Source organism: Drosophila serrata, unplaced genomic scaffold, assembly GCF_035046125.1.
Source record: "Drosophila serrata isolate PLE 108 unplaced genomic scaffold, ASM3504612v1 contig_368, whole genome shotgun sequence".
Lineage (NCBI taxonomy): Eukaryota > Metazoa > Arthropoda > Insecta > Diptera > Drosophilidae > Drosophila > Drosophila serrata.
This window is the reverse complement of record NW_028257266.1, coordinates 1-59733: the sequence shown is the minus strand read 5'-3', so window position 1 is coordinate 59733 and position 59733 is coordinate 1. Positions and strand designations below refer to the sequence as shown.

The 59733-nt window shown below is 41.8% G+C and overlaps 1 protein-coding gene and 1 pseudogene across 1 annotated transcript; one reads left to right on the top strand and one right to left on the bottom strand.

Moving 5' to 3' along the window:
* Positions 1–16624: 16624 nt before the first annotated feature.
* Positions 16625–58721, top strand: LOC147642693 (G protein-coupled receptor kinase 1). Its single transcript, XM_086839420.1, has 5 exons — positions 16625–16835; positions 16891–17046; positions 17106–17432; positions 58322–58422; positions 58481–58721. Exons 1-5 carry the CDS (start codon positions 16650–16652, stop codon positions 58701–58703), a joined length of 993 nt encoding a protein of 330 aa, XP_086695546.1. The 5' UTR covers positions 16625–16649; the 3' UTR covers positions 58704–58721.
* On the bottom strand, positions 34916–36653 carry LOC110185367 (protein halfway pseudogene; annotated as a pseudogene).
* Positions 58722–59733: the final 1012 nt, after the last annotated feature.

The window sequence follows — 59733 nt, the reverse complement described above, 5'->3', positions numbered from 1 at the left end:
TGCGTACCAAATACGAACGCTGTTCGCAATTATCATCACCAAATTTTTTCCTTCACAACCAATTCAGTTATGGAACAAATACAAAGACGACATAAGTGAAGAAATCTTGCATAGCTTTCTCATTCAAACGAATAATCCTGGCATCCAAATAACCGATGAAATCTACAATGAAGGATTAATTTTGATTCAGGATTGACTATTGCAAACAAGCTTCTGATTGAAGTGTGCGTGCCTATTGGCCAGTGGCCAGTCATGGTTGCCGTTATCCTTCTTATGTCTTTTTTACTCATGGAGATCAGCTTCCCGGTCCGTCTCCCGACTAAGTTCAGAGAGACTAGTGTGTCTGTTGTTGTTTCCTCTTACTCTTTCCTGGCCAGCTCGTTTGCTTTCTCATTTCCAGTGATGTCCTTATGTCGGAGCACCCAGGCTTTTTGAACCCAGTTGTCCTCTGCTAGTCTGTTTAGTGCCTCTTTTATTTGGCCACTAGTGTAGATGTAGTCCTTGCTGTTGGAAGGGATTTGATAGCGGCTTGGCTGTCTGAATAGATCCTTACCTTGGTATACCGAAGGTCTCGATTAGGGAGAGTGCGACTGCTTTCAGTATTGGGAGAACCTCCGCCTGGAATACTGTCGCTGACGTGGGAGGTGGAAGACTCTTGACTCATCAGCTTTCGGCGAAGATTACGACCCCTAACTCCACAGCTTATCCTTGAGCAGTCGGTGTAGAGTGATACCTCATCTGGCTCTGGGACCCTCCCTCTTCTCCATTCTTCCCTTGTTGGGTATATCGTGGTGTAAGTATTACCGAATCGCAGTTCGGTTGTCAAATAATCAGTGTATTCTACCATCCGATAATTTATCTCTTCAAGGATCTTACAGTGTCCGGAGTGGTTGTTCTTCCAGCTCTGACTTGCCTTCAGTCGTACCGTATTTTGGGCTGCTGTATTCCTGATGAAATGTTCTTTTGGAATAATGCTTAGCGCTGTCGCGGGACATGATCTTAGTGCACCCGTTGCCCCTGAGCATGCCGATCTCTGAATCTTTGTCAGTTTCTAGATGTTGTAGACCTTAGTTAAATCTGGCCACCATACTAGTGCTCCACATGTAAGTATGGGTCTTACAACCGCTGTGTGGAGCCATATTATAATTTTTAGGGTGGATGCCCCTGTTTTTTCCGGATATCTTCCTGCAAGTGTGAAAAGCTATGCTAGCTTTTTTGACTCCTTAGTTGATGTTTTGTTTCCATGACAGCTTCGCATCTAGTATCACTCCCAGATAATTAGCTTGTAGCCTTAGTCCTAGCTCTATACTTTCAATATGAGGTTTATTGGCAATCTTTGTTCTTCTATTGAAGAGCATAATCTCCGTTTTACCTGGGTTAATGCCCAATCCACAGGCTTTTGCCCATGCATTGAGTTTGGTGAGTGCCCTTGTCATCAGTTCCTTCACCTAGGTAAGGTCCTGAAGTCAGTAGGACTGGATATCTAGTATCCGTTTCAATGTTTTCATGAGTTATGAGGTTAGGCTAATGCATGGATGTGTCCTCTTCTATCTGGTTTGGGTATGAAAACTAATCTTGCTTCCTTCCACGGAAGTGGTATGTGTGCTATATTTATACATGCTTGGAAGATTGCTTGTAGCCACTTACCTATGCATGTTTTTTGGTTTTTTTTTTTTTTAGCATTTCTGGCAGAATCCCGTCCGGACTCGGACTTTTGTACTTGTCAAAGGAGTCGATCGCCCAATGTATCCTTTCCATTGTGAATATATTTTCCGCTCGTATTTTTTGCTCTTTGCCTTTCCGTCGTTCCATATTCTTCCATTTGGTTTCCTGGGAAGTGTGCGTCCAGTAGAGTTTCTAGTGACTCTTCTGCTGGCGTCGTTCCTGTGTCGTCAGGCCTGCTTATAAGTGTAGGGCAAGTTTGCCCTCTTGCTAGTATCTTGCTCAGCCTAGCCGTGTCTTTTATTCTTTTTAGGATTCAAAGGAGCTGCTCCAAGATTGTTTCATAGCTGCGTATATCGCATTTTTTATTATTTCTGTATCTCCTTTTACGGTCACCAATCCTTGGCTTTAAAGCTTGTATTGAGGCCCTCCTAACCTTTTTCCTGAGTACGCGTAATTCTCGATGGTACCATTTTGGGTATGTCTTCTTTGAGTACGTGAGTCTGCATGACTCCTTGTATGCGTTGTTGAGATTGTTACTGAAGTCCTCGACATCCTTGTCGATTCCTTTTGAGGTAGACCGAACCTTGGTCCTTCTGTTTTTCACCTTAGACACTTTCCCCGTATTTTTCCCAGTCAGTGTTGCAGGGATTGCACTTTGGCGCTGTTTCGTGTAGGCATCGTGATTTCAAAGAATATGAACCTATGGTCTGAAAAAGAGTGTTGTGTCGAGACCCTCCATTTTCCCACCTTATAATTTCTCTATTTCATTTGGAGAATTATGTCTAGGACCTTGAAATTCTTCCGTACTTAAAAAAATTAAGTGGGCGTGTCGCCCTTGCTACAAATAGTGACGTCATGACATACAATACTATCGAAAGAAACTTACCCCTCTCGGTTGTTTTCTTACTTCCCCATAGCGTGCGTCTAGCGTTGGCGTCGCATCCAAGGATGAGCGTCGTCGTGTTCTCTTCAGTCCAATGCATCGCCCTAATGAAAGCTTCAGGGGCTGCCGGTTCGTCGTCGGCCATGTAACCAGAGGCTATGGCTGTCCCATCCGCCGCTATAACCTGGCGTCGCTAGATCTGAGTTGCTAAGGTTGGGATATAATAGTGGGTTAGGTCGTTTTTTGATAATTATACCCGCCCTCGGCCTACCTGTCGAGTTGGTGTATATAATTGTGTATCCTCTTAGAGATATGACAGAGATTTTCCCGTCCCTAGACCATGGCTCTTGTATTAGGCCGATGTCGATGGCCTTCTCTCGGAGAAGGACTGCAAGATTTGCTGAAGCGTGCGAGCTACGCTTCAGATTTATCTGCACGACAGTTGGCATTATTGCGGGGTGGTGTTTGGGCTAAGTCGTTCAGCTCGTTGGTGTCGTCGACTTCGTCTTCGAGAAAATCGTCCGTCTCGGCTTGGAAGACCTTTATCTTGGCCTTTCTAATGCCATAATGAACCTTGTGGTGTAATTTTTCCAGTTGTTCTAGGCATCGCTGTTTGATGAGGACCATCTTCCGCTCCGCCTTGAGGATAGCACTGTCCTCCATATGAACCCCTGGATTCTGTGCCCACTAAGTCTTAAGCACCCTTTCGTGGTTGGATTCCTTGGGATTTCCTAAGCAGGGACTAGCTTCATGATAAGCCCCTTCCAAGCGTTGCTAATCTTAGCAACGCACCTGCCAGGAAGTCCCTCGATGACTCGTCGTCGCACCTGATCACCCGGTGCCCTCTAACCATGCCTGAAGAGTCAAAGGAGTGTGTCGGCCCAGATGGCTCCGATAGTATTTGTCTGTTACTATCTCAGACAGTCTGGTCTTGACCTCCTCCTATTTCTCCATCAGCAGGCGCCCATCGTCGTTGAGTTCTCCTGCCATGGTAAGGCTGTCTCTAGCCACCTCACCGAATTTCTTCGCCGGTCTAACGAAGGATGTCGCTCTCGGGAACCCCTTCTCGTTCTGCGCTCTCTTCGAAGCGCTCTCGCTTACTTCATGCGAGTGTTTGCGCCTTGAGTGCGTCGTCAAGAACGCTTCTGGGTGCTCCTTCTCGTAGCTCTCGAGCTCCTCGACCACTGCTTGGAATCGAGCTTTGTCCGCTTGATCTCGGTGGTCACCTTTGCCCACCTTCTCATTTTTGTCTATCTTCTGCAGAATGAACCGGGCCTTGCTGGCCTGCACCTTCCTTTATTGATGGGTCGACGACTTTGGCTGGTGGAGTTTGTTATTTGTTGTGCCGTTTGGGGAGTGATTGCCTCAGCACTGCCAAACTCGGCGGAGTTAGCGTAGCGTCATCCGAGCGCAGCAAATCATCTTCGTCGATTTCGGAGATGGAAAAGGGTTTTACCTTCCCCCAGTGGTCCGAAGCAGATTTTGTGTTCGTATAAGTTAATAATAATAAGTATTAGTTATGTATAATAGGTTCAAGATATCTTCAGGGAGCTTCCTTTTATGTAATTAATTTGAGCCAAGTCAACTTTTAGTTTTTCCATCTCTGAAATCGACGAAGATGATTTGCTGCGCTCGGATGACGCTACGCTAACTCCGCCGAGTTTGGCAGTGCTGAGGCAATCACTCCCCAAACGGCACAACAAATAACAAACTCCACCAGCCAAAGTCGTCGACCCATCAATAAAGGAAGGTGCAGGCCAGCAAGGCCCGGTTCATTCTGCAGAAGATAGACAAAAATGAGAAGGTGGGCAAAGGTGACCACCGAGATCAAGCGGACAAAGCTCGATTCCAAGCAGTGGTCGAGGAGCTCGAGAGCTACGAGAAGGAGCACCCAGAAGCGTTCTTGACGACGCACTCAAGGCGCAAACACTCGCATGAAGTAAGCGAGAGCGCTTCGAAGAGAGCGCAGAACGAGAAGGGGTTCCCGAGAGCGACATCCTTCGTTAGACCGGCGAAGAAATTCGGTGAGGTGGCTAGAGACAGCCTTACCATGGCAGGAGAACTCAACGACGATGGGCGCCTGCTGATGGAGAAATAGGAGGAGGTCAAGACCAGACTGTCTGAGATAGTAACAGACAAATACTATCGGAGCCATCTGGGCCGACACACTCCTTTGACTCTTCAGGCATGGTTAGAGGGCACCGGGTGATCAGGTGCGACGACGAGTCATCGAGGGACTTCCTGGCAGGGTGCGTTGCTAAGATTAGCAACGCTTGGAAGGGGCTTATCATGAAGCTAGTCCCTGCTAAGGAAATCCCAAGGAATCCAACCACGAAAGGGTGCTTAAGACTTAGTGGGCACAGAATCCAGGGGTTCATATGGAGGACAGGGCTATCCTCAAGGCGGAGCGGAAGATGGTCCTCATCAAACAGCGATGCCTAGAACAACTGGAAAAATTACACCACAAGGTTCATTATGGCATTAGAAAGGCCAAGATAAAGGTCTTCCAAGCCGAGACGGACGATTTTCTCGAAGACGAAGTCGACGACACCAACGAGCTGAACGACATAGCCCAAACACCACCCCGCAATAATGCCAACTGTCGTGCAGATAAATCTGAAGCGTAGCTCGCACGCTTCAGCAAATCTTGCAGTCCTTCTCCGAGAGAAGGACATCGACATCGGCCTAATACAAGAGCCATGGTCTAGGGACGGGAAAATCTCTGTCATATCTCTAAGAGGATACACAATTATATACACCAACTCGACAGGTATGCCGAGGGCGGGTATAATTATCAAAAAACGACCTAACCCACTATTATATCCCAACCTTAGCAACTCAGATCTAGCAGAGGCCAGGTTTGTAGCGGCGGATGGGAGAGCCATAGCCTCTGGTTACATGGCCGACGACGAACCGGCAGCCCCTGAAGCTTTCATTAGGGCGATGCATTGGACTGAAGAGAACACGACGACGCTCATCCTTGGATGCGACGCCAACGCTAGACGCACGCTATGGGGAAGTAAGAAAACAACCGAGAGGGGTAAGTTTCTTTCGATAGTATTGTATGTCATGACGTCACTATTTGTAGCAAGGGCGACACGCCCACTTAATTTTTTTAAGTACGGAAGAATTTCAAGGTCCTAGACATAATTCTCCAAATGAAATAGAGAAATTATAAGGTGGGAAAATGGAGGGTCTCGACACAACACTCTTTTTCAGACCATAGGTTCATATTCTTTGAAATCACGATGCCTACACGAAACAGCGCCAAAGTGCAATCCCTGCAACACTGACTGGGAAAAATACGGGGAAAGTGTCTAAGGTGAAAAACAGAAGGACCAAGGTTCGGTCTACCTCAAAAGGAATCGACAAGGATGTCGAGGACTTCAGTAACAATCTCAACAACGCATACAAGGAGTCATGCAGACTCACGTACTCAAAGAAGACATACCCAAAATGGTAGAATGGAGAATTACGCGTACTCAGGAAAAAGGTTAGGAGGGCCTCAATACAAGCTTTAAAGCCAAGGATTGGTGACCGTAAAAGGAGATACAGAAATAATAAAAAAAATGCGATATACGCAGCTATGAAACAATCTTGGAGCAGCTCCTTTGAATCCTAAAAAGAATAAAAGACACGGCTAGGCTGAGCAAGATACTAGCAAGAGGGCAAACTTGCCCTACACTTATAAGCAGGCCTGACGACACAGGAACGACGCCAGCAGAAGAGTCACTAGAAACTCTACTGGACACACACTTCTCAGGAAACCAAATGGAAGAATATGGAACGACGGAAAGGCAAAGAGCGGAAAATATATTCACAATGGAAAGGATACATTGGGCGATCGACTCCTTTGACAAGTACAAAAGTCCGAGTCCGGACGGAATTATGCCAGAAATGCTAAAAAAAAAAAAACCAAAAAACATGCATAGGTAAGTGGCTACAAGCAATCTTCCAAGCATGTATAAATATAGCACACATACCACTTCCGTGGAAGGAAGCAAGATTAGTTTTCATACCCAAACCAGATAGAAGAGGACACATCCATGCATTAGCCTAACCTCATAACTCATGAAAACATTGAAACGGATACTAGATATCCAGTCCTACTGACTTCAGGACCTTACCCTGACGTCACTGACAACTGATGACAAGGGCACTCACCAAACTCAATGCATGGGCAAAAGCCTGTGGATTGGGCATTAACCCAGGTAAAACGGAGATTATGCTCTTCAATAGAAGAACAAAGATTGCCAATAAACCTCATATTGAAAGTATAGAGCTAGGACTAAGGCTACAAGCTAATTATCTGGGAGTGATACTAGATGCGAAGCTGTCATGGAAACAAAACATCAACTAAGGAGTCAAAAAAGCTAGCATAGCTTTTCACACTTGCAGGAAGATATCCGGAAAAAACAGGGGCATCCACCCTAAAAATTATAATATGGCTCCACACAGCGGTTGTAAGACCCATACTTACATGTGGAGCACTAGTATGGTGGCCAGATTTAACTAAGGTCTACAACATCTAGAAACTGACAAAGATTCAGAGATCGGCATGCTCAGGGGCAACGGGTGCACTAAGATCATGTCCCGCGACAGCGCTAAGCATTATTCCAAAAGAACATTTCATCAGGAATACAGCAGCCCAAAATACGGTACGACTGAAGGCAAGTCAGAGCTGGAAGAACAACCACTCCGGACACTGTAAGATCCTTGAAGAGATAAATTATCGGATGGTAGAATACACTGATTATTTGACAACCGAACTGCGATTCGGTAATACTTACACCACGATATACCCAACAAGGGAAGAATGGAGAAGAGGGAGGGTACCCGAGCCAGATGAGGTATCACTCTACACCGACTGCTCAAGGATGAGCTGCGGAGTAGGGGTCGTAATCTTCGCCGAAAGCTGATGAGTAGAAGAGTCTTCCACCTCCCACGTCAGCGACAGTATTCCAGGCGGAGGTTCTCCCAATACTGAAAGCAGTCGCACTCTCCCTAATCGAGACCTTCGGTATACCAAGGTAAGGATCTATTCAGACAGCCAAGCCGCTATCAAATCCCTTCCAACAGCAAGGACTACATCTACACTAGTGGCCAAATGAAAAGAGGCACTAAACAGACTAGCAGAGGACAACTGGGTTCAAAAAGCCTGGGTGCTCCGACATAAGGACATCACTGGAAATGAGAAAGCAAACGAGCTGGCCAGGAAAGGGTCAGAGGAAACAACAACAGACACACTAGTCTCTCTGAACTTAGTCGGGAGACGGACCGGGAAGCTGATCTCCATGAGTAAAAAAGACATAAGAAGGATAACGGCAACCATGACTGGCCACTGGCCAATAGGCACGCACACTTCAATCAGAAGCTTGTTTGCAATAGTCAATCCTGAATCAAAATTAATCCTTCATTGTAGATTTCATCGGTTATTTGGATGCCAGGATTATTCGTTTGAATGAGAAAGCTATGCAAGATTTCTTCACTTATGTCGTCTTTGTATTTGTTCCATAACTGAATTGGTTGTGAAGGAAAAAATTTGGTGATGATAATTGCGAACAGCGTTCGTATTTGGTACGCATTAAAAACAATCAATTTTTGTTTGGCTTTCAACTTTATTGCTGCTCCGCCTCAGAGGCACGGCAAGGCTACTTCCAATTCAGGGTTGCCTGGACCTGGGAAGGCTCCATTTAAACACAGCTGAATTAACCCCTCAACTGCAAACCTTATAGTCAGAGGGCACGGGTCGAGTTACACGCCTGACTTGAGGGGAGGCATTTTCAAGACTTGCCCGAGTCACGGAAGTGGGTGGGAGTCAGAGGATTCTTTTAGGTGTAGGAGTCGCGGGATTCTGCAGCTCGCATTAGCCGTGCAGCAGAACGTTTCTAGGGGTATCACGTGGAGGTCCTTCTCCGAAGGGAGGGTGGTGTCCATCAAATTGATTATAACCTGTGAGTCGACTTGATGCACCATGAACCCAAGGAATATACAACAGCAAAGGCTATGTTGTTCTTGCCTTGGTCTGAAGCACCCTTACCCACCTTTCTTTTCAAATATAAAACAAACACAACATTTCTTCAACTTTAAATCACCAAACGAAATGTTCCATAAAACGCAGCCATCTTGTGGCGAAACAGAGTTCGCCGGGCTTTCTAGTATACATATATAAACATGACTACACGTGTAAGTATGGTAATCACGGGCCAAGATACATACAAAGCCGGACCAGGGTACTTCACAGAAACATTTCTTGTTTGCGGGGACAGGCTAGATAGTTGGCCACATGGACTGATTTGGGTTGGGATAGGGTGAGAAGGTGGGAAAGGGGATGATCCGTAAAACTTCATAGTCTCCAGCTGGTCAGGTTCGCCCAGTCACCCGGCTACCGACTTTTGTCCAGCCGACAATCGTTCGTAAGTTGGCCTCGAGCACAGTCCCCGTAACCCGGTGGAGTACGCCTCAGCCTGGGAGGAAGGACTCGTTCGGGTTAAGGCCCCGTCGGCCGGGAACCGAGCCCCGGATCTGGGCACGGGGAAGGGTATGGGAACCCTAAAAGGAAGTCGCTGTTATATAAGTTTATTTTAAATATATTTATTACAAATATCTACCTCTATACCTATCTTGCCCTAACTTCCCCGGTGTATGTGGCTATGCCGGCTTTGGGCTCTGCTGTGTGTATATGGATCGTCGAGTTTGGTAGTGATGATGATGGCATTGATAATGTTTTACGACTTAAAACTAATGCGTAAAACTATTCCTTTCGCTATCCTAAATCTATATTTATAATAATATATTATATATATTTATAATTACCTCCTTGAGATGTTCGTGTCTCTTAAAACTAAAGTGTCCTTCCTAAAACTATCCCTAACGCTTTCCCTATCACAATACCGATGTATACAAGTATTTACATGAGGAACTATCGGTTTCCAACACCCTATCCTTAACTCGAGGATGGATTTGAACACGGACGTGGGCACCGTTTCCTGCCACCTGTACCCGGTACCGATGTACGCCGTATTCAACGAGGAACTGCTGGTTGCGTTCGCGCGCTAGGCGTATCCCCTCCCGGACAATTTCATTCAGCTCTAGCTCGGCTCTGGTTCGAACTCTTTTTCGTCCGTGGAGAAATCTTTAGCGGGGTGGCGTTGGTCGGCGCTCAGAAGGATGCTCCTCTACTCCTTCTGCAGCTCCTCCTGCAGAGCCTCCTGGGTTCGATCGTGCTGCCTGCGGAAACATCACCGGTACTCGTCCGTTGATGGAAGAGGTTGCACCCTCATGACCGTTCGATCCCGGGTGGCGGCGAGGCCCAGCACGACGCTGAAATCCCTGCGTGGTCAGGGGTCCCGTTTGGCGGACGTCGCACGTTGACGGTGACGGTGACGCCCATGACGCCCTGGTGTTCTCGGTCAGGACACTAGTGCATCATGCATCATCATGGTCCTTCTCGGTGACCGTCTTTTCGGCTCCAAGAGTGTGCTCATGTTCGTCTTCGCTGTTGATGCTGGCTGTACGGCGGCGGCGAGTAGTTGGATTCTTTTGCCGAACTATATTTGGCGAAAGGAATTTGACGTCCTTATAAGGCATGGCTGCTGGCTTGGCGGCAAACCCTTCGGCAACATTGAATAATTCGTGCAGGCGCACAAGAACTAGAGAACCCAGTGTTGCTCTCCATTCTATTTGTCGCCTTGCTCGGCAATGGCACGTTCGGCGTTGTCGCGAGCAACTTTGAAGATGCTGTGTAACTGCTGGCTTCGCTCTTCAAACGGGATCAAGGCGGTTCCTCAGCCTGTTGTTATCTCGTCGTAGAGAGTGTTGGGTAGGCATGGCTTCCGACCTTGGACAATGAAGGCGGGGCTGAGTTCCGGTGTGTCGGATACACTAGTGTTTACCGCGAGAGATATCTCTGGGAGCAGCTGGTCCCAGGTATCCTGCGGCTCATCACCCAGATATTCCGCCACATGCTTTTAACTGTGCGGCTTGCCCTCTCTGTAGAGTTCTACCGCGGGTATATGGGGCTATTTGTTGGAGATCCATTCCCATGAATTTGCAGAATTTGCTTATAAACTGAGTCCCGTTGTCACAAATCAGAGTCTTCGGATTTCCGAAATGGCTGAGTATCCGTTTCCAGAAGGCTCACTCCAAATATGATACAGTGGCTCGTCGCATGGGAATTAGCGCGACCCATTTGCTGAACGAGTCCAGAAACACAAGGAGAACTGTGGTTTCTTGTTTTGACAGCGGGAGGGGTCCCAAGACGTCGACGCATAGAATCTGGAAAGGTTCATCTTGATTATCTTTCCAGCTGCTTTTACCTCAAATCTGTACCCTCCCAGGTAACATTGCATCTTGCGGATAGCCCACACTATCGCAAGAAATTCCTTTTCTGTGACCGAGTAGTTCCGCTCCGCGTTATTGAGCCGGCGGCTGGAGTATGCGATGACGCGTTCCTGCTGTTCGATGTTTTGGGCCAGCACGGCCCCAATAACATAATCACTGGCGTCGGTCTGGAGAACGAATTTCTCCGAGAAGTCGGGGCCGGCGAGAGTTAGGGCTTCCGCCAACAACTGCTTCAATCCTGGAAAAGCCAGTTCCTGCTTCTCAGACTATTCTCACCTCCGATCCTTCTTGTGGAGGTTCGTCGGCGCTGTTAGCTCTCGTACGGTGGAAATCTTATCCGGATCCGTGTAAATCCCGGATTCACTAATCACATGTCCATGGTATGTAATATCTTGTTGAAAGAACTTACACTTGTCCCGGTTCTGACGGAGGATAGAGTTCCTCAGGCGTCTGAAAACTTCGCGTAGATTCCGGACGTGTTCCTGCAGTGTGGTTCCGATCACTATGATGCCATCCAAATACTTGAAGGCATGTGTCGAGGGAACGTTGAAAAGTTATCGTGGCCGAGTGTATGCCGAAAGGAATCACTTTCCATTAAAATAATCCACGGCCGGGGACGGTAAATGCTGTGCATTCGCGGCTGGCAGGAGCTACTGGTATCTGCCAGTATCCATTCTTGAAGTCCAGCGTGGACATAAAACGAGCGTTGCGCAGCCTTTTCAAAATATGGTGAATCCTCGTAGTGACTTTTGGTTGGTACGATCCTACCCTCGCGGCGCTGCTCGTCGATCTGCGTCAATGGCTCTCATTGCTTGATTCCGTGGGTGATATCTCTGCCTAATTGGCTTGACGTTACGCATGGTGATGCTGTGTTTCGGCAATGTGGGACATGCCGCCAAGCGTACCAATCTGAGGAAGTTCTCGCTCGAGGATCCGTCCTACCCAGAGTTTTGGGTAGGTCTCGTAGTGGTCCGCATAAGAAAATGCTTTTAGTTGCTGCTTGTTCCGGATCCTGGAACCTAACTTCCTTGTGAAACGGGTTTCGTAGGATCGCCGAGGATGGCGGGTAAGGCTCGGGACTGTTCTTGGTACTGCATATGTGACCTGCGTCGGTGCGTTTGTTCATGGATGGAACACTTTGGGACAGTCGTGATGTGATCGCTCTGCAGTTGCGCTAGTGTAGCTGGATGGGCATCTGGCTGTTTCCTGGTTACCAAGTCGTGATCATGTGGTGGCTGCGAAAGGGTGCCAGCTGTTGAATGCGTCCTTGGGACGGTTCGCTGATGCGCCTGTGAGGTGGCTTGTTTATGCGCCTGTGAGTCGCCTGGTTGCTGCGCCGGGTGGCGGTTTTACGATGGGTTTCTCGGCGGGAGCGTCTTCACGACGGCTTGCGTTGTTCCAGGTTTTGTGGGCGGTTGGAATGTGAGTGCTGTGTCGCACCGCACTGGAGTACTGCTGTTCCGCAGCAAAGAATATTCATTCCCGAGTACAAGATCGTCCAGCATCGTCCCATCATGATGAGAACAAAGAGGCTGACGCGGGCTTTTCCCTTCTGGATGGTTAATCTCAGCGCTCGAGTTACCTCTCTGCCGGTCCCATCTGCTAGCTTGACGTGGGAGCGCATGGCTCGGAGGTTCCTTCGGTCTTCGAATCTTCTGGCAAAGAGCTTGTTTATAAAGCTATGCGAGGCCCCCGTATCTGAGGTGGCGGTTAAAGGTTGACCCTCGACCGTGACCTCTGCCCGGATACAGCAATGACCCTGTTGGTTCGCGGTGATTAGTTTCTCTGGACGCTTGTCAGGTTCCTCGGGTAGTTCCCTGTTACTCGAGACCCTTTGTCCGCTTTCCGGCGTGTAGTCCTGCAGCAACCTATAGTCCGAATCCCCTGTCGGTCACAATCTAAGCAGAACATGGTTCTACGCTTGCGACATTTCCTGGAGACTTGTTAATCATGTCCGCAGTTGGGGCAGGCAGAGTGTACGTTGATACGCCCCGGGATCGGAGATGGTTGAGGCTGGTTACACTGGTGTACAGGTGGAGTCCGGCGTGTGACGTCGGGTTCCGTCGTCGCAGCTGCTGTGGCGCGCTGACGTTTGTCGAATAGCTCGGGTTCATCTTGTTCCTTAAAGTCGTCAGTTGTATGCCCACGGAGAGATCGTACTCCGCGGCTGCGTGCGACTTCGTAGTTAACAACTAGTGTTAACTCGACCAAAGTCCTGAAATCCTGTCGACGTGTGAACATCTGTGATTTGGGAAGCATATTTTCGTAAATGCGTTCTAGCTCCTGCTCTGCTGTAAATCCTGCGCGTTGCATTTGGAGTCGTAGGTCCACCAGATATTTCTTAAATGGCTCATTAGTCCTTTGGTAACTTGTGCGGTTCTCGTCATCCAATCGTTTCTAATATCGGCGCGGTAGAAAGAATTCAAAGAATTCACGGCGCACCTCGGTTCAGGTTTTACCCTGGGGACCGCTGGTACGAAACCAGTTCTCCGCTCGTCCTGATAGTAAGACACAAAGGGCGTGGAATAGACACTTCCTCTCGATCCGGTAAGTATCCCCCCGTTCCTCCAGATTCTCTATGAAACTAAGCGCATCTGAGGTGCGCCGTCGCCACTTGGTGACCTTGTCCACCAACAGATAGCAGGTGTTCATGTCCAGCTGTGCGGGGGTTGTTCGTGTGCTTCCTTCCGACTTCCGAGTCGAAAGTGAGATACTTTGTGGAATCGTGAGTGTCTGGCTACCACTGGGCTTCTCCACCTCGGGTGGGAGCGACGATATTGGTTTCCGTATTTGGTTCCATCTTCCCGAGTTCGGTCAAGTCGGCTTCGGGTGTACTACCGTTCGGTGGCTAACGGTTCTGTCACAAGTGCGTAGCAAGAGCGGCTTGCTTTCGATTCACTGCGATTGCAAAGTAATTGATTATGCACTAGGATTATCCTTGAGGATATGAGGAGAGAGATGAAGAAACCTATGCTTCCTAATGGCGACGGCGTCGGCTGCAGCGTCGTCGTTGTCTGTATGGGTGCATTCGCAGATCTTCGTATTTTTTCAGAGCTTCGCCTGAATGTTTCGTGCCTATTTCTCGTGTATGTCTCGCGTCGTGTGCGTCCATGCTTGGGAACTTCGGGTCCCGAATGTATACGTGCCGACTTTCCGAACTTCGGGTCCCAAAGGACAAACAGGATAAGTGGCTAAATGGCCTAGATTTGGGTTGGGATAGGTTGAGAAGGTGGAAAGGGATTGATCAGTAAAGGATCCTTCATGGTCTCCAGTTGGACAGGATCAGCCTGTCAACCGGATAGCGACGCCTGTCCACCCGACAACCGTGCGTCACTTGGATCCGGGCACAGCCCCCGTCACGACATTTACAAATGTCCTCCCGTCTTTCGTGTCTCTTAAAACTAAGGTGTCCTTACTAAAACTATCCCTAAAGCTATCCTTATCACTTTATTTACAGATGCATACAGGTATTTAAACGAGGAACTATGGGTTCCTCACACACTAAAGGCAAATAAAGAAACTTATGTTATATAATGAAATGGAATGAATTATATAAAGAACTAAATAAAATAAAAGTTAACTTTGATAATACGTATAAGTCACTTACACAGAATAGTAGCAGTTTTAATGTCAGACGCTAGGCCCCACACATCTTTGGTCACTCGGCAAAAATTAACGGAGCTGAATTGGGAAGTGCTTCCACATCCACCTTATAGTCCGGACTTAGGACCTTCAGAATTCCATTTGTTTCGCTTTCTTCAAAACTCTTTGAATGGTAAAAACTTTGATTCAGATGAGGCTGTCGAAAACCACTTGTCTCGATTCTTTGGTGGAAAAGATCAAAAGTTCTTCGAGCGCGGAATTATGCAGCTGAGCGAGAGATGATCATTAGTGGTCGAACAAAACGGTCAATACATAATTGATTAATTACAAGTCCTGATATAAATAAATCATCTTTGAAAATATTGAAAAAAAAACATGACTTTCTTGCCCACCCAATATTAAAGACTCTGATACTAGTTTTTGATAAAATTTGTGTAATAATTACTGAATTTAACATGGGCATGTCCTAGGCTGTCATCAATAAAAATTCAACAACAATTCATCGATGATTCACGTTTTTAACTCTGAATTTAGTGATCTTGTTTATACCTATATTCTCTATTGCTCTGAATTTAATAATTTTGTTTATATTTATAAATTATTTTCTTCTTTTTAGTTCGGTTATTTATAAAAGCTTGTTTTTTTTTAGTTTTTTTTTTTAAATATTATTTATTTAAATTAAATTGAACTTTTTATTTTATGTTGCTGTAATGTAAGAAGTGGCAGTATTTAATAAATCTTCCTCCTTGGAGGGTCCGAGGAATAAATTCTTTTAAGTCTTTGCCAAGTCCGCCGAGATGCAAGTCTCCCGTCAAGGATATTTGGGTGTGACGAGAGCTTATTCATATAGTGTTTGGATTGTTCATTGATAATACACCCAATCAAGGGAACTTTAAGGTGCCTCGTTAAGTCAGTGTTACGAATGAACCACTCGGCACCAGTAATTCTCCCCAAGAACTTGTTTTGGAAAACCCGGGCGCGACTCAGATTCGTTTTAGCCGCAATACCATAATCTTGGATCCCGTAGTTCCAAGTGGGGGCAAGTATGGATATATGATTGCCTTAAGTAGCCAGTACAGCCTTCTGGCCTTATTCTCCAATGAACACCTAACTGTACTAGTATGCTTGGCGAAGGTTAATCGTGTGTCCAAGGTGACCCCCAGGTTCTTATAACTCTGACCTGCTCAAGAAGCTCTCCATGCAGGAAGAGGCTGGGCACGACTCCTTTCTGCGAGAGTGGGTCACTACAGCACCCTTTGACGGTTTAATGGGTATATTCCAGCGACAGGCCCAATTCTTAAACCTCTTGAGGTACAACTGAAGCATGTTTAACAAAAAGAAAGGAATTTAAAATTTTTAAGTCCGTACTACGTTTCCTTTAATAACTGAAACCTATAGCACTTAAACTCGTCTAATATTCATAGAATTATAAAAAAGACTATCTTTAAAGATTAAAGATAAACACTGAGAACACTTACTGATTTTATTAATGAAACAACGGTTTTTAAAGCTAATCATGGCTTGACATAAATACCTATGTTAACAGAAAAAGTGTGTAAGAAGTAATGTGGGTTACGGCATCTTAATATACGGAGAGATAATGCACCACTCCACTTCCTCATGATAGCAGAATATGCACGTGCACTTGAGCTGGTTATTTATATACATATGTTATACATATTTTTATGGCAAATACATATTGTTGCGACTGAAGAGTGATTTTATTACATATTGTTGTGTCAGAATATTATTGCTTATAACACTATCAACGTGTGTACTTTGCTTAATCTGAACAAAGTATTATTGATAAGTATATCCACCTAAATTTTGTATACCGAGTCGTAATTTTTCCCATATTAGTTTTTTATAACATTTTTTTGTACAACTTTTATTTTTTAATAAAATACTTACTAGCTTAGTTTAATAAGTATCAAACTGAAATCCTTGGCACATTCTTAATGAAATCAGACAACTATAATAAATATTTATATATATGATAACTTAAAGTTATATTGTAGTTTTATTGTAAAATCAAATCGATCCAATTAGTTACGTAGCGTGAAAATAATAAAACAATAACATTTAACTTTCTTTTTGACTTCATAATGATAAGTTTAATATGTGCTAACACACTATTCATTGTTTTCAGCTTACAATGAACGATTTCAGCGTACATAGGATAATTGGCCGCGGGGGTTTTGGAGAAGTCTACGGATGCCGAAAAGCAGACACCGGAAAAATGTATGCTATGAAATGTTTAGACAAGAAGAGGATTAAGATGAAGCAAGGTGAAATGCTGGCATTAAATGAAAGAAATATGCTGCAAGCAGTCAGTACTGGAGTAAGATTATTAATCTTATTTGTATTGTACATAAATAATAATATTATTTCTTTAGATCGATTGTCCCTTCATAGTTTGTATGACATATGCATTTCATACGCCGGATAAACTTTGTTTTATATTAGACTTAATGAACGGTGGCGACTTGCACTATCATTTATCTCAACATGGTATTTTTAGTGAGGACGAAATGAAATTTTATGCGGCAGAGGTAAGATATTTGAAAATCTATTTGACCTTACTTTTACAAACATTTATGTTGTATACTAGGTCATTTTGGGTTTGGAACATATGCATAAACGTTGCATTGTATACCGTGACTTAAAACCGGCCAACATATTGCTCGATGAAAACGGACACATACGAATTTCTGATTTGGGATTGGCTTGCGACTATTCAAAAAAAAAACCACATGCTTCAGTGGGAACTCATGGATACATGGCACCAGAAGTGCTCTCAAAAGGAACATCATATGATTCTTGCGCTGATTGGTTCAGCTTCGGCTGCATGTTATATAAATTGCTTAAAGGTCATTCTCCATTTCGACAACATAAAACAAAGGATAAACATGAAATTGACAAAATGACATTAACTATGGTATGTTGAGCCTAATGTTACTTTATATATATAAAGTAAAACCGTTGTACACAATGGCATAAATCTAAAATTAAAAATATTTATCAATATATTTTCATACCCGTTAAAAAGTTAAAAAGAACAAGACCTTTATAGCCTAATGCGTAAACTGTGTGTAACAGGCTAAATCGTGCATAATGGCCCCTTCAAGTATTTAAGATCTGCTTTACGAGCGAAGTCGCGATGTCTGTTCGTCTCTCACTCCGTATTAAACAGTAGCGATCAACTTTGGTGACTATCTGTTGCCCGCAGATAAATAGGACCCACACATTAGTCTTTTTTGTACACCTGTATTTACTGTAATTTTTTGTTGTTCCAGCTGAATGTTTATATATCCATTGAATTTATTGCATTTATATTATTTCTTAAGAGGCTAAAAAGTCTGATCCTGAGTTATAGCAATTTTTTTAAGCAAATTGCCTTATTATGATAGAAATTGCATTTTCTGATAAAGTATAAATATTAGAAGTTTAGTCTGAAGTTTGCGACGGAGTCATGTTAGACCCTATAAAGTATTTATATTTTTGATCAGCATCAACAGTCGAGTTAATCTAGCCATGTCCGTCAAACTAGTCTCTCAGTTTTAAGCTATCTGGATGAACTTTTGCAGATAGTCTACACTCTTGCTCGTATATAAGTCCGAACGTGCCGGATCGGACGACTATCCCATATACATCCGTTGGTAGCAAATTATAAATATGGATATGTGCACTAAAAAGCGTACAAAACAAGGTAAAATTACAAAAGTGCTTCCACCTCATGATCATATTTCTAATTAGCTATAGTTGCTAAAGCAACGAACTGACAATTACAAAAAAAAATCAAAGATAACTTTGGCCCTTTGAAATATATTTTCATCGGACATTTTCGAAAGTTTTACAGTAATATTATAAATGTAGTTTTCCTAAATTATTGATCCATTTGTTTTTGTTTTTAACAAGTATATCTTTAGACACAGATACCACAGACACACGTTGATACCATATTTGAAAATTATTATATTCGGTTTGGCAATCCGGCTGGAAAGCGACGTCCTTATTTTGCACACAAAGTTTGACGTCGTCTACATAAAGTTAATTATTAAGTAATGTGAACAATACCGGACTTAATTTCCTCCTTGCGGGACTCCAGGCCCGGAGAATAGTTTTAAAGGAGATCTTTTGTATCCTGCCAGTCAGATAACATGAAATTATTTTAAAAATATCATCACAATGAAATCCCAGGGAATAAAAAGCAGGCGAACTAGCCCGTTCAGGCTCTGCAGGGCTATGCGCTGATAAATAAATACCGATCTCCCTGAACTGGGTTCAGGCAACGATCCACGACCATTAAACAGACTGCCAACCAGGAATGTTTAAAAAAGATTTAGCACAGGAGATCAAAGAAATGTTGGCCCAGTTTCCACCAAAATCGAACAAGAGCACTGTTATCCAACAGCAAACGGGATATCAGCAGGAATACGGCGGTCAGCGCAGTACATTGAGAGATTGGATTGCACGCAATGAGAATGGGACTGCCAAACAATCCCATCTGTAAAAGCTGCGACACCGGAACATCTGTTCTGCTTCTGCCCAGCGCCAAATCACTTCACTTCGGGGCCTACCAAATGGAGTTACTTGCAAGAATAGGAAAGCTGCAGGTATCAGCAATCTTATACTTCTTTACCGACTCATGATAGAAACGTTTGGGAAATTAGGTTAGGTTAGGTTAAGAGAAGAGAAGAGAGACTTCATGAAGCAAATTCGGACGCAACAACCCCTTACGTATATTAGGTTTCCGGGCCAAATTGCTATCTAGTAAAAAATGCCTTTTTACTTTGTATTTGGGGTCAGCCTGGTCGATTTTGGGTGGACCCATAGCTGCACCTTTTATTTTTTGGTCAAGAAAATGATGACCGTCTCGTCTGCGTTGATTGTAAGTCCTACCTTATACCTTAATAATTATGCCTATGTCGTCCGCGTTAACTGTTATCTTGTGGCCCCTTTCCTCTCGAGTTTCTTGATTAGGTCTTCGGCCAACAGAATTCACACGAGGGGCGAAAAAACTCCATCTTGCGGCGTGTCACGGTGTCCTCCTTTTATCATGAAAGTGGTCTACCAATCAGATTGTACCCGTCTTCTCGTCTATCCAGGAGTTGATGGCGGGGTGCGTGTTGATTGCATCTATACGGTCTATTATTGCGTGTGTGCGAACGTTGTTAAAAGCTTCGAATATATATTCAAACACTTAGAGAGCATATCCTTAATTGTACAGGGCTCTCTAAATGGTGGCTACTAAAAAATGTAATACCGTCTCCACCGATTTGGCCTGTAGTCCTTTTGACTAACGTGGCTGCTCCTGCCTGTCTTCGGTAAGAAGACAATCTGAGTGGTCCTTCTTTGGATAGGGATATATCCCGAGCTTAGGCAAGTTGTGCAAATTGCGTAGGGTCATGGAGTGATCACTTCTGTGGCCGCCTGGGAATATTCCGTCTAAACCCCGGGAAAGATTCATGGCACAGTGGGTTCTTCTAGAGGATATAAGATCTGTTGGGAGATAATACCCTTCTTCAGGTTATAGGTGCTCATTGAATTAGGTGACCTTTGTACATCCTGGAAAGTGCGATTGCATTTGTGATGTAAGGGTGTTTTCACTGCCCACAGTGCACTATACGTCGTCGCGTTTGAGTTGACTATAAATGGTAGGTTGCTTTGATAGCATCTTTTTTGGGGCCGAAGTCTCTCTACGAGTTTATTTGGCGCCCTGCGTAATCTTTCTTTCTTGTAATCCCTGAGTGGGATTTTATAACCATCGTTAATTATATAACCTTTTGCTTGTTAGGCGATGTTCGGAGCAGACCGCTAGCGCCTAATTGTGCGCGCATGGGTGTATGGCTGCACCTGCTGCGCTCTTAGCTTTTCTCTTTTCTTATCTATTTCTTGCCTTATCTTTTAAGCTAAGCTACATTGTAAGCGTTTTTATATATATTGAAGCTATTCGATCGGCAGTTGCAGCTCCGACCAGAGAAGTGAAAACGAAAATATACACAGCATATAATAACCTATTCGTGCGTTATAATTATTGCTTAAGGGTGGCAAATTCGTTGTTTTCCCCATAAATAGGCGACTTTTAAAAATAATAACTTCTTAGTTATTGCGTCGGAGCGAAAGAACCCTTTTCCACTACGGTGACTTGGTCCTCTTTCTAATTGTCGATTTCAGGCATGGTACGCGTCTAGTAATTCCTTGAATATTAAATTAGTATTAGTATTAAGAGTCACTCACCCTGTCGCCCCTTCAAAAGAACCTTCCGTATGGATACAGCGGTTTTGTTGCAGCTTACCGATGGTGGATAGAATTTGTTGTATTTAAAGACTAGTCCGCCAACGCCATTCCACGAGTCAAACCATGGCTTTTGGACCAAAGTTATATCGCTGGAGCCTTCTCCATGGCAGTGAGGAGTTCAGCCCATGCGATCTTACTCTTATAGAAATTAAGCTGAATCACCCTGATTGTTATGGGTACTAGGCTCAACTCCATGTGGCGGGCTGACTGCCATGATCAGGTTTTTTAGCACCCGGTCCCCTTAAACAGCTATAGGTAGGGGCAGGCAAAGGTAGCCTTTGGAATGGACGAGATAGTTCCATCTCCACCACCTTCAGCATAGTCCCCTCCCACAACGTTTCCCATTAGTAGACCGTTTGCGTTAGCCACACTTCAAGATTTTGACCGCATTCAGCGAACCCGTACCATCAAATGTGAGCTTTGGCGATTTAGGATCTTCCTCCATAACTTTGCCATTCTCATCGTTCCATCAATGATTTCCTTAAAATGTCGTTTCGTCACCTTACTGGTTTTCGCGAACTTCTTATTGGGTTTTTTTGCTTTTTGGGGAGGGCCTGCCTCTTAAGAACCGCGTTTCCGGTTGATCCCCGGAGTGCCCTTGATAGCACGTTCGGCAGAGCTTACTTTTGGTGGCAAGCATCTCCTCCACTTTGTTTGTCAATCCGCCCGTGTACGTCATTTTGGGAAGCTTGGCGAACCGTGGTCTTCGATTCTTTGCTCAGCCCACGTAAGCTTTACATTCTCTTGGAATAGGGCGCTTTTTTCTGGAGAAGGCTCTGAATGCGAATTAGCCTTGTATAGCATCTTTGTTTTTTTTTCCCCCCAACTCTACGTGGGGAGATGGTGCCTGGTTCCGGCGAGCGGAAAAAAGGAAGAGGAAGAATGCCTATTCTTCTGTGTCGACAATGTCACTTGTGCGAATTGTGAATTCCACTGTGTTTCGGAGCAGTAGCGCCACAATTGATTTTACCTGCTCCCGTCAAACCAGAGGTGTAACAACTGGGGACACGCAGAGAGGGTTACTCCCCTCCGTGCCGGCCGGTGGTAGCAATCACGCCCTTCGTCAACGCTTGGGCTGATATCCCGGACCCGGTTGAATCTTTCCGTTCTTCCATACTAAGGAAACCAACCAACCATGCCTAGTGGTTACTTCCTCTGGCGTTGAACGGAAAAATTGAATCGGAGATTTAGCTGGGCACTGCACTACCCCGAAAAGAGCATGCGGCATTAAAACGTTGCACAGGAATATACAGTGCCCATTGCCCAGCCTGCGCAAATTAGTATTTCGGATTAAATTTTTTGAAAATCGGATGACTATATACTTTATAGCTGCCATAGAACGGACGTTAAATATAGAGGAAAATTCTAAATTATTAATGTAAAACTTTAACTGTAGAACTGTAAGTATAATAATTATAGTGACTGTTATGAAAGTAGGAATTTCTACGGAATATACATAATTTATATTGTATTGATTAATAATAATCGAATTGCAATCTGCAAAGGCATACACACTTCCTTTTTTGTTATATGCTAATTTTTTGGGTAAATCAAAATTTTTAAATATCATAGCTAAGCCAAAATGCACTAATTTCTATTCGGAAAGCCATTTTAGGCTCTGCTATTGATGTTCATTAATAAACTATTTTCTTTATGCGGTCTGAAATAACTTCTTTTTGAAATTATAATACCCTACAAGGGAATTAACAGTAAAAAAAAAGAAACATAAAAGTTATTTCTGAAAAGCCCTAAAAAAATAAGCTCGTTTTTTATATTTAGCTTGAAATGTTAGAATAATTTAAAGTGTTGAAAATGTTATAATTTGTAATTGTATTAATTTCTCAATCGTTCCCATGGTGGTTGCATAATATCGTAGTCCGTAGTCTTTTCTCAGATTTTCCGATTGTTTTTTTGGAAGCTATGTTATATGATATAGTCGTCCGATCCGGCCCGTTCCTATATATATAGGGAAAGTATATAGAAGACTAAGTGCAAAGTTTCATATCTATATATTTAAAAATGAATCGCTGTTCCTTAGTCTCGCTTAAAACTCGAGAACAGCTAAACGGATTTATCTTATCTTAGTCTTGAAATGTTCATGGAGGTCTAGGGAAGGTCTAAAAGCCGATAAAAATAAAATAATTAAAGGAAAAATCCTCAAAACAACCCTTTTCCATTTCGTATACAAACGGTTCCTAAATCAAATGTAGAGTCAATTTGAACTTTATTCTTATTTCAGAAAGTTCTTATGCCGCCGGTGGTAGCTCAAAGGGTTGAGACGACAAACACTGGAACCCGTAGCACTGCCGGTCCGGGTTCGAGTCCCGGTAGTAAGTAGCATGGTCACCCCCGGACCTTCCTTCCATTTTCCATTGAACTTCTCCCCTCACTATTGTAAAAAAGTTGCTATACTACGGTAATTGTACAATAATAAAATTCAGCTCAATAAAGAGTCGACAAAGAGTCAATTGGCAATTGCCTAAATCATTAAATCATATCTATTAAAATAGTCTTTGCATGTGCTTTGGAAGATCTAATGTCGCGTTCCTAAACTAAACAAAAGTGAATCGCGAACGCGACAAAATTTCATAGTCACAAAAAGTAATAAATCATTTGACAAAAATATGTCAATCATTCTGTCGCACTTCAGAGCACGGAGAGTTATGGCTTCAACGTCTTAGTAACCAAGTCAATAAACTAAAAAAAAAAATAAATTAATAAAAAAATCAGAACAAAAATTCGGCGACAGCAAAATTGATGCGAGAATGAATAACAATTTAATTTGGGATGAGTGCACGATGGCGGATAAACGAGCTTTGACCGATTAGTAGATCTATCGGTAAAGGATTTCACAGGTGCTTCTCGTCATCCTAAAATCTACGGCTGTCAATGAGGTAAATGCTTGTCTGAAATCGTCCTCTATGTGGTGTCAACTCAAGAAATTAAAAATTGATTATGAAATTGCGAGTCACTTTACATAAGGACGCCTCTGCTGTTGAATTCTCAATATTCCTGTAGAAGCTTCGATTGGAATGACATCGGTCCAGGCAAATTATTGCGAATTCACGTCATTGAAGGAGGAACACATCATTCCCGGCATTGCTCAAAATAATAAAAATCTCGATTTGATTAGTGAACGAGCAATACAAGCTACGAAGAATAAAGACGTCGATAGTTTGAATTCTATTAAAGGTTAAATCGCTGAAGAGCTGCATTCAAACAAATCCGTCGAGGGCGTGACCGACGAGGATTAACCGACTAACTATCCGAGCCGCATAATTTACAGCTGAAGGTTGGCTAAATCATAATCCTGCTGTGGAATCTGACTAATTCGAAATTGTGCAATGCTACGCACGAGAAACTAATGAACATTGCAAATCGATTTAAGTAATGATCATCAAGGCCAAATTCAAAGAATAGGAAGTCCTAATACTTCCATTTCAATTTAAGGCGACCTTCTTCTGAATTTTAAAATTTATAATACCCTCCAAGGGTATATAAATCTTGTAAAAAGTGTAGTAGAGAGCTTATTAGAGAACTACTTGGCAAATAGTTCTACAATGTTAATTGCTTTTTGCTGCTGTCTGGCATTTTTTCTCCGAGACTTTATTTATTCTAGCGCCGCAATATAAATAAAAAAATTGTTCCGAGTGTTAAAAAATTGTTCCGAGTGTTAAAAAATTGTTATCCATTGGTTAGGTTTCCTTAGGTACAATTAACAGTATCTCCAGCGACACATTCGGCTACCGAATCTTCCCAAGCTCAGAATCATTGAGGACAATTGAGGACAGGATTGTGCCTAGGGAGTCTCCTGTTGAAAACTCAAATGTTGCACGCCAACGGCAACTTCTCGTCTAGGGTACTGGTCGCTTAAAACTTTTAAATTTGGTGCCCTGGTGCCCTACATACAAGAGCATATAAGACAATCAATAGGTACAAACCAAATTTGATTTGCTGCCATCAGCTACACAAATTCAATATCGAAACGGATTGGGAGGTTTTTTCTAAGCATTTGAAAAGAAAAAGTGACTTACGGTATTGCGTTATGTGGTCGGAAAAGGACGGAGTGAGAAATTTGTTTGCTGAGTGGCTAATGACAAAACAAAAGAGCGTAAGAATTTTAGAAACGTTAAGCTGCACGTACAATAAGTCAAAGCGAAGGAAGCACAAAAAGAAATTCGTAAAGATAAATAGAAGAGAGTGGTAACACAAACTAAATTGTTAAATTTAATACAATTAAATCACACGACAAGAAATTTATATGTAACATCGACAGCTTGTAATTAAATGAGTACAAAATAGCTAAAGACAAAATATGACCGTTTGTTTCAAATTAGAATAGGTGAATAGATGACAATATATTGAAAATATATTGATCGTTATTGAAGTAATCGTTAATTTACCGTCCCTCAGCTGGGATTTTCTGTGTGATAAAATACGTATCGGAGTTTCCGAAAATCATATCAAGTGTATCCAAAAATAAATAATAAATAATATCTGTGCTCACATTCACGTAGTTTCACATACTATGAATCGAATATAAACATAGCTTAAGCTCTCATCTTTTAGATCTTCATCGTGTTAAGTCAGTTTTTTCGCCTAGTCCCGACGGAATTCCTGGCTGTATGCTCAGGTACTGTGCCGACGCCCGTCCTCTTCTAAAATTGTTTACCTTATCCTTAGAAACCTCCCACTTTCCCCTTATTTGTAAGGAATCATTTATTATTCTTCTCCACAAACACGGTGGGAAATCCGAATTCCGAAAATATAATAACTCCTAATTTGCACCACCTTTGAAGATCAGTAATTTCTCCATGTCAACATGGATTTATTAAGCGAAGATCAACAATAACTAGCCTTTTGGAGCTCTCTTTCTATATTATTAAGGGCTTCCATAATAAATTTAAGACAGTTGTAATCTGTACTGATTTAAGCAAAGCATTTGACTCTGTTAATCATTTCCTTCTTGCTTATGTATGAAGTGGACTGTATTAATGTTTTCTGAGGTTTTTTGAGTTTATTAAGTAGTAGCGATTTAGACTAATTTATGCTGGTATAATAATAAGCGCATTATGTTAAGCGAGCGGTTGCTGGTAAAGTTTAACTATAACTAACTGCCGAGAATATTAAAACGTGCAGCCAACCAAAAAGAAAAGAAAATCGCGTGATATGTATATACATATGCATATATGCTGCCTTTTCGGCTATGCATGTGAGCTTAAAGCACAAGACGCCTATGATCAATAAACTAGGACCGATTATACGCAACTAATAACAATTGATAATAATAGTAATATTCAATTCCTCAACATACCGGCCCCCTGAACGACGGTTCAGCAGAAGCACAGCAATTATCGTGATAGGGTGCATGTAGACTCCCTCGGAGGTTTGCACTGTGACCACACAGACCTTCTAATCCTGGCCAGGATGAACGTTTGTAACTCTTCCCAATAACCACTTGCCTGGCGGTTGGTTTGGCTCCTTCAATACAAGAGTGTCCAATTCAACATTTGGAGCATCTTGTTGCAATTTAGAACGAGCTTGAAGTTCCAGCGTTTCCAGAACCCCTGAACCTTGGCCTGTCTCCAGTCTTGCAGTCTGTTCATGTTCACTTCCAGGAAAGATGGCTCTGGTACCGAAGTGAGAGGCTGACCTGTTAGAAAGTAAAAAGGGGTTAGGCACCAGAGAACTGCAAGAGTATGATCGGTCCGGTTCGATCAACAACGCTCAAGCCGATCAAAACTCTTCACAGCGCATCGTTACAACTTGTTCGATCGAGCTTCGCCCACAATACGAACGATCTCTTTCAATCGGCTTGCTTGTTCTGTTTGCTGATTCAAACAGATTGGTTCGTACTGGCATGATGATCGAAACTGATCGTGCAGAAAAGAACGATCGAGCCCAACGATTCATAAAAGCTCGGGGTTCGCTCATGTTGCGCTTGATTTGATTGTGAATGATGCAATCAGAACGAAAATATGTACATAATTATATGTGCGCAGAAAAGAAGTTGCGATGAATAGAATTAACTGAAACAGATTAACTTCATTTATTTGTCATTTTATATCCTAAAAACTAAAATTCAACAAATAGTATGCTCAGAACACTAAGGAACACAAATTCTTCTTCATGGAATAATCGGAGTGAATCAAACCCGGTTTGACCAAAATAAATTATTGTGATCGGCCTGATTGCAAGCAGCAGTCTGGAATCAACAAAAATCATACCGCAACCGGGCAAGAGTGATCGCAACTGAATATTCGCTTCGAACATGCTCCCTAACGATCATACAATTTTGTTGATGCAAAGTTTTGCGTCACAAAAAATCCAAGTCAATGATCGGGTATGATCGTAAAAATGTTGATCGTTGCAGTTCTCTGTTAGGCACAAAGGGCGAGAGTTCAAAAGCCCTTCAATCTGAATTAGCAGGGTCGAAAATTCCTCGAATGTGAGTGACCTGCTGCCAATGACTCGTTTTAGGTGCAGCTTTATAAATCGCACTCCAGTCTCCCAAATTCCTCGAAAATGGGGTGTAGAAGGCGGGATGAAATGCCAATTAATTTCGTGACGAAGCTTTACCAAATTTTGGTGTCCGACTTTGGATGTTTTGATCGTTACAGGTCCACATAATCCAAGCCATAATGCAAGAAACAAGTTCTGCAATAAAATACAGTTTAGCGGACAAGGTTTCGAGCTCCTAGAATCCAATATCTTTGACGTAAACTATGAAACGTGTATTCGACTCCAGCGTGTAGCGTCGCAGCATATTGGTATCGAATTAATAAATCAGCAATTGGCGATTCCTTAGGGAATATTATGGGATGTTTTGCGTCGTCTTTAGCCATAGAATTATCTATGCGACCACCAACACCCATTACTCTCTGCTCGTCAATAAAGGGGTTGTATCTGATCAACTTCTACTTCGACAGTGTCTGTCCGTTGAATAGCTGCGTGTATTCTACTTTGAAAAATTCCTTCTGAACGCAGGCAAATATCCTAGCTCGTGCGTATTGAAGTTCCCACGCTGATAGGAACACCGAAAGTCGATTCCTTCTCAAGACGATGAACAAAACGAAAGCAGTAGCTGAGTATCCTTAATAACCGAGACCAGGAGGAGGTTTTGTTGATCATACGAGCGAGCGCATTTCCGTCATCGGGAATATGTAGATTAACCTTGGGTGCAATCCTTCCCGCTAAGCACTCCTGTTCTTTAGTCGACAAAACAAACTTAGCTTTAACGGGTGGCTAATTTGAACATGACTGCGATAGCCAAGCGGGTCCATGCCACCAAATTTGATGATCGACAATGACCTTCGGAAGTAGTCCTCGGGATGCGTCATTTGCAGGATTATCTCCCCTTCGAATATGTTCCCAATAGATTCGTGGACAAACCTCTAGAATTTCAACAGTGCGACTGCAAACATATGTGTTCCTCGTCCGTGGAGATGATGATAGCCAATGCAGGACTATTTCAGGGTCTGACCCTTTTTTTTATTCTGGAAATAGGAAGAATTAGTGCTTGTTTGACCAAAGAAATCAATTTTGAGAGCAAATGGGCTGCGTTTAACTCAAGTCGCGGAGTGGAGATAGGATTTATAAGAGTAACGCTATTTTTTCATTATCAATCTGACCGCATATCCATGGTTGGTTTCGAAGCGACTACAGATGACAGCAGCATATGCATGAGACGAAGCATCCCAAACATTCCCAACATTGTCCCAAAACTGAAATCGAAAAGAATCCTGTTCTAAAGCGCCAGGAGGTTACTCACAATTCTTCTGTGGTATGGACTTTAAGAGAGCGCAACAGTTTGAGCTCCACTTTCGAAGTTTGAATTCAGGCTCGCTCAGGAGAAGAATTGATTAATCTTCGAGCGCAATGAGATCCTTAATTTTATCGCATCCAGTTGGAATGTCATCTACATAAGCATCTCTGTTAAGCAAAATAGCAGCATTTGGATACAAGTCGGCATATTCGCTCGCGAGCTGCTTGAGAAGTCGATCGGCCAAGAACGGCGATGAATGTAATCCGTACGTGACTTTCAGCAAGCAATAGTGTTCCAGCGTAGCGTTTTCCTCCTTTCTTCAAACTATACGATGGTATTGAGTGTGCTCGTTTAATACCAAAATGCCTCTAAACATGTTCTCGATGTCGGCACAAAATACATTAAGATGCTGACGGTAAGGAAAGCTTACTCCAATTAAATCCCTTTGAATCGGTGGACCTATGTGCAGTCGTGAATAACCCTTGGAATCCATTCTTGATCTGTCAAATACCACTTGGCATCGTGTCGCAGTGCTATCTGGCTTAAACACTGCATGGTAGGCCAATTAATTGCAGCGGGCGGGATCTTAATCCGCGGCAGCAACAGGTTTTAATTCCATGTGCCCTCTTTTTAGGTTATCATCCATAAAGCTAACATATTGTTGTTTAAATCCAGGGAATTTTCAAATTTTCCGTTCCAGGGTGGAGACGCGATTTAAAGCTTGTGCCAACGTAGAACCAAATGGAGGAATGGGCTCCTTGAAGGCGTATTGAACACTGTATACACCATCTTAACTGTAAGCATGCGTTGCAAGAAAATGTTGTACAGCAGAATCATTGGCGTCAATCGTTGTTCTACTAAAGATAAAGATCCAAGTCCTCATGAGCGTGGTGGATTTGTGCGTGCGTCACTGCTTCGTTACAATCATTATAGCTGCCCCAACTAAAATTAGTATGTAGTGCAACGGGGTAATTGATACCAAACTCTCGTTGATATCCACTATATATGTTCCATAGTTGATTTGCGCCTAGAATAACGTCGATTTTTTCCTAGAACTTCATACGTTGGATCCGCCAAGGGAAGACTGAGAATCTTGTTCCAGAAAGGAGCGCTGAAATTCACGTGCTGAGCTGGAATCGAAGAAGTCAAAGAAATCATAAATAGACCAGAGACCTCCAATGTTGCAGTAGTGTTTCTTGAGAGCAGGTAAAGCTGACGCGATCTCGGCTAACACCAGCTGGGTTAGCACCTAAACCAACCAGCGAAGTGCGAGCATGCGTGCGTGAAATGTCGATTCGTTGTATGAAAGAACCGGCTACCGTAGTTATTGTCGAGTCAGTATCGAGCAATAACCAACAAGTTATCTCGCTACCTCAATTACATTGGCAAGAATAGTTGGCAGCAAAGTTTGATTATTAGCCCTCTTCAGAGCGGCTAACAGCGGCATCACCAGCATGTTAATTAACAGCTTTGCCTTCAGCAACAGACAGATGATGACAGGAACCGATATTGACTCAGTCAGGTGAAATAACGTGTAATGCTTCCCGTTGCACTGACGGCAAGTGTTCGAAGAGTTGCAATCCCTGACTTAATGCGATTGACTTAGGCAATTGAAGCAAAGCTTAAAATCCATAATATGCATTTTATTGTGCGATTCTTGACAATATATACATTCGCGCGTGTAAGTCACGAATACATTCGTCGGCACAGTCAATTACTTTTCGTAATTCAACGATATTCGAATTGTCAGCGGTAGGCAACGACAAAAAATTGTGAACGAAAGATCGAGCGATGAGGGCCTTTTTGTAATAAGGATTTTCCAATTTTTCCCATGCGTCCTGATAATTGTCATTACAAACGGGAATATATCCAAATAAGATTTCAGGTAATTCAATTTTTAGAACCTGGAGAGCTTCTTGTAATTGTGTACTGAACTTAAAAACTAAACTAAACACTAAACTGGCTCCAAACCTCGTATTTTCCGTAAAGTTTGGAAATCCGAATTTTCTCCAACCTTAAATGCTGCTCCCGATGAGGAATGAATTTGTTCTAATAGCTGATTTTGTCCCTCGATTAAACGTTCCGCTCTACTTCAGAGTAAAAGATTAGACTGTTCTTGTCCTTAAAATAGGTGCGCACTGTAGAACTCGTCCTCGTATTCGCGTATATTCAATCTGGGTCTTTATATCCCTCCTCCATGTTGAATGCCACTAAGTCATCAGAGAGCTCCATAAAGTGGTTGAAAGTGGCTACGAAACGATCCAGTTTTAGGTGCAATGTTTCTCTGCGAAAACTCCGAATCACTGTCAAGAGCGCGTATTATTTGCCCCTTGAAGGCACCACATTGTTGGGTCGTCCGATGCATTATCGAGCTCAATATATAAAGCGGTCAATTTGACTTTTATTGTCCACAAATATAAATTTGAAAACAATCGCGGTTATCCAGCTACTAGAAAGGACCAAAAATGTTTATGAATTGTATAAATGTTTTCTTAGGTGTTTTGAGTTTAACAGTAAGCGGGTTATGAAAAGCGAGCGGCTGCGGGTAAAGTTCAACTTAACTAACAAAGATAAGAAAATCGCGTGATTTTTATATACATATGCATATAGGCTGCCTTTTCGGCTATGCATGTGAGCTTAAAGCACAAGACACCTATGATCAATAAACTAGGACCGATTATATGCAACTAATAACAATTGATAATAATAGTAGTATTCAATTCCTCATCACTTCTAGTTAGCGGATTAATGGGATTCCCAGTAGCGGATCGGATGTCAACAATTATAGAGGAATCTCTGAGTTGTCTGCTATTCCAAATTTTTCCGAAAATATATTTACTCCTCATTTTCATCATCTTTGCAGATCAGTTATTTCTTTATGTCAACATGGATTTATTAAGCAAACAACTACTAACCTTTTGGAGCTCTCTTTCTATATTATTAAGGGCTTCCATAATAACTTTCAGACAGATGTAATCTATACTCATTTCAGTAAAGCATTTGCTCAGTTAACCCTTCTAGTTAGGGAACTCGATTTAATGGGATTCCCAATTGATCTTAGTTGGATCTCAAGTTATCTGAATGGCAGGACGCAAAAGGTCCTTTTTAAGAAGAACATTTTTAATGCCCTCAGGGTTACTTCTGGCGTCCCGCAGGGTAGCCATTTCTGTCCCCTATCGTTAACATTATCTTTTAACGACCTGCCTAAAGTTCTGACTATCTTCAAAATACTCATGTACGCTGACGACGTCAAGCTTTGTGTGCAATATAAGGACGTCTCCTGCTAATCAGATTTACAAAAAGATCTTAATAATTTTCAATCATGGTGCCGCGTAAACTTATTAAAATTAGATGGCTCTACATGAAAACTTATGGCTCTCTCATATTGTTTCCAAGCTTGCAACTTACACGTTTAACTGCTGCTCTTTTGAAAGAATTAATTCAGTATTTGATTTGGGCGTCCGCTTAGACCAAAAACTTGACTTTATTGATCATATTTCGTCAATGATGAATACGTACTTAATATTTATATATTTTATTAGTTCGACCTATCTTGGAGTATGGATCTTGCGTTTGGAGCCCTCAGTACGGCGTCCATAGTAAGCGTATTGAGTCGGTTCAAAAGAGCTTTTTACTTTTCACTCTACGCGGTTTAAATTGGGATGAAAACCAAAGATTACCTTCCTACTCTGGTATACTCCTATTAATTAACTTGCCGTCTTTAGCCAATCGTAGACGAAGCTAAAAATAACATTTATTTATAACCTTGTCCATGGTGATATGGAAATGGCTGACTTGTGGAGTCAGCTCAATTTCCACGTACCTATAGAAGTACTAGATCCTATATCCCATTAGTGTTGCGCCACTGTAGAACCTCCTTCGAACTGCATGAACCTGTAGAGTCTGATGTGAAAATTATAATGGTTTGTACACACTAATCTTCAATGGAGATAGTCTTTCTAAATTAAAAACTTTAATACTATCACAACTAGTAAACATGCAAGCAAAGAACCTAGCAGCACGCCGGGAGTCAATTTCCTCGTATTCTGTCCTATATTTTCCATCGCGCCTACTAATACCTAACCCAAACAGGCACGTGCCTGGTTTCATACGGACAACTTCATTGAATTAATTGTAGTGCATCAATGTCCATTAAAATAAAATACATATATACAGTTCCTCTTCGTATTCCATGTGCTTTGATTTTTGATTACTAAATTTGATTACGAACTATTTTCTTTTTACCTTTCTACTTAGGATTATGGTTTGAAGGGGCGTATATACAAATTAACCTGTTTGTACAGGTTATTAATCGAAATTATGGGATTTACATTGTTTGATATTACTTAGTCGGAGCCAAAGCTTCTTTTACCTCGCCAAATCCAAACTTTGTAGATTAAGTATCGCGTGTGCATGCTGCTTTTCTGATTTGTGTGCTTTTGCACATTTCGCATTCATTTTTTGCCTTCTTTGTTTTTCTTTTGTTTGCGACGTTGCAACAGATAAACGTTTTAGTTATCTTTCTCCCACGCTCTCCCGCTCTCTCGCTTTCGCTGTGCCGCTGCACTTCTTATCTTATCTTATCTCCCACACTCTCCCACTCTCTCGCTCTCGCCGTGACTCTGCATTTCTTCTAGGACTTATTTTATTCTTAAGTACAAGTACAGTGGTAAGTTTTGATAATGTCCGCTAATATTGTCTGTTTCGCCTAACCGTCAAAAAGACTATTTCTGCAGGTGATTTTACAATCAGCTGCTGGCTGTGCGGCAACATCATGCACGTCAAGTCTATAGATGTTGCAGCACGGACGGTAGACGATGTGAAAAAAAACATCGGCCTGCGTTACTGCTGCGAGGCCTGTCGCGATGTAGAAAGGGAGATGATTTTTTTCATACAGCAAACCAAAAACGGTTTAAAGGGCATTTTATCGAGTTTTCGTAAAACTCTTGAAATGTTCTTGGCGCTGGACACACAATCTTATAGCCTAACGCTATTAAATGAGATAATTAGTCTGCCTTGCCAAAAGCCATTATTGCGGTTCCACCAACGAGCCTTTTTTTTGTTTCGCGGCTCTCCCCTGATCAAACATAGGAAGATGTTCTCGCCTTTATACAAGGCAACACCAGACCCGATAAAGTCCAAATAGAGGTGGAAAAATTTAAATTTTCTTACTCTAGGGATATTTCATCTTTCAAAATAAATGTCCCTAACGAGCTATTTAACACTATTTGCTCTCCCAACTTCTTTCCATAGTACGTTGTTTTTAAGAAGTTCGAAGCGAAGAAAAAGAAAAAGCGGCCTGTAGCAATAATTCTTCCCAGACCTTATCATACTACTGCGCCTTCTACGACTTCCAATCCCGACCCAAAAAACTAACCCACTCCCTAGGTATTTCCTTCCAGAATGCAAGATGCTTACGTAGTAAGCTCCCTAACTTGTATTTCGTTTGCATCTCAGGTTATTGTGCTCACAGAAACCTGGTTAAAGCCGGAGATTTTGAGCTCCGAAGTTTTTCCAGCTGTGTTCACGGTATATCGGCTAGATCGCCCTATCAGACGCGGAGGTGGAGTTATTATAGCGGTGGACTCCTCACTCACGTCAGAACTATTAACCTTCGAGGAATGCAACGATGTTGAATTTCTCTGTGTGAAGCTATCTATGAAAGGTAGCTCCATTTTTATTACCTGTTCCTACATACCTCCATTGCGGGAACTTCCTATTTATTGGAACCACCTTTCCGCTATTCAGATGGTTTCCAGTAGACTTTTGGATAGAGACCAGTTGGTAGTCCCTAGTGCTATTTGGTGCTCAAATAATTCCACCAATACTCTCCTAACTTTTTACCAACATGACTATCGCTTCATCGTCTCAAGTCAACCATGTGCGAATTTCCTTTCAGCGCTTGCTCGATCTTTGTTTCGTCTCTGATCCTGCGAGAGTAAGTTTAGCCAGAGGGGCGCCTTTGACGCAGCCCAAAGATCCGTATCATCCTACTTTCGATGTGACTCTTGATATTGGGTCTGACGTTATATATATGAGTTCAATTGGTCCGATCTATTCATGTGCACTGACGTGGCAGTTGCTATTCTCTTCAGAAATTGTTTACCTTATCCTAAGAAACCTCCCACTTTCCCATTATTTGAAAGGAATCGTTTTTTCTTCCTGAAAAAAGCTAGCAAATTGGATGCCAGCAATTATAGAGAAATCTCTAAGATGAAAATCGGTAAACAACAACAAGAATATTAACAAAAATAAGTTTGGCGGTGAAAATAATCGTGTAAATACTTTTGACCGTCACCCGTCTATGTGTCATGTGATTGTGTCACGTTTTTCTCTTTTTTCTTAGGGTGCTCTCTTTACGATTCGCACAGACAATCGCATGATATTTTTTTAGCTGGCCAGGGCAGATATCCGGGCGTCTTAAAGACACAATAGTCATACGACACCTTGGCGATCAGGTCTAGTAAAAAGAAGACCGGCGCCTATCAAATAGTATATATAGTCGGTCCAGTCCGGCGGCGATTGACACAGCTTGGCGTCTTGCAGTTCGATGACACTCTGTGGTATATCCCGATATCGTATGTCCATGTAGTCAGGTATGTCCGAGCTGCGCTTCTTGAGCCAATTTAGTAGCAATCGCATTGCAGCTTGTTGCCAGCCAGGTAAATGCGTTGACCCAGACCAGAATGCATGAAAGTGTTGTTCAGGAAATATTTGGGTATCTTATTCAACAAATTATTCCGCATGTAGATCCGCATGTAGATGGAAGCTCTCGATAAATTTGGTGCCTTCGAACTCGTTCATAGACAATATCTGGTTGTTGTCGGCCACCAGCCGGTTGATGTTGTGATAGGTGGGATTCGTTTGGAAATAGTCACCGAAGCTTTTTTCCTGTTGTTTGTAATGTTCAGCACGTAGGTGTTGTCTGGCAGCCGCTGAGGTAGTTCCACCAGTCCGAGATTAGAGCAATCAACATGACACTGTGGCTTCGACTGATTGTCCTGTATAATCATAATGTTCTTCAACACTTGCAGTTGCCATGACTGGGTATCACCGGGCAATTGGTCACGCAGCGCTTACGATTCTCCAGCTGCTCTATGGAGATCTTGTCCTTGAATTGGAACCAAGTCCGAGTGGCATTGTACTGGCAGTAGGAGTGTCCAGGGTTCAAAAAGTTCATCGATTCATTGTGTATGATCTCGCTAAGCATGCGTCTGTTGCCACTTATATCCAGAGTTATGTTTTTGTTCTGATTCCGATGCGGCACCAGCGATAGGTTGTTGCTCGAAATACCAAAGAAGTCCAGATGGGGCACATCCTTAACCGCCCGCGAATGAATCTCCAATATGTTGCTATTCGATATATTTAGGCACATGAGGGAAAAGAGTCGCAGAAGATCGTTCACCAATATTATATTGCCATCTGTCATGGCCAGCGACTGCAGCGAACGAAAGATGGGATTCGACAGATCCACATCCTTCACGGTCATGTTACGCACATGCAGATTGGTCCACTTGTAGATGTTGCTGCAGCTGGAGATCATCGACACCTGGTAGATGTTGCAACAGTACCCTTGCACTGGCAGCTATTCGCATTCGGTTCTGCCTCTGCTGGCGGTGTCAGGGCAGCATCGGTTGCTTCATCATTGCCCTCTGGTACTTCATATAGATGCTCCTCGGCATAAAAGCAGAGCTTGAGGTAATCTGGTACCTCCGAAGCCGGTTCCGCCACAGCAGTTGTTGTTGTCGTCGTCGTTGTGGTCGTCGTGGACGTGGAGGTAGACGAGGACGTGGTTGTGCCTGTTGTGGCAATGACTTCTGGTTAGGGCGTGCCGGCGTCTGCAACAGCTTCAGGCTGCGGTGTGCTGTGAGCTGCCGAGCCGAAGGCCGGATTTGACAAGGTCGTCAAGGTGGGGTCAGTGGTATTGCCAGGAGCTATTCTTGGCTCCTCCACTGAGGGCAAGCCCTGCGAGAACTCCTCGTTAGAGGTGGAGGAAACATCCTTTGTCCTTTCTGGATGCATGCCTGCGCGGGCCACGACCAGCAAGAGAAGCAGGAGAAGCCAGGATGCGACGTGTTTCGAATGAGGGAACATCACGTTTGGACCTCTTCCAATAACGGCAGTCAATAGGGAAGCGTAGCTAAACTCCTTGACGACAGAACCCAAAAGAGGCTGTTGAAGAATTCCAGTCCCGAGAAATCACACGTCTATTGCCAGGAGGATCGCTGCCATTTATATGATGTGCGCACATTAATGAGCAAACAAAAGGCCAAAGTGTACACGGAATAAGTTAAAAAATTAAATAAAAGACGTCGGCTATCCTTAAACTATTTAAAAGCATAATTACTCCTCACTTGCAAAACCTTTGTAGATCAATTGTCTTGACTAGCAAGCTTTGAGTGCAATATAAGGACGTCGCCTGTCAGTCGAATTTACAAAAAGATCTTAATAATTTTCAAACTTGGTGCTGTCTAAACTTATTAATCTTAAACGGCTCTAAATGCAAGCTAAGGATATTTTCTCGTGTCGTTCGTAAGCTTCCAACTGACACACTGAACTGCTGCTCTTTGGAAAGAATTAATTCAGTTGATGATTTTGGCGTCCGCTAGCACTTAAAACTTGACTTTATTGATCATTTTTCGTCTATGGTGTATAGAGCGAGGGGTGTGCTTGAATTTATTAAACGGTGGTCGAAGGAATTCAATGACCTTTATGTTACTGTTGGCTGATCTTAAAATTTTGAAGTCTAGTGTAGTTAGTTTAGGGCGAAGGCGAGAGCGCAATAAAGCTCTCTTGCGCTCTTCGCGATTTCGCCTCGCCTTCGCCAACCTTCGCATAAGCTAGGCTAAGCAAGAAATATATGAAACTCTTAAAATTGATTTCAAACTCTCGCATCATTTTCGTCCACGCCAAAAATTCTTGTCACCAAGTCTCGGTTTATTCAATAACTATTTTTAATAAACTAATTAAAAAATTCACGGCGCCCCCGGGTGGACAAGAATAAAAAATTGGCAACATATTAAAAAACAAAAATAATAGTGACACAGATATACATATGTATCTATATATATATAAATGCTCTGTTTGTGTCTACTTCCTTCATAGACTTGAAAAGTTCTGAACCGTTTAAGCGCAAATTTTTACACAACATGCGTTGAGGTTCCAGCTCGGTTATTGTCTACTTTTGATGTTGATAGCTTATCTGCGTTTGCGAATATATCAGCTTTTTTTCGCGTTTCCCAGTGCCCCTACTGCTGCGCCCTCTACAGGCAGCCAGCTGAGAGCATTTTTATATATATAGATAAGTGCAGTTCAACAAGCAAGTGTTATTGTGCTTGTAAAAAATTGTTGACCGCGACGCGCAGTGTGAATAATTTAAATAAATTAACCGTGTCGGTCGCGAAAATACTCTAACCTGCGCCAACTACTGCCATCAACGAGGGATCACCAACGTACAGAAAAGTAGCAGCTGGAATATATTTACATATACATATATCGCCAATCAGAGGTATTTGTGCAAAAAATTGAAAGCTGGAGTGTGAAATAAATTAATTTTTTATTGTCTTGTGCTGAAATATTGCACCTCGCTTTCAATTCTTGGCACATATGTACGTATTTATATAGTAGAGCAACATTGCATGATTAATTTATTCAATTATATTGTCTCAAATTTACATATATACATACATAAAATTGAATCGCACTTGGACGCAAATTTTATTTATGTTATTTATTGTATATAATATTCCAATCACGGTCGCCCCCTTCCCCTCCTCACTCGTTAGAACTCGCTTTAATAGTTGGGAAGTTAATCCAAGCTTGCGCACCAATACATAAAGCCTTATATACTTTTTCGTTTTCGCTTTCGCTTGTGTGCCGGTGTAGCTGTTGTTGTTGTTGGGCCCTCTTAGTTTGGCGCGCTTATATTAGCGGACCGCCAAGTGACGCGCTACCCTGTTTTTGTCGGGTATACTCTTTTTCGGTCATTTGACTGGCGGACCGCCAAGTGACGCGCTACCCTGTATTTGTCGGGTATACACTTTTCGGCATCACTTGCACCCACTATTAATATTGATACTGCGTAACTCGTTTCAATTAAATAAATTATTAAATTAATATTAAAAATATTTAATAGATTTTTCGAACAAAACAAAAATATTAATTAATTAATTATTAATATTAAATATTTATTAAAATTAAAAAGCAATTTTTATATATATATATGTATATATTTATTCTTTTTAATTGAGTGTTTATTTGATTATATTTTGATATTATTTATATTTGATTCGAAAGCTATAATTAATACTTTTGACGTCTTTCTGATTTAAACAATATTTTTCTGGAGGAGTAAAAAATCAAAGTTTCAAAGTCGCCGATTAAACGGAGGCTGCAACAGGGTTCGATTCCGATTTTAGAAGAAGAATTAAAATGTCGACTCGAAAACTTTAATGCTTCAATTAACAAGGCAAATCAAATACAAGAACAGATAGAGGACATAGATAGTGGCGATGAATATGGCGACGAGTTGGAAGAACTTAGCATCGTGACCAAGGCAAAATTAATGTTGCCTTTAAGCGCTCTCTCTCAAACCGGGTTTTTGTTACTTCTTTCGTTCCTCAAAGGAGCCACCTTGGGCCACTTCTGTTCGGCATCTTTATCAATGACTTGCCTGAAGGGGTTTTACACTCAAGTGTGATGATGTACGCAGATGACGTCAAACTTTGTTTGCCATTGACGAACTCTCATTCACACAACCTTTTGCAAACTGACCTCAATAACATGGAATCCTGGTGCATTAATAATCTCCTCTTTCTCAACAACTTCAAATGCAAATTTATGTCATTTTACCGGAAGAATTGCCTGCTCGCCAATTACTCTATAGGTGCGTGCGATCTTGAACGCATCTATACGGTAACAGATCTCGGAGTCCTATTTAACCACACCCTTAATTTTAATGACCACATTGGTCTAATTATTAGTAAAGCTCGAGGGGTTTTCGCCTTTGTTAAGCGATGGTCAAAGGAGTTTGATGATCCTTACACATTAAAACTTCTCTGCCGCGGCGTTATCTTTATACTTAAGCTACTCAATGGTCAAATTTGCTCCACGTATTTATTAAGCAAATTACGTCTCGCAGTCCCTGTAAGGCCTTCTCGTCATTTTCGTCCAATAGCCCTTAACGTTTGTAAAACGAATAATGACGAGCATGATCCTTTCCGTGTTCTATGTTCCATGTACAATAGGTATTATTCTCTGTTACATGTTGAATTGTCCTACGAGTTAAATGTCCAAAATCTGTTAAGTTACCTATCCTTACCTCTGCCAACCTGATGTGAGTCGGAGCACATCGTTAAAAAACACTCCCTTTTTGTTGTGCAGAGGTAAGGGTACAATATAATTTTGAGAATGGCAGTTCATTGCTATTTTCTTTTATAAATAAATAAATAAATTATTATCTGCCATTAGGACAGCAGCCAGCAGCGAAACTCCGGGATCAGCTGCTGTAGCACCAACTCGTGCGCGACTTCCGAATTTGGCATTGCCAAAATTTAGTGGAAATTATTCGGAATTTAAAAATTTTATTAGCCTCTTCGAAACTTTGGTTCATAAAGATGCCAGCATTCCAGTTATCGAAAAATTTAACCATTTAATTTCATGTCTCTCTGGTGAAGCTTTAGGAACAATTAAAGCTTACCAAGTCACCGAGAGTAATTACGAAAAGGCGATGGCCAGTTTGAAAATTGTTTATGACAACGAAGGCCTCATCTGTATGAATAATATTTCAACATTGTTTAGTCTTCCAAAAATATCGCATCAATCCGCATCCTCCTTGAGAAATCCTATCGACACTGCTTCGTCGATTTACGGTTCTCTGCTATCGATAGGAGATAATACAAAAATTTCGAACGCAATGTTGATATATTTGGTATTAAATAGAGTCGACCCAGTGACCAAACAAAAATGGGAGGAACAGCTCGATTATGAGACATTGCCACTTTGGTCCGATTGTGAGAAAATGTTAAATCGCCGATACCAGCATTTATCGGCAGAAGAATCGACAAAACCAAAGCTGGAAAAATTTCCGCCGAACGAACCACATAATCGAAGCTCATTTTCGTGTTCCTCCTCCAACAGGAAGCCTCAGCAAACTTGTAGCTATTGCAATGCAGAAGATCATTCGCTATAGAATTGCAGCCCGTTTGGGCGTCTCTCTGTAATGCAAAGGTTCAAGTTTGTCAAATTAGCCTCCTTATGCATCAATTATCTGCGAAAGGGCCATACTGTGTCAAAATGCAAAGGAAAAAAGCGTCGAGCTTGTGACCGCTCACATCACATTCTGCTCCACAGATATACAGTGCCTGATAAAAGTTTAGCATTGCCACCCCTTCAAAAGAATATTTCTCCTCCTTTTAACCAAGAGCAGCTATCCACGTCACATTTTATGCATGCTACGTCATTGGACAGGGTAATCTTGGCTACGTCAATCGTAAGCGTGCTCACGAAAAGCGGTGAATACGTTTTAGCCCGAGCACTTCTGGACTCTGGGTCTCAAACGAATTTTATAACGGAAAAATTACCGAACCGCTTACAGATTCGTAGAGAGGAGTCGTGTATCAACTTGCGTGGCATTGGCGAGTCCAATTCTCAAGACAAGAAATAGATACACACCGTGGTGAAGTCACGAATCAATGGGAAGGAGTTCGCGTTCGATTTCAGGATCTTGAAATCGATCACCGGCTATCATCCCGATCAATCGGTGAACGTCAGCGATTTGAAGATCCCAAAGAACCTCCCATTAGCAGACCCTTACTTTTACAAGTCCCGAAATGTTGATATGCTAATCGGAGCCGAATCATTTTTCGAATTGCTAGCTGTTTGTCAAATTAAACAAGGTCCTGACTCCAACTCCAACTCTTCAAAAGACCCCTCTTGGTGGGTTGTTTTGGGGAGATATAAATCTGCAGTCCCGAAGCAAGTTGTGAATAGGCAATTCCTTTTTGTCGCTTGAGAGAAGATTGTCTCGAGATCCTGACTTAAAGACCACGTACTTGAAATTTATGGAAGAATATCTCGCCTTAGGTCATATGTCGCCTACAGACAACAAAATTCCTTCCACTCCACATTATGTAATTCCCCATCAATGTGTGTTGAGGCCCCAGAGTACGTCGACAAAGTTGCGCGTTGTTTTCGATGCATCGTGCAAAACTTGATGGTGGGACCGACAATCCAAGAAGAGTTGTACTCCACTCTACTCCGCTTCCGGCTGCACAGGTATGCCCTGACTGCCGATGTAAAAAAGATCTATCGCCAAGTGATGGTTAACGAAGCGGATAGGCAGTTTCAACTCATAGTGTGGAGAAAAGACCCCTCTGAATCCTTGAGATTATACAAGCTCAACACCGTTACATATGGTAGTGGACCAGCCCCTTTTCTTGCTATTCGGAGTTTAAAAAGGTTTAGTGAATCTGCGAAACTTTCATTCCCTAGAGCTGCCGACGTAATTGGATCCGATTTTTACGTCGATGACATGCTAACTGGTGCTTGCATGCGTAGAGGAGCTACGGACAATCAAGTCTGAAGTGTCTCAGGTTCTTCAAACAGCAGGTTTTGAATTGACAAAGTAGTTTTCAAACTCACCTGAGGTCACTGCATCTTAGAGCACAGTTAAGTCAATACCTATCTCGTACTCAGAGTCAACTAAGGCGTTAGGAATATCTTGGTTGCCTAGCGAAGATGCCTTCAAATTTAAAATTGCTATTCTGTCATGGGTCTCCGAGCGACAAAACTGAACATTTTATCGGTAACATCCAAGCTGTTTGACCCCCTCGGCTTATTAAGTCCCATTGTAATAAAAGGAAAAATCCTATTGCAGGAACTTTGTCTTAAGAAGTTAGACTGCATTAAATATGCTAAAAAACACCTTGTCTCAATTGGATAAGATAGCTATTCCTCGGATTTTGCATACTGATCCGATGTCACCGGTGCAATTACATGCCTTTGCCGACGCATTCATGAGAGCTTATGGAGCTTGCGTCTACATTATCGTTGTTGACTCTAAAGTCGAAAGTAGCGCCGCTCAAGACAAAAACGTTCCCAAGGCTTGAGTTATGTGCCGCTCACCTTCTCGCAGATCTCTGCCAGAGAATCAAACCGCTAATAAATGTCCCTATCAAACGAATCGTTTACTGGTCGGATTCGGAAGTCACTCTCCATTGGATCCGATCTCATCCATCGTCGTTGTCGACATTCGTTTCGAACAGGGTTGCGGAGATTCAATAATGGTCAGGACTACATGGCGGCATGTTCCAACGAAGCAGAACCCAAGAGATATAGTGTCTAGAGGTTGTGACGTCGACGAAATTGGACAGTCGATCTGATTCACGGGACCTCAGTTTCTGAAGGACGAGCAGGAGAACTGGCCCAAAAATGTTCATTTTGAACTCGATGAGGAAGTCTTGCGTCAAGAAGCAAGAAAGACTGTGGTCGGTCTGACCGCTGCGGTGCAAACTTTCGATTTGCTATACGTCATCGAGGGATTCTTGTCACACCTGAAACTGCTGAGAGTGTTCGCTTATATTTTCCGCTTTATAAGAAAATGTAAAGACAAAAGTATAGTTTTCGAAAAAACTCTGTCACCGACTGAATATACTGAAGCATTTAATAAGATCGTCGAAATAATTCAGAATCACGAGTATCAAATAGAAATAGTAAAAATTCGTAAAGGTTCCAAGGTCGGCCCAAGTCTTCAGCGATTGAACCCATTCATCCATGAAGACGCCGGCACTTGGTGCAATTTTTCGTTGTTGCGAGTTGGGGCGACTAGCAAACGCTCCTATATCTTACGATGCCAAGTTTCCCTTGCTGTTGACGAAACGCTCCCAATTTGTGCAGAGCTACGTCCGGCATCTGCATCACACAAATTTCCATGTCGGTCCTCGAGCACTTGTGAGCATCCTACGACAGCGTATTTGGACGATCGTGTGTGCGCTGTTTTAAATACAAGCCCCGACTGATGACTCAAATTATGGGAAATCTTCCCGCAGAAAGACTCCGTGCTCTCCGCCCATTTGCGATATGTGGCGTTGATTTTTGTGGCCATGTTTATACGACATTGAAAATCCGAGGAAGGCCCCCATATAAGTTCTACATTGCCTTATTTGTTTGTTTTGCGTCCAAGGCGGTTCATTTAGAAATTGTTTCGAGACGCGATTCGCGAATTCGCATCAAAAAGCGGATGCGAATGTGCGTTCACACCCCCTCGGGCTCCGCACATGGGCGGACTATGGGAGGCAGGTGTGAAAACTGCCGAGCACCGACTCCTACGAGCGGTGGGCAGCGCACTCCTAGTACCTATTCTCAGCCTTGAAAGTCTTCCGTACTTGGAAAAATAAAGGTAAGCGTGTGGCCCTTATAACAATTAGTGACGTCACGACATATAATAGAATCAAGAAGAGACTTACCCCTCTCGATTGTTCCCTACTTCCCCATAGCGTATGCCTGGCGTTGACGTTACACCCAAGGATGAGAGTCGTCTTAGTCTCCTTGACCGACTGCATCACCTTGATGAACGCTTCAGGGGGTGTTGGTTCGTTGTGGGCCATGTAGCTTCAAGTCTGACCACTGCAGATCTGAGTTGCTAAGATGACAATATAGAAGTTCGTTAAGGGTTTTTTGATCATCGATTACTGTTCGGAGCAGACCGCTAGCGCCTAATTGTGCGCGCATGGGTGTATGGCTGCACCTGCTGCGCTCTTAGCTTTTCTCTTTCGTTATCTATTTATCTATCTCTTCTTCTTCTGTCGCCTTATCTTTATGCTAAGCTACATTGTAAGCGTTTTGATATATATGTTAAAAACTAAGCATTCGATCGGTAGTTGCAGCTCCGACCAGAGAAGTGAACAAAAATAAAATACAGCATATAATCGACCTATTCGTGCGTTCGTAGTTATTGCTCAAGGTTGGCAAATTTGTTGTCTTCCCCATAAACATTTTGGTGACCCCGACGTGATTCTTTTGGTTCGGAGCCTGCAACCCGGTGTTCGTTGTTTAATATCGTTTAAACAAATCGCTTTGCTTCGCTGTCGCTTACTGGCATTCGGTCATAAGCACACAAGCAAACTCACATACACACATACCTTGTACATAACAAGCTGAGTGCATATAGCCGGCCGCTGATTTTCGTTGTAATCGCGCTGTTTAACAAAAGCTGTGTTGTGCCAAATATTTTAGAGAAAGGTGGCTCGCGCTTAATCGTCGTTAATAGCGCCTATTGAACATATATATACTTATGCATATATAGCATAGACGCGCTTGTGCCAACTTCGCTGTTTCGAGGCAGACAATTACAATAACAACATTGTCGAGGTTCCGTTGCATCTTGGTGACGCTGATTAACCTCTAATTTGCGCGGTGAAAACTAAACGGGTTCATATATACCGAAGCGGTCAGACATTTTCCCTTTGTTAATTCTTTTCACGTGAGAAAATAAAGATGTCTAACACGGAAAATTCGGTTCAGCATCAAAATGAGCCGCCAAGTGACGTGGACTTCTACCGAGCCAAGGCCCAATCCCTTTTGCGGCAATTGAGCTCGATGAATTATTACATAAATCCGGAGACTGTAGATCAGTTTGATGAAGCTGATTTACTGGCGCGACTGGAGTGGATAAATTCGTTAAATTTGGCCTTTGATTCCGCACAGACTTCGCTGGAAAAATTGGACTTTTCGGAGATAGCAAGCGACCATCGGATTGAGTTCTCCACGGCGTTCATGGATGTGAAGGCGAAAATAAATCGAGGTTTAGCGGCGCTTCGCAAATCTCAATTGCCGGCTGCAACCGCTGCCAATTCAACTTCCATAGACAATTTTAATCATCCGGATCTTTCTTTCCGATCTAGGAAGCCTCGGTTGCCAATTTTGGAGATAGCTCGGTTCCATGGATCCTAGAGTGTCCATCAACAACCTAGCTACGTGGGATTCTATGGAGTCGTTCTTGCAAAGGAGGTGTAGGATTATCGAAAATTCGGATCAAGCCTTGGTAACGCAAACACCAAGCCGGCAGGTGGGAAAAGCCCTGCATGGGTATAGCTTCATTGCTTCAGTTGGTAGCTCAAATCTTCCCCTATGTACGTTTTGTGATGCGAGGGATCATTATTTGCCAAAGTGCTCTCGATTTCTAAATTTGAGCCCGAATCTGCGATTTAGAGAAGCAAAGAAGTTGCACCTGTGCCTCAACTGTTTGCGCAAGGGGCATAGGTTGCAGCAATGCAAGTCAACGCACTGCAGATACTGTCATATGAAGCACCAATCATTGTTGCATTTTAATCAGGACCCATCTGTACCATCCACCACCTCATCTCTATCATCCGATCCATTTCCCAACTCTCAGCCAGCATCATCACATTCATCATCGCATTCATCATCGCATTCATCATCGCATTCATCATCCCAACCTAATCACCGTTCATCGAACCCTCCACCAAGCCCCACAGATATTTTGCCTGTTGATTACGTGTTGCTTCCAACCGCGATTATATATTTGAGAAACAAGGCTGGAGAATTTGTGCCTTGCCGAGCATTCTTAGACTCGGCTTCTCAACTAAACTTCATAACGTCTCGTCTAGTGAATCAACTTAATTTGAATTGTAGAAAGTCGCATACCCTAGTCGCTGGGATTGGGGAATCCTCTCTGAATTCCGATACGGCAGTCGACATTGTAGCGCAATCCCAGGATGCAAGCTATCGTGCCTCATTCTCCGCGGTTGTGACTGACAGTATCGCTGATTATCATCCTCATTTTAACATAAATGCCACATCGTGGAAAATTCCGCAAAATATTCGGCTTGCTGATCCTCATTTTAGTCGGTCAGAGCGGATTGATCTTATAATTGGTGCTGGACTCTTCTTCAAAATAATGGCTACGGGACAAATTTATTTGGGTAGCGCGTTGCCAACCCTTCAGAACACCAAACTTGGTTGGATCGTGTCTGGAGGGCTGCCGAGTGCGTCAACTCCTCAGTCTGTCTCAGCTGCCGTCGTCAAGGAATTGGGGGGAGGAGGACGGCCGCCTTTTCCCACCTCGGAGAAGTAATGTGGGGGGGGGGGGAAAAAAAGAAAATAGATTAGGCTTCTGCGCCCCGAGGCGATATAAGATAAAAAATACCCCTTTTAAAGGGGGGGGTATATTGGGGGGAGCCCGGGTTTTTTGTGCGCGGGGGGGTGTTGGGGTGCGGGTGCTTTGTTAGTTTTTTTTTTTGTTATCTATTTATCTATCTCTTCTTTTTCTGTCGCTTTATTTTATGTAAGATAATTGTAAGGGTTTTTATATATATTTAAAAACTAAGCATTCGATCGATATTGAGCTCCGACCAGAGAAGTGAACAAAAATAAAATACAGCATATAATCGACCTATTCGTGCGTTCGTAGTTATTGCTCAAGGGTGGCAAATTTGTTGTCTTCCCCATAAACAATTACTAAGTCGTCCAACAGCTTGTTGGTGTCATCGACTTCATCTTCAAGGACATTGTCTCGGCTAAGAATATTAATATTGGCATTTTGTTTTTGTGGTCGTTATTCTCCAGCTATTTTTGGCAGGGACTAGGTTCATGGTAGTTTCCCCTTCCATGCGTTGCTAATCTTAGTAATGCACTTTGCCAGAAAGTCGTTCCTTGGGTCTTCGCCCCAAAGCGACGGGTCACGGGAGTGGAGGGGAGTCAAAGGATTCATTGGGTGCTGGAGTCCCGGGAGTCCGCCGCTCGCAATTTTCGTACCGTTAAACTTTTTTATGAGGTACCGCATAGAGGACCTTCTCCATGGAATCTGTGGTGTCTATCTATTAATATTCTCCTATAAGTCGACTTGATGCACCGGTCAGGCACGGAATATACATAATCAAAAGCTATGCTGATCTTGCTTTGATCTGATGCATCCTTACCACCCGCAAAAAGAATAACTTTTGAACTAAATAAGATAATGGAATATTTTAAACACATTTGACTACTAATTGTTGTAAAATTAATATATGTATTGGAACGTGCCATGACAACTTCATCGCCTTTTTATAGGGTAACAGAGTGAAAAATCATATTTTCTTACAGAAAATGATTTTTAAAATATATAAGTAATTTGTTAATTGTATTTTTCTTGAGTTGTTAATGATTTGATTAAAAAAAATATTAAAACTGAAATAAAAATTAAAAAAAAAAAAATAAAAAATTTATATATTTGATCATTGACTACTTATTCTTATTCTGATTCAGGAAAGATAGATGCGACTTTTGGCAGCTTCAGAAGTTATAGATACATAGTTATACGATAAAGCATTTATTCTTGTTGTTTTCCTTTGTCCATTTTCTTTGAGTGTGTTGACCTACTAAAGGAAACTTTGGATTTCAAATGCAAACAGCTCATGGATTAGCTCCTCTACTATATGAGTTTTTTTGACGGCTATGGATGGGTAGTACATCGTTAAATTCAATTTTAAAGTCTCGGAATGTTAAAAATACTAAAGTAATTTTTTACCCATAATGTTTTTCTATACAGTGTAATGTCATATGTAGGGATGATTAGGTTGGTTTACCTCGTGTATACTAGTGCTGACCTCCTGATATATATATGGCATTTCGATATTTTGGTCATGAGGCGGAGGGCTACTATTTGTTCCATGTTTGCCAGAACATTTTTAGAACTGACCGATTGCATGGATATGATCGCTTGGCTGCCAACGAACAGGTTTATTCTCTACGTAAGCTCTGCTGCCTTGCTAATGGCGAAGACTGGAATATGCTGCATTGGCTTGGTAACTTATACGACAGCATTATCGCAGGGCTTGTACATTATATGCATGTACTGAGCATGGTTCTGAGCCGTTTTCCAGTCCTCGGATCCCATGAATATTGTTGTTTTGATCTAGTCAGATATACTGCACATGTCTCGACCAATTGAACTGTGCCCAAATCCTTGGAGCGACATATTCCCTGATGCTACTAGACGTTGTGCAGCCTTTGCAGCACTCAGTTGCGTGTGAATATCTTGGGGATTATGGTTTTGAGAGCTTTAGTGGGGGTTGTCCTTAGCACCCCTGATATGCGGAGCAGTGCCTGCCGCTGGGTTCTGTCCATAAGCTTGTATGTTTTCTGTTCCATGGTTTCTCACCACACCAAAACTCCATACAGCAGTCTCGGACGCACCACCGATATATAGACCCAGTGCATCAGAGCGGGCGAGAGACCACCTTTTTCGCCTCTCTAGTACATTGGGTTCCGAGGTATTTGACTTGTGTTCTTAGGGTCATCCTGGTTGTATCTTCCTTGTATCTCTTAGTGAAGAGAATGAGGTCCGTTTTGTCCGCATTGATATGGGGTCTTACATCATCCGTCCAGTCACAGATCTCCCTGAGAGTTGATTCCATAATCGACCTAAGGGTCGATGAAAAGACTCCCGAAATAATTATGCTTATTTCGTCAGCATAGGCTGTTATCTTCGCGGCCTTCTCCTCCTTTTGTGTATGCATGCTGGTTGGTTGACAGTAATCTACCCACATCGTTTCTGATGTAGAAAAAAGGTAAGGCTTATCGGCCTGAAGTCCTTGTAGACTAACGTGGCTGCTCTTTTCTGCTTTAGACAGGAAGACAATCCGCGAGGTCCTCCATTGGATTGGGATATAGCCCGTGTTTAGACAAGCTAAACGACGAGCCGCGCGTCCACAGTCTTCCACCGTGTTTCAGTCATCTTGCCGTTTGGGTCGCTCCGATCAATGAGTCCCACGATCAGATGTCGTTTGGTCACCTCACTAACCTTCGCTTCCTGCTTCATTGGCTTCATTGCTTTGGGTGGGGGGCTTGCCTGCTTGGGCCCGCTTTAGGGCTTGCTCGCCGGAGCGTCTTTATTAACGCTCTTGGCGGAGCATTTCCTTTTGCTAGCCAGCAGCTCCTTCACTTTATTGCCAAATCCGCCTGTTGAGGTCATCTGCGCATGCTTGGCGTAGTGTAGCCTGCCCTTTACAATCCTTTGCTCGGCTCAGGCTAGCTTTGCCTTCTTCTATTGGGAGAGGGACGCAGGCTCTGGATCTTGAGAGCTGCCTTGTACTGCGCCTTGGCTTAATTTTTTCGGCCCGTAACTGCGCGGAGAACTGGTCCCACGTTTTGGCGAGCGGAGAAGAGTCTCTCCATCTTTTCACATGAGCTGCACGCTTTCCAGGTCCGAGTCTGTGTCCACGACGGCACCCGTGCGGCACAGCTTGCTCTGAGTTGTTGTGGTTACGGCAGAAGTGGTACAGCTAGTATGACCTGCTCTCATCATGCTAGAGGTGTGACCCCTGGCGGCAAGAATAGAGGATTCCTGCCCTTTGTGCCCGCCGGTGGTAGCAGTCCCGTCTTCCACCGACGTCTGGGCTGATATACCGCACCCGGTTGACTTCCTTGTCTCCATATCTTATAAAAGTGGTTTATTTCAGGGGGACCACCTTCTTGCGTTTTATTCCTACCGCCAGGCACCTACAACCATGGCTAGTGATTTATTTCCTGCAGCATTTGTGCGGAAGGAATTCAATCGAAGCTTTAACTAGACACTGCATTACTCCGGACAGAGCATGCCCCACTGCATTACCTGTTGTACGGGATAATACAGTTCCCATTGCCCAGTCAACGCCCTTGTAGACGGTTCAGCTGGAGGATTTTTGCCGACTAAAACTGCAATAAGTCTGTTAACATATGAGGGTAGCCACATATTGATACAGATACAGATTTATATTTAATGACAGCTAAAATTTGTGATTCCCTAGAGGACTATACTCTTTAATATTCCAATTTCTGCCACAAATTTAAACAAAATATATATGTATATAAAACAAGAAAGCTAACTTCGACATGCCGAAGTTTATATACCCTTACAGATACCAAAAAACAATATAGTTATACCTGCTTTCATTTTATTCACCTATTAATTTTATATTTACAGTTATACATTCACAGGTTTGCATTATTCCTCTATATCAGTAGTCTACACAGAAGTTCAATTTTACAAAAAATTTTAGAATAATTTTAAATGGCTATATCATATATAAATATATATATATATATAAAATTTTAAAAAAATCGGTTAAAAATGGAATGAATTTTCCGATTGTTTCCGTTTCTGCTATATCATATAGTCTTCAGATCCGGCCCGTTCCGACATATATACAAGTGAGAGTATATAGAAGACTAAGTGCAAAGTTTCGTTTAGAAAGATTTAAAAGAAACAGACTGTTTGCCTAAAACTGACAGACAGACAGAAGGACGGACTCGGCTGTTGATGCTGATCAAGAATATATATACTTAATATTTTCGGAGGTGCCTCCTTTACGTTAGCGTTGCAAACTTCTGCCTGAAATTAAAATACCCTGCAAGGGTATAAAAAAAAATCAAAGGGAAAGGAACTACCACATTCGTAGTGGTGGGCACTAATAAAAACAAGTCAAAATTGCGTTTTGTTTAATTTATATATCCCTGCAGTACCAGTCATTAGAAATTCATCAACGTTTCATCAACAGTTAAGGCAGTGTTGTTGATACTTCATCGATGAATGGCTATACAAATTGTTGATGAATTTAACATGGGCATGTCCTAGGCTGTCATCAACAACAATTCATCAACAATTCATCAAAAAATTCATCAACAATTAATTGATGATTTATCAATAATTCATCAACAGCCGGGCCATGGTACTGCCGACGACTACCGTCGTAACTGAATCGTGGGCAGAGCGTCGAAATAGAAGACGCAGTCGGCAGAGCGTCGACTCGGTAGAAGTCGCAGTCGGCAGAGCGTCGCTTCGATAGAAGTCGCAGTCGGAGCGTTGATGACGTTTGATGACAGTGGCCTATTGATAACATGCGGTACTGCAGGGATGTTTCAGACAAAGTGCCACGCCGGCTAATTCACCTTTTTATGGAGTATCAAAGCGAACAAAACTAAATCGATTTTGTAAAACATTTTTTTATTAAATTTTTTTATTTATATGTTTTGTTAATTTCTCACACAAAAACAATTTGAAACCAACAAAAAATTTATTTTACCAATTTTTTTTTGTTTTCTATTATTTTACTAAAATAAACCTATGTCAACAACATTTCAGATATATTAATAATTTCTGGACTATAATCACTTGACTTGATTTATTTTCGCAACTTGACTTGTGTCAGAGATAAAATAAATTTAAAAAACTTCAACAGCTGTACAGTATTAACACTGCATTATTATTATATTATTATATATTATTATTATTATTCGATTATACGATTATATACACGATTAATCACGCAAACACGCTTTAGAATCATTAGAAAGAAAATTTAGTAAATAATGCAACGAGAAATAAGAAATAAGAAACTGACGGCAAAGAGTTCTCACACTGTCAATCGAAACGAAAATAGCAGTACATAAAAATTAACTTATGTATGAAAGTGGTGAAAATAAGGTCTCCATAGAACATATAGGATGATTTAATGTCATTTCAATATTCGTGTACTCCCAATTGGACCAAAAATATAATAATAGGCTATCCTGCAGTACAACTCATCAGTAATTCATCGACGATTCATTAACTAAAAAAAAAAAACTAAAAATTCTGGCTTTTTTCATGTCACAGAACTTTCAGTACACCTAATTTGTAATTTGTTAATCTTTAATAGCTTATTCTTGTTGCAACCCATTGGAGACATTACTTGGTGGCGTTTGGTTACACTGGAAAAAAGTTTTTTTTGATTTACGAAAATGACCCCGCGTACACCCACAGAATAGACAAAATTAGTCCTAAATACTTTAAAAATAAAAAACTAAACGAAATTTAGCTGAAACGGTCAACCTGAGCCCTAGTACTGTCCAATATATCATTCAATACTTCGGTCAAAAAGTAGTTCGTAATATTCAATTAATTCCACTGTTTTCCATATAATTTCACGGTTACTTGTGTAATTCTACTGTTTTTAATTTAGTTTTACTGATTTCCATAAATTCCACTATTTATGATATGTATTTACTTCTTTACCAAAACTCTCACGCGATTATATTATTTAGAAAGGGAGCGTGCAAGAGAATCTACATGCTGATTTTTACTGATGACAGGCCTATGTGTTTCGGACTTTTTTTCATCAACGTTTCATCAAGAGAGAGAGCGAATGAGAGCGCGAGACTACCGGATTTGGCTCGATTGCCGCCTGAGAGCGTTGTCTCGGTAGAAGTCGCAGTTGGCTCGTTGAAGACATGAACTGCAGGGAAAGTACAAAATACTTATCCTATCACATACTAACGGAAGATTTGAGGCTTATTTCAACTGTTTTTTTTGTTTAAGAACTAAATAATTGTTTTACTAATACATATCTGGTTAGATAATTGCAACAACGAATTCGCAAATTATATTTCAATCATCTTTGTTGTCTAATGTAATTTTCGTTAATTGTACTACTACACGAAGGTTGATGACCTTTATATACATATATAATACTAGGAACCCGGCGAACTTCGTTTCGCCACCAGATGGCTTCGTTTTATGTAACATTTCGATTGGTGATACAAAATTTTTTTTTATTTTTGTTTTATTTTTGAAAAGTAATGGAGCCACTTTAACTTTTTCACTTGCGCAGCACAATCCCGCCGTTTCTTTTTTGAACTTCAACGCATGCAATATCGGCATATAGTCGTCATTGGTCAAATAGCTACATTTTCATCATCACTGTAGTTCTCCGTTGATGCCAATGATCTTCGTGTCCTCACACGTTTTCTCAATAGGGCACTTTATATTATTATATTTTGTGTTTCTCCACATAATCCACATAATGAACACATTTCAACTTACCACCTTAAAGACAAATGCCTGCACTTTATTTATTTTTATGTTATGTTATGTTATGTTATGTTATGTTATGTTATTATGTTATGTTATTAACCGACTACTTGATATTTTGGTTTGTACTTAATGCTATTTATCAGCGATGGATATCCCGATTTTATGTCGAACGGGATAAAAAGTATCTTATGTCCGTCTCCTGGCTCTAAGCTACCTCCCTACCAATTTTTACCCAAATCGGTCAAGCCGCGGTAGATGTGTTGTCACAGATTTTTTTTTATATCGGTATCGATAGATTACCGATTACAGATGATGTTGACATTCGTTATGCGCGTTTTTTAAAATATCCAAAACTAAATGTATATTTTCCAATCTTTCTGAGACATTTTCTTAATATTTGTTTGCGTAAGAACCTTGTGCAGAGTATAAGAAAAAAAAAATCAAAATAAAATAAAATCAGCCAAATCGGTCAAGCCGGTTTCATGTTATGTGGCGACAACGAAAAACGGGTTTAATTTTTATATATATATAATAATATAATAGATATGATATTATTCTTTTCTGCACATTGCTGATATTGAATACTTTTGGACTAACGATAGCGCAACATCTGCCATTAATCAGCTAAATTTTTCTATAAAACGAATTGTTGTCTGAGTATCATCAGTTTGTAAAGAGACTAAGATGCCTGGTAAATAGTGATTTTTTCAGTGGTCACCGCAACTTTCAGTTGAACTAGGTTGACTCAGGATTTTGCAGTTGAGAGTCTGAAGGCACTGCGACAGTCTCGGATCATGGCAGCTAAGTAGCGCTTGTTGGAGGTAAATAATAATATGGAATCCAATTATACAACTTACAGGTATATTTAGCTAAACATGGTTTGAAGAATATGCTTAGTTTAACAGAAATAGTGGGGTTACAATGTGTTATTTCTAGATTTATCGTGTCAGCAGAATATGCTTACGCGCTTGCCCTGTTAGTTAATATTGTCACATCACATAATATTACTGCGACTGTTGAGTTACTTTATAAAATGTCGTAGGGAAATCCCTTGCATACAGCTCTATGCCAGTCACAAATATCCATATGTTTCGTTGATGTTTTGTTGTCTACATCAGATCGGATTTTGATTAAACAATCTCACATACTGTTTCAGTCTTTTCGTTAAATATCTGAAAACGGTAATTGAAGTGCGTTCATCAATTGGCAACTCTATACATTGGTCAAACTCATCGGCATGCATGATTTTGTAGAGTTGCAGTACCGAATATGATCAAGGTGATCCATTTGCTGCTTAGGAGACGATAGTATGGGACTAATAGTTCAGTGGGAAAGTTCAATAAGCACGCTGCTTATCTCCTTTTGCTTACTCCGAACCCCAGTTGCGAGTAGAGCTGTTGGGACCCTAAATGGTTGTTGTTAGTAGTCGCCTTTATATTTGCCTATTACTCTGTTGATAGTTTCTAGTTCTTCTTGAGTTTTGATGAGTTCGTTGGTGGGTGAAGTGCTCTTTTCGACAATATTTATATTGGAATCCAGAATTTATGTTTGATTCTTCAATACCATCATTAATACGTTCTCATTGGATTGTCTTCAGCATATTTTGAACCAAGTATTGCTGAAATATGTCACACTTGTCCAATAGCTAGTGGAAGAATCATTAGGATTGGTGGCATCAGACGAGTGACTGGCCATTTAAAAATATCAGATGCAGTTTAACTTCAACTACTCGGACATGAAAATTTCTTACTAGCCTTTCAATAAGCCAGCTCATCAACGGAAAGGTGTCTTTGGGTCGCAGTAGTCACCATCAGAGTTGAAATTTTGTGCAGTAGTTTATAAGGCTTCTTACCATGGTTTTGTCATTAAGAATCTCATATAGCTGTTTGTTTTCTTTATTTCTCTCTGTCAAAGAATTTTTACAATTGGATCATTGGAAGGAAGAAGAATCTGATGTTCTGCGTTAAAAGAAAGCTTAGATTCTTCAATCTACCTCTGACTCGGATAAGTCCATCATTTTCATAGTCATAGGTAGTGTGACGGTCTGTCGTCGTTTGGGTAGTCAGTCAGAATCTGTGGAGAAAGAAGGGATCGGGAGTCCAATGGCTTGCAGAAGTCGACCCCGGAAGTCAGCGGCCGGCGAAGTTAGGGCCGGACCCGCAAGTGCTCTCCAAATAAGTGGTTATTACTAGTCTCGAGTGGTTATCACTAGTCACGAGAGAAGTTGTTGCTGTGGGACCCTAAAGTCATAGACGATAGGCGAAGATCGGTGAACCGAGGCTTCGCTGAAATCAGAGCTTAAACTGGTTTTTTACTAATGTAACTTCTGTTTTTGTCTCGTGCGAATGCAGTACATTTTAGTGAATATCTTGAAAACAAACAAGGGTTCAAAATGGATATTAGCACCAATTATAGTGCTAACCAAGATCTCTACGTTTTAAATTTTGTAAAATTAAAATAGTCTTGACACATGAAATTGAAATTAAACACTTAAGTGATTACTTATAAAAATAAAGGAAAAAACATAACAAAATAAAGGGATTCAAGCTCTAAAAAACGTAAACAAGCTAAAATCAAAACAAGCAAACATGTATACAAAAACAGTGCAATACATGTTTTAGATTAGCTATTTCTGCTGCCGTTCCCGTCACCCTCTCTACCTAACATGCGTTCAGCAGCCCAAAATATAAAATTAAAATTTTTCGGCGTTGCACTTGCGAACAGAAACACACACATATTCAGGCACACATACGCACTTGTTTGTTCTGTGTTTACTCATACATGCAAACGCATTCTACAAATTAGCCTCATATTGCAAAACGAATGTATGGTTGTGAGACATCTTGTAAATTGTATAGTCTTTGGTGGTACTATTGGTTTTGTGCAAAGTAGCCTGAGAGAAAATTTATTATAATTGGCTCGTACATAAACTGCCGCTTCGTATGCTCGCTGTGAAGCATCGACAAAAGTGTGTATTTCCCGAGTGCCTGGCACTTTTCATTGAAAATTTTCCAAGAAATTTACATATTATATGCTTTGCAAATCCGCGCGATAATATTTCCAATTATTATGAAGCTGTTGAGAATTATTATTATATTATATTATATATTATATATTATTATTATTATTCTGAATGCTTGAGAATAGATGATCCGATCGGTAAATGATCCTTGGCTTTTTTGGCTAAGTAATCCAAACATTCTGTAGCTAGAGACGCAGTGAGCCTTTGTCGATGATTGAGTTCTCTCTGGTTTCTAAGTTTTCTAGAGTCAAAAATCGTTTCAACAGCGTATCGACTTCTATGTCTGTGATTACAAGGTTGCGTTCTGGCTGTAATAGCATCTGGAATGGTAATTCTCTGCTCATATTAGCTTGAAGCCATTCGTTCAGAAATCAGATTTTTTTTTGTGATCCAAAATCAAGAAGAGCTCTGAAAGTGGCCACCGGAATATTACTTGCTTTTACTGATACCTTGTTTCCAGTAAGCTGTAATTCTTTTTACTTGATGCACCTACTGAATGTGATTGTTGCTCAGTTTCTGATAACTTTCTTAACTTTAGAGTCACTGCTAAAGCAGTTGGCATACATCCTTATACCCAATTACCTCGATTGGTTATTATTTCGTTGCAAAAATGTTTAAAGTATTATTTTTCCTTCTTTTTCGAGTGATGGTTTCATTTCCCTATTCACAGTATCGAATTCGTTGGTCCATGAAGTTGAGAAATTGTGTTGAGACCTTGTAGATATCTATAACTAACATATGTTCTTATAAGGCTCTGTTTTCAAAATCAAATTTTTTTTTGATGATAACAATAAATATTGTATCCCAGCTGGGTACATCGATGCCCTATCCCCTTAATGATGCCAGAGGCTCGATAATTGTAAAATACAACACATTCAATGACTTTGGATAGGTACTGTTGCTCTGAGCTCATGTTGTTTTCTTCTTTAAGACCGATATGTTTTATAAACCTTTTTGCGTCTTCAGTTGCGGTGTTTTAGATATACTACCTTTTCCGTACTGTAGGCATGTTGGTATCATGGACCATACATTTGAGTAAATCCAAAAATTGCGTCCATTTGAGTAGTTCGCTACATCTTCGTTGCTCGTATTTGATATTGTCCCTAAAACTGTTTAAATCTTCCTTTCTGATCGGAAGGAGCACTGCATGTCACATCCTCCTCGCATTGTTTTTTCTATACAACCGCTCCTAGAAGGAACGAAAAATAATTATTTTCAATACTTTTATCGGAGCACTGATAGGTCGGATGAGTGTTCTTCGGTTTAATGACACAAGATCGCATACAAGCAGCCATTTTTCATCACAGGGAAAAACTCAGGTGAGGGATCATAAATAAAGGTGCTTAGGTCTATCGTTATGAGCTAAAATGCTTCTATCGGAGTATATGAAAAATGTTATAACATAACCAAACTTCTTTATTTTCATATAGCTTTCCGATATTTTCTATACAACTGAATTAAGTAACTGTCCACCTCCGACAATGGAAAGAAGATTTGTAAAAGTTCTAGATCATTTGTGTTCCTGAGATACTACTTTTAGAGCGACATATCAGTCGAACCAGGGAAATCTTAATGGACATCGTTAATTGCATTAATTTCTTTCTTGCAAACTGCATAGCTAATTAATACCGCCACGCAACGCTTAATTTCAGTAGCATTGGGTTTGTAAATTCCGAAAGATAGCCCTATAGGACCGTCGCGGACAACTTGCTGGCACCTCCTTAAAACGTAACGATAAAAGCCGTGGTTGGTGAAAAAGCACGTCGACCTAGGATCTCGCTAGCTCTAAAACTACAAGACTAGTATGTGTATGTACTGACAGACGGACAGTAAATTTAATACAAGCTTCTAGAGTGTATAAATATATATACAAGTGTCTAAGTAAATAAATATTTATTAATTTATTTTAAGAATGTTGAACTCCCAGAATCGTTTTCCCTGGAATTAAGAAATTTGTTGGAATTGTTGCTTCAAAGAGACGTACCTAAACGTCTTGGCTGTATGGGAAACGGGTAAGGTACTAAAATACTTCAATGTAAATTTACTAATATTTTTTATACATTCTTAAAGAGCGGATGAAGTAAAGATGCATAATTTTTTTTGTGGAATCGACTGGCATCAAGTTTATATTCAAAAATATACTCCACCCTTAGTACCTCCAAGAGGAGAAGTAAATGCCGCTGATGCCTTTGATATCGGATCGTTTGATGAAGAAGACACAAAAGGCATTAAACTAAACGAATCCGATCAAGATCTCTACAAAATGTTTTCGCTGACCATATCGGAAAGGTAAGCTTTATATATCTACTATATAAAAATAAGACGGGGTTTCATTCTTGACCCTATAACTCCAGATCACAAGAACCGATTTCCACGGTTTTGCATTTGTTGGAAACCATCTGAATAGCGAAAAGGTGATTCCAATAAATAGGAAGTTCCGATAATGGAGTTATGTATGAACAGGTAATACAAATGGAGCTACCTTTGATATATAGCTTCACACAGAGGAATTCAACATCGTTGCATTCCTCGAAGGTAGTGGTATGAGCAGGCCTGGGAAGAGTTATTCCTTCCTTCGCTTCGAACTCCTTAACAACGATGTACTCTGGCCAGAAGTTGGTAGAGCAAATTGTGTTATAGAGTTCGTTAGGGACATTTATTTAAAGAAATGAAATATCCCTAGCGTAAGAAAATTTAAAATTTTTCCACCTTAATCTTAATTTTATCGGCTCTGGTGTTGCCTAGTATAAAGGCGAGAACATCTTTTGATGTTTGATCATGGGAGAGCCGCGAAAAAAATATGTCTCGTCGGTGGAGCCGCTATAAGGACATTTGTCAAGGCAGATTGCTTATTTGCGGTGCCATTGTCGGCCGGTAACCCGGGCCTAACACCCTGGGCAGATATATTAGTATGCACGGGACTTTGCGACCCCCCAGGAGACAAAACAGAATTAACCGGCGTTACGGACACTCCCGCTGCACATTCGGGTACCGAATCTTTCCTAGCGCTCTTTCTCAGCACTCTTGGAATTAATGCTGAGGTCGAGGGCTGTGCCGAGGGAGGCTGCTGCTGAGAGCCCGTTGCGGCTAGTTGGGATCCGCCTACATGCTGCCCACTAATTGCGTTTTTTAGCGCCTCGGAGACTCATAGTGTAAGGCTATTAAATTGGGTGTTTAGCGTCAAGAACATATAGTGAGTTTTACGAAAACTCAATAAAATGTCCTTAAAACCGCCATTGGCTTGCCGCATGAAAGACAACATTTCCCTTTCCACATCGCGACAGGCCTCGCAGCAGTAGCACAAACCGATGACTGACAATTCA

Excerpts from the sequence above, each read along its gene's own strand:
- LOC147642693 (XM_086839420.1), top strand. The coding sequence starts at position 16,650 with ATGAACGATTTCAGCGTACATAGGATAATTGGCCGCGGGGGTTTTGGA. Across the intron at positions 16,836-16,890 it reads TGCAAGCAGTCAGTACTGGA|ATCGATTGTCCCTTCATAGT; the intron begins GTAAGATTATTA and ends TTATTTCTTTAG. Across the intron at positions 17,433-58,321 it reads ACAAAATGACATTAACTATG|AATGTTGAACTCCCAGAATC; the intron begins GTATGTTGAGCC and ends ATTTATTTTAAG.